We start from the raw sequence: 72,089 nt of genomic DNA, 5'->3' as shown, positions 1-72,089 counted from the left end.
ATGGGGAGCACCGGTCATCTTTGTGAAAAAGAAAGACGGGACTATACGATTGTGCACCGACTACAGACACTGAACAAGGTGACAATCAAGAACAAGTATCACTTCCCTCGTATTGATGATCTTTTGGATCAACTTAGGGGTGCTTGTGTGTACTCGAAGATTGATCTCCGGTCCGGATACCATCAGATTCGGGTCAAGCCGGAGGATGCCCCTAAGACCGCATTTCCTTCGAGATACGGTCATTATGAGTATTTGGTGATTTCGTTCGGACTCACCAATGCACCGGCAATGTTCATGGATTACATGAACCGTATCTTCCAACCGTACTTGGATCGCTTTGTGATCATTTTCTTTGACGATATTTTGATTTACTCCAAGAGTGAGGAGGAGTATGCAGAGCACTTGAGGATTTTGTTGCAAGTGCTGAAGGAGAAAAAGCTATATGTTAAGCCTTCAAAGTGTGAGTTTTGGCTCAAATCGGTGAAATTCCTTGGGCATGTGATTTCTACTGAGGGAGTTGCAGTAGATCCCAACAAGATTGAGGTAGTGTTGGATTAGGAGAGACCCAAGACCGTTACGGAAGTGAGGAGCTTCTTGGGTTTGGCAGGTTACTGTAGGAGGTTCATTGAGGGATTCTCCAAGATGGTTCTACCATTGACTCGCCTTACCCGGAAGAATACTCCATTTGTATGGACTCATGAGTGTGAGGAGTGCTTTCAAAAGTTGAAGGAGAGATTGACAACTACACCAGTGTTGGTCCTTCCTGATCCTGCTGAGCAGATTGAGTTGTATTGTGACGCCTCTGGGAAGGGATTGGGCTATGTGCTGATGCAAATTGCAAGAGTGATTGCATATGCTTCGAGGCAGTTGAAGCCTCATAAGGAGAACTACCTGACTCGTGATTTGGAGTTGGCTGCTATTGTCTTTGCCTTTAAAATTTGGAGGCATTGTCTTTATGGCATGAAGTTTGTTGTGTTTAGTGACCATAAGAGTTTGAAGTATCTGTTTTGCCAGAAGAAGCTGAACATGAGATAGAGGAGATGGATGGAGTTTCTGAAGGACTACGACTTTAAGTTGAAGTACCATCCTGGCATGACCAATGTGGTAGCAGATGCTCTGAGTCATAAATCTGTGAGCTTATCCAGTTTGATGATGGATGATTTTGATGTTATTGAGAAGTTTCGAGATCTGACAGTGACCTCTTTATTTGGGGGTTCACTTCTCGAGATGAAAATTGTAAGAGTTGAAAATGAGCTGATAGAGAAGATCAAAGAGACAAAAGTGCAAAGAGAGTGCCTAGATTATGTGAAGAACCAAGACAGTGTGTCTTGGAATGAGGACAAATTGTTGACCTTCCAAAAACGGATTGTAATACCTAGAGGTCATTTGACTGAGGAGGTGATGACAGAGCCTCATAAGGGCCAATTCACTGTTCACCCGGGGGCTACAAAGATGTATCAAGACCTGAAGAGAAATTTCTGGTGGTCGGGCATGAAGAAGGATATAGTTGTTTTTGTGTCCAAATGTTTGATATCCCAGAAGGTAAAGATTGAACACCAAAAGCTGCCTGGTAAGCTTCAACCTCTTGAGATACCGCAGTGGAAATGGGAGAGCATTTCCATGGACTTCGTAGTGGGACTGTCTAAGACTCAGGCTGGTTTTGACTCTATCTGGGTCATTGTGGACAGATTGGCCAAATCTGCCCATTTTCTTCTAGTAAAGGTGAGCTTCACTACAGAGCAGTTGGCCAGACTATATGTTCACGAGATCGTGAGGCTTCACGGGGTGCCCGAGAATATCATCAGTGATAGGGACCCGAGGTTCACATCTCGATTCAAGGAGGCACTGCAGGGAGCTTTTGGTACTCAGTTGAGATTGAATACAGCCTATCACCCTCAGACTGATGTACAGACTGATGGACAGACTGAGCGAACCATCCAGACATTAGAGGACATGCTGAGGGCTTGCATATTGGAGCAGGGCTCAACATGGGATCGATACCTACCTTTGATTGAGTTTCGTACAACAACAATTTTCATGTTAGCCTAGGCATGGCACCCTACGAGGCGTTGTATTGTAGGAGGTGTCAGACTCCTACATGTTAGTCTGAGGTTGGAGACAGAGAGTTGTTTGGGTTGGACTTTGTCCAAGAGACCATCCAGCAGATCCAGATTATCAGAGAGAAGCTAAAGCAAGCGCAGAATCGCCAAAGAACTCACTATGATAACAAGCATCGGCCACTGGAGTTCAGTGAGGGTGAACACGTGTTTGTGAGACTTTCACCTATCACCGGTGTTGGTCGGGTCCTCGGACTGAGAAAGCTTAGCCCGAGATTTATAGGGCCATACCAGATACTTGGTAGGGTAGGGCCTGTTACCTACCGGCTTGCCTTGCCTCCGAACTTGGCTAACATCCACGACGTGTTTCACGTGTCTGATCTTCGGAGGTATATAGCGGACCCTTCGCACGTGGTGCAATCAGATGATTTGGAAGTTCGGGAGAACTTAAAGACTCCCGTCGGACCACTCAAGATTCTCGATCGTGGCGAGAAGAAGCTTAGGAGCAAGATCATTCCAATGGTCAAAGTGCAATGGGAAGGAAGAACTATTGAGGAGTGTACTTGGGAGCGAGAGGACGAGCTTCTCCGGCAATACCCCGAGTTTTGGAACATGTATGTTTCCAATTTTGCGGACAAAATTCTTAAAAGGTGGGGTGAATGTAAGAACCTGCACCGTTAATTTATGAATTTAATTTAATTAAATATGAGATTAAAGATATAAATCTATAATTGACATAGAATAAATATGGGAAGATTCGAATAATTAATATAAGGGTATAATAATGTTGAAAGTCGCTTTCCTGACGAAAAGTGCAGATACCAGTTCTGCCTCTCGGTATAAGAGCGTACCGATGAAGTATCCCAAAAAATTATAGTAAGTGTATAAATATTCCTAGAATAATATATAGGTCAAGTGTACCAAGTTTGGAGTCGAAATAACGAGAGCTGGCGTCAGGACTGATACCGGCTACATAAAAGTGCGTACTGGTAAAGTGCAGCAAAAATTGTAATAAAAATATGATAAATCCTAGAAAAATGGCTAGGTCCAGAATTCAAAGTTTGAGATTAAAATGATAAGCAGAGCTATTATCGCTAATACCGACGCTTAAAACTTAATGACGCTATAAATACACATTTACACAGAACCATAGGCCATATTTCAGCCTATATGTGGTGACTCATTGGCTGTTGTGTTTCTGAACCTTCCCCTCTCCTTGAAGCTTGGACTCTTATGCATAATAGTGAGCCAAGAAGCTACCTTTTACATTGATTTCTCCCATTAAACCTTGTAAACACTTAGTGGAGTGCATTTGGAGGGTGGAAGTTAGCCTTTTCTAAGTGGTGGTTGTTGTTCAGGGAGAACTTAGGGGCTAATTTCTTGGGTTTTGTTGAGGGAGCCATTGTCTTGGTTTTTTGAGCTTCAATAAGCCATTTTTATTGTGAAAGGACCTTGCTTGATAGCCATTTTCGTGGACCTTTGAAGTCAGAACCTTGAGGCTGGTTTGAGAGCTCCAAGAGCTCTTGGGGTATGTTCCTCACCTTTGATCATGAGTTTCTTTGCTAAAGATCAAGTCTTAGCATGCAAAATGGTAGGATTAAGTAGTTAACATGATCACTGGTCTAATTGGGTTTAAAGATGCATGCTTTAACGTGTATATATGTTCAAAGATGAACCTTTGAATGATATCTTCGCGAAATGTAGAAACTGCATTCTGTCGCGAAATATCTGGATATGAGGTTTGTGATATCTGGATATGAATATCCGGATATGAATATCTGGATATGGGGTTTGTTATATCCGGATATGAATATCCGGATATGAATATCCGGATATGGCCCCGACTTATAGCCGGATATTCTGGAAATTTCGAGTTGGGTACTGTTCTGTTTATACAGAATCGTACATTGGGTTTATGGACCCTAGATTGGTTGATGTGCACTCTGTAATAATTGAACTAAGTCATAATCACTTGGATTAAGGGCTTATGGCTTTGAGAGAAGCCTAATGGCATGAAACGAAAAAAGAAAACATTGTCGTTATGTCATGAACTTTTAGATTATGAAGGTTGATATGATTGCTGGTCTAAACAGATTGTGATTGAGTTGTTTGTGGACCTTGGGGCTGTTGTGGACTCTTGACTTGGGATTGATTACTTGCGAGGTAAGCTTTCGTGTCCTCGGTTTTGCTTATTGTTGGTTCTACCATACCTCATTGGGGGATGGTTTATATGCGTGATGTGTTTTTATGAAAAGCTATTAAGCTGTTTTATTAAGTGCAAGTGTCATATGATATGTATGTGGTGTTCCACTTAGACGATAAGCCCGAGTATGTGGCGTCATACAAGATGATGATCGTGTGGGTGAGGTACAAGCATTGTTCCTTGTACTGTAGGTTGTAAACGTATGTAATTTCTGCATGTTTATTCTCTGGCCAATAGGATTCTGACACACATGACATGGATATATGCTGCATTGCACAGATTTTGAAACTTATACTATTTTAGAACTTATATTGCACATGTAAGTGAGCTTGGGGTGGAGAGATCCTTGAGGACCCCTTGTCTTATAGATTTTTCTTTTTAGAGATCTCACCCCACGTTGGGGCACATTTTCAGGTTCAGGTACCTCGGGTAGTAGGAGGTCGGAGCTTAGCTGACTGATGCATGCTTGAGGATTTAGCTATTTTACATGATTATGCCTGATTTTTCTGTTATGACTCTTGTATTGAGACTTGATTATTATGCTGTTTATTTGGTGAGCATGAGGATTGTCCATGCCACAGTGATTCCAGAACTGTTGTTTTATTTTGAGTTGTACTGATGTATTTGGATTTGGTGATCTACGTGTTGTAGTTCCGTGACTTAAATTCTATATATGTATGAGATATTTCAGTTAGTTATTTATTGCAATTTACATACAGACAATATTTTGAAAAAAGATTAAGTAATTGGGTCGGTACTTCCTAATGAGGACAAATCCATTCCGCCCTTAATAGGGATATAAATGATTCGTTCCTAATTAGGATGGAATTTGACTCTCTCTACTAGGGATGAAATTTGTTATTTTTTTATTAGGGACATATAGATTTTGCCCCTAATTTTATTTTTTCTCAAATTATTTAATAATAATATTTTATTTCATTTTTAAATTACACCTAATAGTTATCATCCTATATAAACTATCGATGTCACATAATTAATGTAAGTTAATTTGAACTTAATAGAAATTATAATCATATAAACCATTATGGGCATAACATATAAGCTTAAAAAAAAGTTTTCATGATCAAAAGTACTTATATGTCTGAAATCAATTTTCCTATTTTGATGATGTTGGATCATAGGATTCAGCTTATGAAATGAGAGGAGGCTGACATGATAATGTAGATCGTGATCTGTTTATATATGTAGTTGGATTATGTTTGACAATATCACCTGCACGAAATATGTTTTGATTTGAGAGGCTTATTTTATATATATATATATATATATATATATATATATATATATATATATATATATAGGGTTGGTTTTTTTACGGTCAATATAGATAACTTATCTACATTGAGTCCAAAACGACGTCGTTTTGAGGCGAAAATCACATTACTTTTGTAATTATAATGTATTTCAGGATTATAATAGTCTTTTTTATTATAATTTTTATTTTATTTTTCAACTCAAAACGACGTTGTTTTGAGAGCGAATGTAGATTCACTGTAGAAACATTAAAGCCATATATATATATATATATATATATATATATATATATATATATGTATGATAAAATTATTTCTGCAGTCGCTTTACGTACAACAACGACAGGTGTATGGTTATGATTCCCCACATTTAATGCTTTCATCATTTGTATGGTTATGATTCCCCGCATTTAATGCTTTCAAGTATATATATGACAAGTATTTGATTTCTGCGGTTGCTGTATGTGTAGCAATCAAATACTTGCCATATATATACTTAAAAGCAATAAATGCGGAGAATCATAACCATACAAAGGATGAAAGCATAAATGTTGGCAATCATAACCATACACATGTCGTTGTTGTATATAAAGCGACTGCAGAAATAAATTTACCATATATATATATATATATATATATATATAGGGCTTATCATTTCTTAAGCTGTCGGAGATAAAGTTATCTCCGGCTGTTAAATTATAACCGTACAAAGATGGATCAATGGTGATAAATGAAGAGAGAGAAAAGGAGAATCATAACCATTCAAAGGTGAATCAATACATATAAGGAAATAAATAATCAAAATGACGTAGTTTTGGGATGACCGAGATAAATATATCTCAAGCAGCTTGAGAAATATTTTTCCAATATATATATATATATATATATAGGGCTTACCGTTTCTCAAGCTGCTTGAGATAACGTTATCTCCGGTCACTAAATCATAACCGTACAAAGATGGATCAATAGTGATAAAGGAAGAGAGAGAGAAAGGAAATTATAACCATTCAAAGGTCAATCAATTAATATAAGAAAATAATAAACAAAATGACGTAGTTTTGAGGTTGTCGGATATAAACTTATCTCAAACTGTCGGAAAAATATTTTTTCCATATATATATATATATATATATATTAACATGGCTAGGCTAATCATCTTTAGCTCAAAAACTGGTTTAATAAGAAAACTAACCCAAAAAAAAGTCAGTTTTTTTTTTTAATATACATCGAGGTTTTTATGTGATTTTTAAATTCTCAAGGCTAAAAAGGAAAGTTTATAGAACATTACTAATACCTGCAATACTATAGAGTTGAATATTGGCCGATCACACAAGTATATAAGTGTTAGAGAATAATATAAATTATTAAAAAGAACTTTACTTAATATTTTAAGATTTTTCGTTAAATTGGTTCTTTATATGGTATCCGAGGTTCAGTGGCCACGTGGTCACGGTTCGATCCTCATCCCCTACTTTTTAGTGGAATTAAATACTATAAGGACAAAGTAAAATAAAAAAATTATGTTTGTGCAATATCCACGCTTCAAGCTCAAAGGGTCTTGCGTGAGAGAGTGTATTAGAAAATAATATAAACCATTAAAAACATCCTCCTCAAATACTTTAAAATTTTGGGTTAAATTAGTTATTTACAATAACTATAAAATGAGAATAATGAAAATAAAAATGCTAACTAAGAGAGATGTAAGGTCATATAAGAATAAATAAAATAAAAAATAAGGATATTCATCAAAAGATAAAAGTAATATAGGGTGGCTGAAAAGTTGAAATAACATATATTAAAATGATCTGGGCATATAATACGTATTAAATTCGTGAATGAATGTTTCGGTGAGATTAAAATTTTATTACCAAGAATTTGTTGGAGCCCAAATAGGGGAGATCTCAATCCACATATCAAATGACCTAATTAATAAACTTACAATCATATCTCAATCAAAAAATTTAAAACATTATATTTATGGACCATTTCATTTATTTGTATTATATTTTGCCCATTCTTTTTGGGATACCAGATTTTATCACTCATATTTGAATTTTCAATATCAATCAATTGCATGTTCTTAACACACTCCGGCTGGAATTGCATTTTGATGAAGCCATCCCCACAAGCACACCCAAATAGTCATATCATGTAATAGCTTTTGGGGCAAAAAAAAAAAAAAAACTTATATTTGTAATGACAAGAGCCCTTCCTTGATGGCCCGATCTATTCCTTTTTTACCTCCATAACACATAAATCAATTATGTATAGTCATATCATGCAGGAGCTTTTGGGCGAAAAAAAGTTACACTTGTAACTACTATAAGAGCCCTTCCTCTGTTCCTTTTTTAGCCCCACGGATCGGCGTTTGGCAGCAATATGTTAATTTATAAATTAAATTTTATTTGTTAGAAATTTAACATGTGAATTGAGAAGGGAATACTCATTTGTGATTAGATTAGGCTTTGCAAACTTAATTTTAAATGAAGTTAATTCTGTAAACTTGATTTTAATCAAATTTGATTTTAAATAAAATGATTTTTTATTTTTGAAAATCTTTGATTTATATTTGAAAATCTTTGATTAAATTTGATGCTGTCCGAAATTGTGTCCAAAACTAGTCCCTTAACTCTTGTTATTTGCATTTTAATCCCTTCAGTTGAATTCTCTGTCAATGATTTACTCTATTTTGTCTCTTTCTTACTATTTTTCCGTACTGAAGTCAAAAGCATTGGATAAGGACATAAGGTCATGTACTTTTTAAAGATGGAACTTATTCTATAAATTATGGTGGCAAAAATTACGAATTTGAAATTAATTATTATACGAATAAAACAAAGAATATCGTCATCTTCTTCAAAAAGAAAAGAACGAAAATATTTAACGGTCACAGTTTAAGAAGTATGATGACTGATGAGGGTTGCACACTTGCACATGACTATATTCTGTTTCAAAAGGTTCGGCTGCTGCTTAAAAGGGGAAGTTGCAAAGTTGGTAATTTGATGTACTTTTTTTTTTTTTTCTCATAAACAATACTTTTTCTAAGGAATTGTTCTGTTTGACATGAAAAACATGTAAACTTGAAAATATTAAGGAGACGTTTGGTAGAGTAGATATTTTTTTTTATTAGTGAAATACAATTACTAGAGAAATAATGGAAAAATGAGTTTGGTAGGAAAGTGAAAAAAAAAAATTGTTTGGTAGAGCTAAATATTACTGAAAAAGTTGATTTAAGTTTACAAAGTCTATGTTTAGTTGAAGTAAAATATTGATGGGATAATGAGTGTAAATTACGAAAAAGGGCATTTTTTATTTTTGAATATGAAAAAAATGTAACCGCTGATTAAAATTTTAGTCAGTCTATCGTTGGGGTTGTCTTGTTCTACCAAGAGAGATGAAGATAAACCTGTAACTCTGCTAGCATATGATTCAAAAGTTGCTTGATATTCAAGGACATTACCAATTTGCATCAGTTTAGATAGAGATGCGGCAGGGTCATCAAACTCAGAAGGTTCAAATTGACGTTGCAAAGCCTATGCAAAAGAGGACCAATAAGGTATAAGACCAATTAGCTTTTCTTCCTTTCCCATCTAAATCAGAAATACCACCCTCCTTCTGGTTTTTTTGGAACAATATTTTACATCAATTTTTGCAAACGATTCATCATGCCTTGATAAACGATTTCGCTGGTTAAATTTGTGGAACTCTTGTACCAAATATGGTAAGATGAAAATACCCCTTGAAGTTACCTAGGTATCTAAATAGAAAACCTATACCAAACACCCCTAAAGGCTCTTTTTACCATTCACACTCCATATTCACAATTCTCGGTGAGGTAGGTTGTGGGTTTATCTAACCAATAAATAATATTAATCCTAGTTTCTTTCCATCATGCATTTTTGTGTGAGGCTTATACTTTATTCTACCCTGGTCGTATTACATAAATTCAACCCTAAATAAAATGATCAATTAAATTAACTAGATCTTATAATGCACTTTTACATAGATCGTGACTTAATCTCTTTATTAAAAAAAGAAAGAACAAATTGTTGTAACACACAATTTTTTTTACAATTCTAATAGGGAAAAATTTTGGGGGATTGTGTTGGACTGAGATTTTAAAGTATTTTAACGTGTTTTTGCACTCACAAAAATCATTAGTATTCAATTAGGATTTTAAAAGATTGAAAAAAGTTATGTGGTATTCGATTAGTATTTTAAAAGATTATTTTAAATGCTATTGTGAAACCCAGTTCGACCCGGCCGGGTCGACCCAGAACCTAACGAATCGGTCATCGAACCGGTTCGGGTTAAGCATTGGACCGGTTGATATGCATTCAGCATATAAGGAAATCTAAGCCAAAAAGAGAAAGAATGTTGATTAAATCTTAAGCGAAAAAGGCAATAATCACTGTTGATCTGTCAAAATCTTAATCAGAGATTGCATACTGATTTTATGTTGATTTCGTAGGAAAAACAGACAAACTGGAGCTAAAAAGGAAATTGCTAAACTGAAGGCCCACGCTGAGAGCGTGGGTGTGACGCTCATAACGTGAAGGAAGCTTTTCAGCCAGAGGCATCCACGCTACTAGCGTGGGATTCACGCTAGTAGCGCCAGAGATCAAAAACAGGCAGAAGCTACCACGCTACTAGCGTGGCATTGACGCTAGTAGCACAAGACTCTCAATCAGTCCACGCTTGCAGCGTGGAAGCCACGCTAGTTGCGTGGAGCTCCAGGATCATGAAGAAAAAATCTCACGCTCACAGCGTGGGAATCACGCTAGTGGCGTGGGAGGTGCGTCAATCAACATTAAATCTGTTTTAAATCAAAGACAGATCACACTGAGATTACGACAAGGATTCAATCAAGATTCTACACCAGGTCAAAGACTCTATAAATACAGACTCAGACCTCAAGAGAACAGAACTTTTGCACGGGAGAAATTGCGAGCGACAGGAATCAGACCAAGCTTTCGGTGACTGAGGATTCAAGATTTCTTCTTCCATTCTTTCCGATTATTTTTAGTTTTATGAATTCTTTTGAATATTTGTTTTTGTCAGACATGAGTACGTCTGGCTAGTCTTTTTATATTGTGGTAAGGGTCACAACCCTTGATGTGAACCCCTCGTAGTTTGGTTAATTTTATAGTTAATTATTTCAATTGAATTTATTTTACTCTGTTCTTTATCCATAACTCTTTTAGAATTCGCGACTCTATTAGGATTGCGAGGGTTAGGATTTTCAATAGGAATATTGGGATTCTAATTCCTGGCAGAGGGTAAAATAACTGTTCATGTATGCACTAGGGATAGGCTACATGAACTGCAAATGTGGAAAATTCACTGGGCAAAAAGATTAACTTGAAAAAGGATTTCTAAGGGATTAGGATTCTAATAGGGTTAATAAAGTTAAGATCACTAAGGGATTAGGGCTTAACTAATTAATTATAGATGGTGAATTGTTTGATCAATTGGGGTAATTAAATATAAATATTAATCAAGATTACAAGGTGGGGATCGGAAAGGTGTTGGAGTCCTTTACTACAATAGCTTTTTATATATTTTTCTCAAATCTCAACCCTTTTACTTTAAGTTTCAAAACTTCTCTTTGAATTGTTCACGAAATATTGAATAGTTCACAATTGTCACAGCACAATTACTTCAAAAAAACCCTTTTTTTGTTAAATCCAGTAAGAAAGGAATAGTTAAAGTAAATTTGGTGCCTCAATCCTCGTGGAACGATATTCTTGCTCACTTTTTATTACTTGGTACTATCGGTGCACTTGCCGATATTACGCAACAAGTTTTTGGTGCCGTTGCCGGGGATTGACTACGCCTAATTTATTTTTAACTTTTGAATTTCTTGATTGGATTCTGTTTTGTTACTAATCTTTTTGCTACAGTTTATGCGAGGTAAAGTTCATCGAGATTCTTTACAGTTTGATCCAAAAATCGAGAAAACTGCAAAGAAAAATCGGAAGCAAGCCAAGCAAAGAAACCAAGAAGAATCTTCAGGTTCAAAGCCGCACAAAGAATTAGTGATGGCAGCTAATAATCAACCTCCGCCTCCTCCACCACCTGCAGCGGAGTTGATGGAGTCAATTCTGACTCCTATGTTCACAAGGCCGAACTCTAGTGTCGTCCGGCCACAGATAGAGGCCAATAATTTCGACATCAACCCGTCTCTGATTAACCTGGTGGAGAAGAACCCTTTCAGCGGAGAGGATTACGAAGATCCTCACGACTTCATGGACAGATTTCTGAGAATCTGCGACACAACCAAGCATCATGGGGTGTCTGACGATGCCATCAGACTCAGGCTGTTTCCCTTTGCTTTGACCGGAAAATCCCTCAGATGGCTAGACCGACAAGCTTGTAACAGTATCCGAACATGGGATGATCTAGCAGCTAAATTCTTTGCTGAGCATTTTTCGCGGGAAAAGTACAACAAGTTGGTGAACGAGATCTCCAACTTCATTCAGCAGCCGGGAGAGACTCTTTGTGCAGCCTGGACCCGATTCCAGGAGTTGATCAAGAAATGCCCTCAGTATGACTTTCCAGACAGGAAGAAGGTCATAGTCTTTTATAATGGGATGACACCGGATACCAGGATGGTTGTCAACAGTGCAGCCGCTGGAACCATCGGAAAGAAGACAGCAGCTGAAACCCTGGAATTGATTGATTACCTAGCACGGAACGATAATGCTTCTTCGGCAGTTCCTCCAGTTCAGCCATCTCAGCCCAAGAAGGGAATTTTACAACTGGGAAACATTGACGCCTCGTTAGCTGAGCAAAAGGTGATTTCACAACAGTTGGCCAGTTTGAATGCAAAACTCGACAAGATGCAACTCTCAACATCCAAAGGAGATGTATTTCACTGTGAGTATTGCAAGGAGCCGCATGATACTAATGAGTGCCATGCACTCAATAAAGCTGAACCATTCCAGGTCAATGGAATTTGGTATGATCCAAGGACCTCCACAGAACACTCAAAGTTACCAAAGGAATCAGAATGGAGGCCAAGGGAACAACTTTCAAAGGAGGAATCAAGGGAGCAACTTGGATTATAAATCCAACAACTATCTGCAACCTCCTCCTGTGCCACAAAAAGAGCCATCTGAGTTGGAGAAAGCGATGATACAACTAGCCAAAACTACTAATGATCACATAAATGAGACTAGAGCCTACCACAAGAACCAGGATGCTTCCATCCGAAACTTGGAGAGTCAAATAGGCCAGTTGTCTAGGCAGTTGGCTGAAAGAGCTCAAGGACAGTTTCCAGGAGATACAATTGTGAATCCAAAGGAAGACTGCAAGTCCATTGTGACTAGGAGTGGAATTGTAATCACTCATAGAGAAAAGCCAAAATCGGTTCAGCATGAGAAAGAAGAAGAAGCATCTGTCAGTGAGCAAGAAGAACCTGCAAGGCAAGACAAAGAAGAAGCAAAGGAGAAAGTTATTGAAGCTCCAAAGCAACCGATGGATTTTTCTCGTTTTGAGAAACCTCCTTATCCTATGAAGCTCAAGCAGCAAGCACAGAAGCAACAATATGCCAGGTTTTTAGATATGTTTAAAAAGTTGCATATTACTATTCCTTTTATTAGAGCTTTAGCTAACATACCTAACTATGCTAAATTCATGATAGATTTATTGTCTAGAAAGCATAAGTTGCAGGATTGTGAGACAGTAGCACTTACTGAAGAGTGTAGTGCCATCATACAGAAGAAGATCCACCAAAGCTTCAAGATCCAGGAAGTTTCAACATTCCAATCGCGATAGGCAACACCAATGTTGGTTGGGCATTATGTGATCTTGGAGCAAGCATCAACTTGATGCCGCTGTCAATATGCAAGCCATTGGGAATTTCTGAACTGAAGCCAACTATGGTCTCTTTACAACTTGCTGACCATTCGTTAAGGAGACCTAATGGAGTCATAGAAGATGTGTAACATCCCAAGAGCTGGCAAGGGCAGGGAGTGATCGCCGGTGCGAAAGGGCACGGATAATGAGCAGCTCATGCCAAATCTTGCAGCTTGGGGGTTCATGAATGAATCGAATCAATACCCGAAAGAGAGGGATTCCAGAGACTGTGCTGGTATGGGACGGTACAGTTAAGAATGACTTATAAGAATTAATTGGTACTACCTATACTAACAAGATGCATCTTCTTTTCGGTAGCCTAGAACGGAAGAACTCCACAGTTAAGCGTGCTTGACTTGGAGCAATTCTGGGATGGGTGACCTCCTGGGAAGTTTTCCCGAGAAGTGTGCGAGTGAGGACAAAGCAAACTGAACAGTCTCGTGTTAGTATGTGGGGACAGTCATTGATTCTTGCAAGTTGTCAGGCGTTACAAGTGGTATCAGAGCAGGGCCTCTCTTCCAGTACGGTGTGGTTCGAGGACGAACCAGGCGGAAGCTGGTGGGCATGTAACATCCCAAGAGCTGACAAGGGCAGGGAGTGATCGCCGGTGCGAAAGGGCACGGATAATGAGCAGCTCATGCCAAATCTTGCAGCTTGGGGGTTCATGAATGAATCGAATCAATACCCGAAAGAGAGGGATTCCAGAGACTGTGCTGGTATGGGACGGTACAGTTAAGAATGACTTATAAGAATTAATTGGTACTACCTATACTAACAAGATGCATCTTCTTTTCGGTAGCCTAGAACGGAAGAACTCCACAGTTAAGCGTGCTTGACTTGGAGCAATTCTGGGATGGGTGACCTCCTGGGAAGTTTTCCCGAGAAGTGTGCGAGTGAGGACAAAGCACACTAAAAAGTCTCGTGTTAGTATGTGGGGACAGTCATTGATTCTTGCAAGTGGTCGGGCGTTACAAGATGTCCTTGTCAAAGTTGACAAGTTCATCTTCCCTGCTGATTTTATTGTGTTGGATATGGAAGAAGAGAGTGAAATACCTCTTCTGTTTGGAAGGTCATTCTTGGCCACAGCTCGAGCTATGATTGATGTTGAACAAGGAAAGCTCGGACTACGAATGAACGATGAGACAATCACAATGAATGTGTTTAAAGCTATGAAGAACTCATCTTACCCCAGTGACTGCTTCAGACTTGATGTGGTTGAGGAAGCAGTCAGAGAAGTAAATATTGATGATCAGGAGACTGAAGATGAGCTCGTAGATCTAGAGGAAGATGCTCCACAAGAAGAGCGAGAGACTATCTTTGAGGTGTTAGAAAAGAAAGAAGAGGACTCAGCTACATTGGCACCAACGGTGGAATTAAAAGAGTTGCCTGAAACTCTGAAGTATGTCTTCTTGGGAGATGAAAAGAAATATCCAGTCATCATACTCAAGGAGCACAAGACAGCCATTGGATGGTCTATTTCTGACTTGAAGGGGATCAACCCTTCTTTTTGTACTCACAAGATTCTAATGGAGGACAACGTCAAACCAGTGAGACAACCTCAGAGGAGACTAAACCCAACAATGAAGGAAGTAGTCCGCAAGGAAGTGATGAAGCTCATGGATGCTGGAATGATTTACCCAATTTTTGACACTGCATGGGTGAGTCCAGTACAGACAGTTTCGAAGAAAGAAGGATTGACTGTCGTGAAGAATGATCAGAATGAGTTGATTCCAACCCGCACCATTACATGCTGGAAGATGTGCGTGGACTATAGAAGATTAAATGATGCCACAAGGAAGGATCATTTTCCTCTACCCTTTATTGATCAAATGCTAAAAAGGTTAGCCGGTCATGCTTTTTACTGTTTCTTGGATGGTTATTCCGGCTACAACCAAATTCCAGTCGCACTAGAGGATCAGGAGAAAACGACTTTCACATGCCCATTTGGAGTTTTTGCCTACAGGAGGATTCCATTCGGCCTCTGCAATGCACCCGCGACTTTTCAAAGGTGTATGCTTTCTATCTTTTCTGACATGGTAGAAAAAAATTTAGAGGTTTTTATGGACGATTTTTCTATTTTTGGTTCCTGCTTTGATTCATGCTTAGTTAATTTAGCTAAAGTTTTAAAAAGATGTCAAGAAACTAACTTGGTTTTAAATTGGGAAAAGTGTCATTTCATGGTACAAGATGGCATTGTATTAGGCCATAAGATTTCTAAAAAAGGCATTGAAGTGGATAAGGCTAAGTTGATTTTAATTGAAAAACTTCCCCCTCCCGTTAATATTAATGGTGTGCGAAGTTTCTTAGGCCATGCAGGTTTCTACTGGAGATTCATCAAAGATTTCTCAAAAATTGCTAAGCCTCTTAGCCAGCTGTTGATGAAGGATCAAGACTTCCTCTTTGATGAAGCTTGCCTTAATGCATTCAATGTGTTGAAGGAAAAGCTTACCACGACGCTTGTCGTGACAGTGCTAGACTGGAGTCTTCCGTTTGAACTCATGTGTGATGCGAGCGCACATGCCATGGGTGCAGTACTTGGTCAGCGTAAGAATAAAATGTTGCATGTCATTTACTATGCTAGCAAGGTTTTTAATGAGGCACAATTTAATTATGCCACTACTGAAAAAGAGATGTTAGTCGTAGTTTATGCATTAGATAAATTTAGATCTTATTTGATAGGTTCTAAAGTTATCGTTTTTACTGACCATGCTGCTATTAAGTATTTGATGACCAAGCAGGATGCAAAGCCACGTTTTGCTGAGGTGGATGCTCTTGTTTCAAGAGTTTGACTTGGAAATCAAAGACAAAGCTGGAGTGGAGAATAAAGTTGTTGATCACTTGTCTAGGATTCAGGACAAGAAATTACAAGAAGGACCTGAAATGGAGGTCAATGAGTCCTTTCCTGATGAGCAAGTGATGGCCATAATAATGCATCCATGGTTTGCAAACTTTGCAAACTACAAAGCTGCTGGTTTGATTCCTGATGATCTTACTTGGCAGCAGAAAAAGAAATTCCTCCATGATACACGGAGGTACCACTGGGATAATCCATTCTTATATTTTCAAAGTGCTGACGGTATTATTCATAGGTGTGTGGCTGAATTTGAGATGCCGGATATTCTGTGGCATTGCCATGCATCTGACTATGGAGGTCATTTTGGAGCCAACCGGACTGCACAAAAAGTACTGCAGAGTGGCTATTACTGGCCTACAATCTTCAAAGATGCACGAGACTTCGTGGAAAAGTGTGACAAGTGCCAGCAGACGGGAAACATTTCTCGTAAAGATGAGATGCCCCTCAACTGCATATTGGAAGTGGAGCTTTTTGATGTTTGGGTGATTGATTTCATGGGACCATTCCCTACGTCATACTCCAACCAGTACATATTGGTTGCAGTGGATTACGTGTCAAAGTGGGTAGAAGCAGTTGCCTTTCCCACAAACGATGCAAAGGTGGTCGTATCTTTCTTACGGAAGAACATTTTCACCCGCTTTGGAGTTCCTCGTGCAATCATCAGCGATTGAGGCACACACTTCTGCAATAAGCAGTTTGACAGTTTGCTTGCAAAGTATGGTGTCACTCACAAGGTGGCTACACCATACCATCCTTAGACCAGCGGACAAGTTGAAATTTCAAATAGAGAGCTGAAGAGGATCCTGGAAAAGACTGTCAGTAACTCAAGGAAAGATTGGTCCAAGAAGTTGGATAATGCACTCTGGGCATACAGGACCGCCTTCAAAACACCGATAGGTTTGTCACTCTCCCAACTGGTGTACAGTAAGTCTTGCCATCTTCTTGTGGAGTCAGAACATAGAGATATGTGGGCCATTAAATTTCTGAATTTTGAACCATCCAAGGCTAATGATAAGAGATTAATGCAATTGAATGAGCTTGATGAGTTCAGATTAGCAGCATATGAGAATGCCAGAATTTACAAAGAGAAGACAAAGAAGTGGCATGACAAAAAGATCCAGCAAAAAGAGTTCGAGCAAGGACAACAGGTATTACTATACAACTCTCGACTGAGGTTGTTTCCAGGTAAGCTCAAATCTCTCTGGACTGGTCCTTTTGTTATAAACAAAGTTTTTCCATATGGTACAGTTAAAATCTCCCCTAAATGAGGACAAACCTTTTAAGGTCAATGGGAATAGATTGAAAATCTATCATAGAGAACAGATGAATCGGGATAAAATTTCTGTCTCTTTAGCTTCACCCGAAGCTTAGATTATTCCAGTCAGGCTCGTGACGTTAAACAAACGCTTGCTGGGAGGCAACCCAGTAGAATTTTTTTCAATTTCTTAGTTTTAATTTCTTGTTTTTTAATTTTTAAGTTGAAGAAAAACAGAAAAATCAAAAACAAACGGTGCACTAAGTGATAGAAAGGGAAAATCTGTCTGAGAGTCCACGCTACTAGCGTGGGACTCACGCTAGTAGCGTGGCAGAATCACAAGAGGCATTACTTACCACGCTGAGAGCATGAGTTTGACGCTGACAGCGTGAGAAATTTGTGAAGGAACCATGCCATTAGCGTGGTTGGGACGCTCTCAGCGCCATAAAGCAAAAACAGACAGTGAGTTCCACGCTCCCAGCGTGAGAACCACGCTATCAGTGTTGGAATCCCAGGAAAGTGTCACGCCAACAGCGTTGAAGCCCACGCTGATGGCGCCATCAAGTGGAAAGAGGCAGTAAGGTCCGCGCGCACAGCGTGAGATCCACGCTGTGGGCGCGGACTCTAAAATCAGATTTTTTTAAAAATAAACCCTAATTCCCTCCTCCCCCACTCACCTTGTCCCCTTTTCTCTCTCTCTCGAACCCCTGTCTCTCTCTCGAACCCAACCGCCACCACCTCCATTAACCTACACCATCGACCACCACAATACCACTCTTAAACCACCACCACTTCCTTCGCCGGTGACAACCCACACCCCAATTCCAAAACCTCAACCACAAGTTATCACTGTCGACCAATAAGGGAACACGTTTGGGGTTAAATTCTTTGGGATTCCATCAACACCACTGTGCACTAAGGGTTTTTAATTTTCTATTCCACCATGGTTGGAGACAAGGTATGACCTCTTACTCATGATTATGCTTGGACTTGGGTACTGGAGATTTTTGGCCATCTGCATTGTATTCGTGGTGTAGATATAATCACATGGTTGGATATATTGCTTTGATTGTGGAGCAAATTCTGAGTTTCAGCATGCATATCACCGGTCATGCATCGGACCTAGTCAAAACTCGGCCAAACCCGGACAAAATAAGTGACCTGGTTGGGTCATGTATTTTTATATGAAAAAAAAAAACCAAAATAGTTTCATTTGTCAAAATAAAATGTAGAACTCATTTTAATTTTTTTTTGTAATTTTATTTGCTAGTATACTTTTTTACAATGATCTCAAATTTCAGCTTCCAATACTGAAGCAATTTGCGGAACAATAAATTAAGAGAATATGACATGTATCATTTGAATGTAGATGAATTTAAAATTATGAGTTCAATGTCATTGAGAGGTATGCTTATGAGGATTCTGAGTTGCAATTTAATTTGACATAGTAATAGCATGCATTTTAATTTATTTGTGCTTCATGAACTTGTAAAAGTGTGATTAGATAATTTTTGTGCTTATTAAGTGAACCTTGTTTAACTCATTTTAAATATTAAGTGAACCTTGTTTAACTCATTTTAAATATAGGGAATATAATTAAATTTATAAGTTCATATTTATATATGTTATATATATCCGGGTAAACCGGTTCGATCAATGACCCAGTACCCCGACCGGATTGATGCACGGGTTGGGTTTAATAACACTGATTTTAAAGTCTGTCCAAATCCAGTGATATTCAATCATGATTTTAAACAAAGGAAAAATAATATCGTTGTATTAAAAAATATGATGATTTTAGTGAATTTTCTATTGGTGTGGATTTCGCGAGACTTTTTAGTGTAAGTATAAATAGGATGTCTCTCTCACAATCTTACCCTAACCCCTATGATTTCTTGAGATTTCTGTATTGCAGTGCTTCTTCCTTTGGCAGATCAACTCGCTCAAAACCTGATTCCGCCATAGGAGTTTCGTCAAAGCTCAAAAATAGTATATTTTTTAGCGATTTTCATCACAAAATAACCAAGAAACTACAACCCAATAAGATTCTAATCTAACCCATCTCAAAAATATCAAATTTTTTAGCCATTTTTGATAGCATTTGAAAGTTTAAAAAATGATTTTTCAAGTTATAGTCGCAATTTTTTTTGACACAAAAAGTATAATATTTGTATTAAAAACAACATAAAACAGTGAAAAAATAATAGAGGAAAAAAAACCCAGACCAATTTTCCTTTTACATCAATAAAACGAGATCAATTTAAAAAAAGATTGAAACTTTTATAATATAAACCCTATGTTTCGTAACAATACATTAATAAACGAAATTCATTCGCTATAAGAAACAATTACAAACAATTTTTGTGTCACTAGATCACTAAAAACCTATTTTTCAAAAGTCCAAAAGCAATTTAAGGTTCAATGTATCGATGAAAATAAATTGAGAAATTTCACTAAACTTTTATGCAAATTTTGAATTATTTTAATAAATAAAAAAATTATGGATCTTATAATCATATATGCATAGCTCTAATAGAAAATGAAGAAGATAATTTTCAACCCATTGGTCAAAGCAAAGAGCAAGAACAAGAAGATGCTATTGCGTGGAAGGCTAGTATAAATATGTGGAGAGTTGCTGCTTAGTAGGACATCAAGTTACATCAAATTAATGATTGAGAAAGTTATATTAGGTTTTACTTTTTTTATCTATATTATTGCTTTTCTTTGTTATTTTTTTTACTCTTTTAATTTTGAATATTTATTAAAAATTCATATGATTTTTTAAAATTTTATAAATCCATATTGCCCTTTTAAGTCTTATAAATTCTATTAAAATCCTTTAAAATTCAATCTTATGAAATCTTGATTGTAAAAAAAGTCTTTAACAAATTTTTAAAGTCACTATAATTCTAGATTATCTTTTAAAAACGATAAATAAAATTATTTTAAAATAATCTTTTAAAATCATAATCTATTATATCCCTTTATTTTCACTCTGAAAGTTGTAGGGCTGGGTTAAAAATCTTAAAGATAATTTTTCTGTTCAATCGGACCTGCCAAAAAAGACCGAGTGTGAGTGAAAGGCCCAAAAGAGGCCCTTTTAAGTTTTAAGCATATAGTAACGAACGACGGTTGGAGTAGCAGCGACAAGGTTTTTTCTTGTTAGCATGACATCAAGCAGTGTTTCGGTTCCACTTTCAGTTACTACAGTTGGGGCAAACCCAACAACAACGTTATTGTTATTAGCGAAATGTTCAACATTGTCACAAGTGCGTCAAATTCACGCCCACATCATCAAAACAAACCTCGTCACTCACGCATTCTGTGTCGCCAAACTCATCAACGCTTTTTCTCGGAGTTGTAATCCCTACGAAGCCGTTTCCGTTTATACCCACTTGCTCTCTTGCTTCCAAGACCTGCGGGGAATCGAGTTGTCTGTTCCCTCTGCTCTCAGAGCTTGTGGCAGATCGTGTGCATTCGAGGAGGGGAAGCAAATTATGGGTTTCGTCTTGAAAACCCATTTGTGGCGCGACCCGTTTGTCTCCAACTCCGTGGTTCGAATGTGGTTGGAGGTTGGTGAGATTGTGCTTGCAAGATCGGTGTTTGATAAAATGCCTGTGAGAGACTTGATCTCTTGGAACTCCTTAATTACTGGTTACTTGAGGGCCGGTGAGATTGAGATGGCACGTGAGGCTTTTGAGGAAATGCCTCAAAGGGACGTGGTTTCGTGTAATGCCATGATTGATGGGTATGGGAAGCATGGGAAGTGCGAGCTTGCTGAGGAGGTTTTTATGTCCATGAGTGTCAAGGATGTGGTTACTTGGACTAGTATGATTTCAGCTTTTGTTCTTAATCATCGCCCAGGGAAAGGGTTAGATTTGTTCAGAGAAATGTTGAGTTTAGGGGTTAGACCGGATGCCCCTGCTATTGTTAGTGTCCTTTCAGCCATTGCTAACCTGGGTTTTGTTGAGGAAGGAAAATGGTTACACACTTACATATATAATAATAAGATAGAACGAAGTTGTAGTTTCATTGGATCAGCACTCATAAACATGTATGCAAAATGTGGCCAAATAGATAATGCCTACAACGTATTTAGAAGCATTTGTCACCGGCGAAATGTTGGCGATTGGAATTCCATGATCTCTGGACTTGGTTTACATGGACTGGGTCATGAAGCTATCAAGGTTTTCCTGGACTTGGAAAGGGCAGAACTTAAGCCAGATGATATCACTTTCTTAGGGCTATTAAGTGCTTGCAACCATGGAGGCCTTATGGATGAGGGTCAATTTTATTTTGAAACTATGCAGGTAAAGTACAAGATAGCTCCTAAAATTCAGCACTATGGATGCATTATTGACCTTCTTGGCAGAGCAGGTCGCTTAGAAGAGGCACTTGGGGTTATACATGATATGCCTTTGGAGCCTGATGTTTTAATTTGGAAGGCCATTCTTAGTGCCAGCATGAAGCACAATAACGTTGTAATGGGGCACAATGCTGCATTGCGAGCTATAGAATTGGCACCAGAAGATTCAAGTTGTTATGTTCTTCTCTCAAATATCTATGCCAAAGCAGGAAGGTGGGATGACGTGACTAAATTTAGATCATTGATGAAAAAAAGGGGAGTAAGAAAAGTTCCTGGATGTAGCTCCATTCTCGTGGATGGTATAGTCCACGAATTCCTCGTGGGGAAGGTCATGGATGTGGGGTACAACCAACACGTTCTGTCCAAGTTAGAGGAGGTTGTGTCTAAGTTGAAGTCGGAGGGATATGAACCTGATCTCAATCAAGTTTTTCTAGATATTGAAGACCATGAAAAAGAGAGCCATCTAACTCTTCATAGTGAGAAGATGGCTCTTGCCTTTGGACTGTCGACTATCCCACAAGGCATTCCCATTCATATAGTGAAAAATTTAAGAATTTGTTGTGATTGTCACACATTCATGCAGATGGTTTCAAAAATCTACAACCGGCGAATTATTGTCAGAGATCAAAACCGTTTTCATCATTTTGATAAGGGTTGCTGTTCCTGCAGAAATCATTGGTAACTTTGCCATGTTGTGGTATCATGATGAGTTCATTATTACCTAGGAAAATACCATGTACCATAATGATGTCTTGACAAGGACCAAAAATGGTCGACTAGAGCTTGCATTTGTTTGGGTTCAGTTGACACATTTAACAGGATGGTTATGTAATTTTCGAGTACCAACTACGAAGTCACGCCGTAAAAGAGTATATACCGTTTTAAGCATTTATTATAAGAGAAAAGTATATACCGTAAAAGAATATATTTTCATTTATATCCCACATAAATACAAAGGAACCACTGAATTTTTGTGCTCCTAGAGCACAAAAACTTTTCTCTTATTATAAATTGGGAGTGGTTAAGCATTCCACTAACATCTTATCTAAAATAAAATCCAAGGATGAGACCTTAACGCATGAAAGTTTGCGTTCACTAGTCAATATGTCAGCAAATCAACTAGTGACAGAGCTTAATTTAAATGTGATATGTCTGTTCCTCACTCCCCCAAACTTCAAATCTTTCGCAATCTTTCCATGGACGAGACTAGTTCTGTCTATGCCATCAAACATTTAAGTTGGTCTTTTAAATATCATATTGTCATTCTATTGTTTTAAAAATATATGCAATTAAATTAATTGTTAAAAATTTAAAATATCACGTATTTGTCTTAATACAGAAATGAAAGTAGTGTTACAAAAGAACGAATTTATTAATTTTTTTGTATTTTAAGAGACTAATTTAATAACAAATATTTTTTAGGAAACTAATACGATAACACTATAATATTAGAAGAATAATTTAAAAGTTTACTCGTTGAAGTATGTCCAAATGAGTAGATAATTTTGAAAAAGTAAAAGCACTTCAAACATGCATATGTATGGAACAGTGACCATTTTGTCATTGTTCTCAATTTTTTTTACCTATATGTCACGCCAACAGTGTTATTTCTCAAACTGCCACATGGGTAGTTCGCTGGGCAAATAAGCGAACTCTGATTGGTGATGTGTCACGTTCCTGGTGGTGCACAAGTTTGCTACCTGAAGTAGCGAACTATGTTGCAATAAATGCTGACACATTCGAGAAGTTCGCTACCACATGCAGCGAACTAGGTGTGCCACGTGTCTGACATGCACCAAGCTTGCTGAAGGTCCAAGCGAACAAGGTGCCACGTGGCACAATAAAACACAGAAAATGAAAAAAAATGGCAATTTAATTAATGTGCCAATCAAAATTAATGTGCCAATTAGCATTCACAATTAATGTGTCAATCACAATTAGCGTACAAATAGGATTAACTTTTGATTGTATCAATCACAATTAATGTACCAATCACCAATCACTTCGAAGGGCCATAACTTTTGATTCGGATATCCAAATCAGATATTTTTTATTTTATTTCATATAACTTTTCGAGATCTACCCAATGACACCTCATTTGACATATTTTATCTCTCACAAACATCGTTTGAATTTGTAACAATGATATCACAAACAATTAATGTACCAATCAAAATTAATTGTGATTTACACATGAATTGTAATTGGTGATTGGTACATTAATTGTGATCAAAATTAATTGTAATTGGTGATTGATATATTAATTGTGATTGGTGATTGGTACATTAATTGTGATTAATCCATTAATACAATTAATTGTCATTTTCCTTCTTTTTCTGTTTTTTTATTGTGATTGAAACATTAATATTGATCGGGCATCAGATTGTGCCACCTAGCACACCAAGTTCGCTATCCCTGGGAGCAGTGTTATTAAACCCGGCCCGGGCATCGACCCGGTCGAGGTACTGGGTCATCGGGTCATTGGTCGGACCAGTGGGTCACTGGTCGGACCGATTGACCCGGATATATATAGATATATAAAAATATATATAATTATGAACATATAAATTCAATTATATTCATATTTAAAATGAATTAAACAAGATTCATTAAATAAGCTAAAAAACATGAAGCATAAATAAATAAAAATACATGCTATTGCTCTGTCAATTTAAATTGCAACTCAAAATCCTCCTAAACATACCTCTTAATGACATTGAACTCATATTTTTCAAATTCTACTACATTAAAAATGACATATGTCACAATCTCTTAATTTATTATTCCATAAATTGCTTCAGTGTTGGAAGCTGAAATTTGAGGTCGTTGTAGAAGAGTATACTAGCAAATAAGATTACAAAAAAAAATTAAAATGAGTTCTACATTTTTTTTGACAAAAACAATTTTGGTTTTTTATTTTATTTTTAAATGCATGACCCGACCGGGTCGCTGGGTCACCGGGTTTGGCCGATTTTGTCCGGGTTTTGACTGGGTTTGACCGGGTCGATGCATGACCGGTCCAATGCTTGACCCGGACCAGTCCGATGACAAGGTCACCGGGTTCCGGGTCGGGCCGGGTTTTACAACACTGCCTGGTAGCGAACTTCGTCCAGTCAGCTTTTCCTACAAAAGTGTGCCACGTGTCACGAAATCATTGGCTTCCAAGTTCGCTACCAGTCGTAGCGAACTTGGACACGTGGTAGTCAACTTTTTCTGCGAAAATGTGCCACGTGTAACGAAATCATTGGCTACCAAGTTCGCTGAGCACTGTAGCGAACTTGCTCGCGTGGCATATTGAGAAAAAACACTGTTCGCGTGTCATTTAGGTAAAAAAGTCAGTGAACAGTGGTATTTTGGTCACTGTTCCCATATGTATAGGTTAAACTGTAACTCCGTGTGAGAATAAGGAGCTTATTTTAGCGTTATTTTTCTTTCTTTTTGAAGAAAAAAGGAATGGACGACGTGAAACCGTGACCAAAATATCATTTTTTGACAAAATTTTTATATAAATACCATGCGAACACTTTTTACCAGAGGCGGAATTCGCTACGACTGGTAGCAAATTACGTTCGTCAATAATTTTATGACACGTGACACACTTTTGCAGAAAAAAAACTAACGTGTCATAATTCGGTATCACTGGAAGTGAATTTGTCTGCAATATGGACACGTGTTATAAAATCATTGGCCACGAAATTCGCTACCAGTAATAACGAACTATGACACGTGGCAGTCTGATAATAAATAATATTTGCCTGACATTTGCCTAGAAAATTTAGCAAAAAATGACCTTTGATCACTGTTCGACGGAGGCACTTACAGGAATACTAATCAAATTATTGGTAGTTGGGAAAATTAAATGCATAATATTGCTAAGATTTATTGTTCTGCAAAATTATTGAATGGACCACTGTCTTGATTTAATTAGCTTACAAATTTACCATCCTTTCTTTAGCTACGCGACAAATTACATTCCTTCTTACTGGTTCGGTCGTTCACTGAAAGTAAGGCAGATGTTTACGATAAATTTTTGGACGGGGACAAACTCAACAACTCACCTTTACACACAACCAATCACAAGATGACAACTCATTAAATATTAATGCCAACTCAGCACTTTAAATATAACTCGACCAAATAATTGAATAATGAATAAAATCTTTTTAGATCCCTAACAAAAAAAATACACTCCTTATTTTTATTTCTTATAAAAAAAATATCTATTTTAGTCATTTTTGATGGATTAAATTTGGTCTTCATTGAATTTATGAGAGATCATGTATTCAAAGACTTGGTATTGTAGAAGAACTAAAAATTAATTTTTTTTATAAGAGACGAAAATGATGATCATATTTTTTGTTAGAAAAAAAAAAAAAAAGAGAGGCTAATTTGTAGTTTGAGCTTTGTAAGTGACAATCATGCTCAGATATCATATGGATATTACCTCTGTATGTGAGTGACATTTTGGTAGTGCGTAAGCTATTTGAAAGAGAAGAAACAGCACTTGTTTGAGGTTAAGGTTCATATTATCAACAACAGTTGCTGGGACTCCTTTACTTGCTGCAGGTGGGTTTTCATCCTTCATTATTTTACACTAGTTTATATTAAGTTTCCCAATTTGATACGTTTGAGTTTGGTTCGTATAAATATTAGTTATTAACCATGATTTGTGAAAATTTATATTGAACTTCACTTTTCATTTGGTAATTCCGCCGCTGCCGCTTTGATCTGCTTTCAGACACATTTCTATTAAAATATTTTGAGATGAGGTTCGTTGGTCGGCACGTGGCACGCTTGTCGCCTGATAAATTATAAAGAATGAAAATCTTCAAGCTTCTAACATGTTTGGTAGACATTATTTTAGATAATTTTTTATAGTCTTTTTTTAGTACTAAAATTATATTTATATTTTATTTAATAAACCATAAATATCTTACGCAAGAGACAATGATGTTTGATGTTTGAATCGGAACATTTATATTGTAGTAACTAACTCTTTCGAAAAATCTCATTTTCAAAAATAAAAACTCTTCCGACAAATCTTGAAATCAAGACCTTACTTAAGTTAAATTAAATATATATTACTTGAACCAACTCCAAGATAACAGGTAAAATAATAAGGATTTACATTCATCATTTAACATAACAAGAAAAAGTTTTCTACACACGCAACATTTTATGGGTTCCACATTTTTTTAAACAAAAAAAAAAATTCTCGGCACGTAAAACGAATCTCGATAACATAACACAATCATTTTTCCTACACCATAACTTTTATAAAACCCAAAATAATATTAGTAAACTGAAAAAAATTGTTGACCGTCTGGCTGGCATTTTATTTTATTTTCTTAATATTATTTTGGTAATTCATTTTAATGTGCCTAACCTTTAATAATTGGAGTTCGGGTGAATGAAAAAAATGGGTTTGATAGAATGTAACTTTTCCATTCTGTTTAGTTTTCGTGGATTTGACGAAGAAAATGTAATTGATTGAATCATCAAATTTTGTATCACAACAAAGGCTCTAGAAAACTGAAGGTTACGGGTGCAAACAGGATTTTTCTTTTTCCATGTAACTCTGTATAAAAAATTTGTTGTTGAGCACATTGGTTGTATGTGCAACTAATGTGGAGTTTATAAGGTCTTGAGCACTCCTACCCTTTAAACTAGCTTTTGAGGTGGTGTATCCCAAAGTTGTTTAATATTTGTCTAGGAGGGACTATGTAATTTACTTTGGCCTCTTCGGTTATGGTGCAGCACACAACGTAACATCCACCGAGTTTTCCTTTAATAGTAAGCACACTGATTGCCCTTACTTTGTCCTTGTTCCACGTTTTGTGGCTCCCTTGTTCTGTGGTTCAGTCCTTCACTTCTCAGTCCTCTCTCTCTCTCTCTCTTACTTTGTCTTCTTCTTCTTCTTCTTATCGTCTCAACCTCTCATTCTATCTCTTTCTGTATCCCAAAAGGTGGTTTGGCTTTTATTCGCGGTTGCAGTTTCATAGCTTCGGCAATAAAGGTATACTCTCATTGTTTATAGTTCTGAAATTAACAAATATATTATATGAAGTTATTAATGTACTCTTTACTAGTTGGTTATGTTATGTCTTTGGGTTGAGTTTTGGTTTTATATAATTATAGAGTCTCACTCATCAAGCGGTCATGTTCTATCTCACCACCCTTTTCCAATAAAATAAAAGCTTAGATCCTTAAAAAGGGGCATGTGCGTGAGTGATTTTGTTACAAATATAAAATATAAAATTATTAATATCATCTTTAATTAACAACTTAAACTTTCCGGTTCAATTGGTGCTTTATATGAATGAGAGAGGTTGAGTTTGTGTTTATGTTCACATCAAATTTTAAGTCACTTGAAATTTCCCCAGGTGGGAGCTCATTTCAACTTAAATCATAGATTACATTACGATATTAGCTCAACCTTTTTAGGACTTCGGAGTATTAAATTTCATTTTCCAAAATTGTCTGCACAAAAGAAAGAAAGAACCACTTATGGTTTGTTCATGTATGAATTTCTTGATATGGTTGATATCTGAACCGAAGAATCCAAATTTGTTACACATGTTCTTCCTAATAATTTCCGTTGTCCATGTTTTTTGATTGGAATAAAAATTCATTTTCAGAGGTTGCTCCGAAAGCAGTTTGATAGTCTTATAAATAATCGAATAAAAGTTTGGTAAGGAACCAATTCAACCCAAAAACTTAAGTAGTTGGGTGAGGTTATATTAATGATTTTATATATCTAACACGCCCTCTCACACAAGAGTCCACTGGACTTGAAGGATGGACGATGTACATGTCCACCTACCTACCTGTGCGAAGAAAGAAATTTCACTAGAAAGAAAGTGGGGACTGTGAAGATCGAACTCGTTACACTGAGGGCTCTGATACTATGTAAAGAACCAATTCAACTCAAAAGATTAAGCTATTGGATGAGGCTACATTAATGATTTTATATATCTCAAAAACTTATTTTCATTAATAATTTCAGTTGTTGAAGCAATGAATGATTGAGAATGTAGTACTTTTATGTCCATCTACTGTAGATGAAATATATACTCTGGTTGATGTATTTTTCTTCTGTCATTCATTGTTTAAAATTTAAATTAGTAAAGTGGCAAACGTTCTTGACTTTCAGATTGATTGTGTTAATACAAAAAAGCAGTAAAAAAATTTCTTCTTTTAAATGTTTTTACATGGTTATCTTGTTGATGACACGATATTGATAGTGCAGTCTCTTTTCAGCAATGGTTAATCCAATAGCAGTGGCAATGATGGTGATTCTCATAGGTTGGGTTTATAAAACCTTAAAGCCCCCTCCTCCTAAAATATGTGGATCAGTAGGTGGTCCACCAGTAACATCACCTAGAGTTAAACTCAGTGATGGCAGGCATTTGGCCTACCGTGAGTATGGTGTTCCTAAGGAAGAAGCTAGGTACAAGATCATTGTCATTCATGGATATGGCAGTTCCAAAGATGCAATTTTGCCAGTCTCTCAAGTATGAACTTGTTCTTCTTTCCTTTCTTTTAGTTTCCTGTCTGATTTAACTATGGGAAAACATTTTCTCGTGTTGCATGAGAATTCAATTCTCATGTGGTGACCATTTGATTTGCGTGCAAAGCTTTTTTTTTTTTTAATAAATGTGGGATCCACCACTAGTTGAGTCATAACATGAGAACTCTCATGCAACATGAGAAAATCAAAACCCTTTAACTATATACCATTAGTAATTCTTGCCAAGAAATGGAAAAGAAAATAAAAAATTGGATTTGTTTATATGTAGGAACTTATTGAAGATCTTGGGATATATTTCCTCCACTTCGACAGAGCAGGTTATGGTGAAAGTGATCCAAATCCATCACGTTCAGTAAAGAGTGAAGCATATGATATTGAAGAACTAGCTGATAAAGTGAATATAGGGAATAAATTTTATATCATTGGAATATCATTGGGAGGTTACTCTGTTTGGAGCTGCCTAAAATACATTCCACATAGGCATGTTAATTGCTGACTTGTAGCTTCATTTTGGTTTCAATGTTTTCTATTGTTGCTCTTAATTATATATACAACATCCTTTTGCAGATTATCAGGAGCAGCTTTGGTGGTTCCATTTATAAGCTATTGGTGGCCTTCTTTTCCAGCTAATCTATCAACAGAGGCCCTTCGGATGCTACCTCTGTCAGACCAATGGACATTTCGAGTTGCACATTACGCCCCTTGGTTATTCTATTGGTGGATGACTCAAAAATGGTTCCCTACATTAACCATGACAAGTATTGGAATGTCTCATGATGATATAGAGATCATGAAGAGCTTGTCAGACGCACCAAACACTGGCCAGGTAGCTATATATTTGTCATTTATATTTAAAGAGGAAAACAGTTAAGATTACACATGAAATGCTCTTGTTTTGGTAGTTCTTGGAAACTGTATGTCTTGATTTTAGTTATTCATTCACATATCAACAGTTTTTTTCATTGAAATTATAACCTGTGATCTATGAATGAATGACTGAGATATTCCACGTGACATGGTTAAGTTAAAAAAAGATATGAGAGTATCGATTTGTTGTTATTAATAATACTATTTGTTTTAACGTTTAGGAGAAGATAGCTCAGCAAGGTGAATATGAATCATTACACCGAGACATGATGGTTGGTTTTGGAAAGTGGGAATTTGGCCCAACAGACATAACAAATCCATTCCCTAACAATGATGGTTCTGTCCACATTTGGCAAGGCTTTGAAGATAGGATCATTCCCTATACGGTGAACCGTTACATCTCACACAAACTACCCTGGATTCATTATCACGAGATTGCTGATGGAGGGCATCTATTTATCAGAAAGAAAAATCACTGTGAATCAATTATTAGAGCACTTCTACTCTCATAAGATCTTTAATGAGATGTAGTGTGTGGAGTAAACCATCATTGGTCTATATAGTCCTGTGTTGTAAGTCAATGAGATTGCAAGTAAATTTTGTAAGAAGTTGCAGTATATTTTTAAATATATTTAATGTAAGAGTTGTATACCACGACGATGATGGTTTTGCTTTTAGAAAATAAATACTATTTTCACATCATAAATTTTATACCATTCCAACATATATAAACACATATTGCAGTTATCATTTCTATGTAAACGAATACGGACACCCATCGACTCTTATCAACTTAATGAGGATAGAGGGAAAGGATAAGAGGAAAACTCAAAATATGACTTTATGTTCATTTGGGTCATAGATAAGAACGAATGTGAGCTAAAAAAGTAGGTGTGAGCTCCTTTTCTTTTTATTGATTTTGGTTGTTGAGAAAAGAAGTTCAAAGTGTTATAACTCCTCCCTGATTATAAGGGAATCTTTCGACATGATGTGTCACATTAGAGGTGGACAAAATATGCTCGGGCTATATAATGTCGACTGCATTTTTAATACCACAGGAGCATCCAGGATAATTACTACTGCCATTCAAAATGAGACACCTGTGTTTAATAAGATAGTGCTAGTGAAATAAATCTTTGGTGCTACTGCTGCACTTAGATTCAGTGCATCCCATCAATGGAAGCATTACACATCAGAGGAGAGAGAAAAAATTTAACAGAAAAAAAATAATTATTGCTGACATGTAATATTTTTATTGATGGGATGCACTGAATCTTTAGTACAACAGTAGTACCAAACATTTATTCGTGCTAGTGACTATCTCTACTTTTCTCTCTCCTCTTCACTGACATGTTATCATGTTAGCGTTGATATTTGATTTTTACTGGAGATATGTATGGAAAAGTGGGTGCCTAGATATTTCCATATAATGTCATCAACTACCATCCATAAATAAATATGGTTTATTTTCACATCTTAACAATCAGAAGTGTCTAATGGTTTGAATGGCAGGTATTGAACAGTGTACTTATACACTATAAATTGATAGTGTATTTTAAAAGTGGTCAGTAATGTGAAGATAAACAACTTCTTGTTTCTCTAGTGTCTAGTCCCATTATGCTTACAGTAGCAGCATCTGTGTTGATAGCAAGCATTCTGATTTATGCATATCAGAGAACGAAACCTCCTCCACCAAAAATTACCGGGACACCAACAGGTCCTCCTGTTACTTCACCAAGAATTAGACTCAGTGATGGTAGACATTTGGCTTATAGGGAGAAAGGCGTGCCTAAAGAAAATTCCAGATACAAGGTCATCCTTGTCCATGGCTATGACAGCTCCAAGGATTTATATTTGCCACTTTCTCAAGTAAGAACTCTACACAACATATTGCTTCATCCACCTGTTTTTTTACTTTTAACATGACTTATATCAATCTACTCATTAAATGGCTTATCATGTTTGCATACATACTTGTCTTAGGAAGAGGAAGTCAGCCAAAGAATTTAATGTGATGATACCGTTATTTTTTTTAAAATAAATTTAGAAAATTTTTCCACATCATAATATCCGTCCATAATTGTAATGAAATTAGGTGATATGGTGGTTTTACAGGAAGTAATGGATGAGCTAGGTTTGTATGTTGTGACATTTGACAGAGCTGGATATGGAGAAAGTGTACCTAACCCAAAACGCAATGTGAAAAGTGAAGCATTTGATATCCAAGAACTTGCTGACCAGTTGCAGCTAGGCCCAAAATTTCATGTCATTGGACTCTCCATTGGAACTCACGCAGTTTGGGCCTGCCTCAAATACATACCACACAGGCATTCTATATGAAATTCCATTTTCATTGAGTTCTTATTATATTTTAGGGAAAAATGTTTTTATTATTATTTTAGATAAAATTTCTCTGCCACGTTCATATAAAAGTGAGTGAGTTCCATTGTAAAAAAAAAAAAAAAGAATGTAAAAAATCAATTCAACCCAAAAGCTGTTAAGTGAAGGTCCATCAACGGTTTATATATTTCTTTAACATGTCTTCTCACAAGAGAGTCCACTGGACATGAATGGTAGATAATGCACGGCCTGTGCTAAGAAATTCCACAAGAGAAAATGGGGGCGGAGAGAATCAAACCTGTGACACCGAGGCTCTGATATCATGTAAAGAACTAATTCAACCTAAAAGATTAAGCTCTTAAGTAAAGGTTCATCAATGCTTTATATACTTCTCTAACAGAGAGAAAAAATTAGTATGACCGACTCACTTTTATATGAGTGTGACAGAAAAAAAAAATTATAGTAAAAACAGAAACATTAAACTCTATATTTTATTATTTCAAATCAAACTTGTTTAGAGCTTTGGTTACAGGTTATCTGGTGTCACACTAGTAGTTCCAGTGATCAATTACTGGTGGCCTTCTTTTCCTCCAAAATTGGCCAACGAGGTATTTGAGAAGCAACTTAGAAGGGAGCAATGGAAACTGCGGATTGCACACTATGCACCTGGACTGTTATATTGGTGGATGACACAGAAGTTGTTCCCTAATGATTCTGTAATGGAGATATTATTTAACAAACGGGATGTGGAAACCATAAAGCAAATGTCACAAGTGCCTATGCCCAACGAGGTTCAAGTTCCATTTCAAATTCTTATTATATGCTTTAGCAAGTAATTTCAAATTTTTTTTACCATATGTTACTGGGAGCAAGTTATATTTACAAATTTTTTTGTTTACAAACTACACTAAGTACGACCGGTCATACTTTAATCATGCAGTGTACAACCGGTCGTACTTAGTGTAATTTGTAAACGGATCATATCCCATGTTATTGATAGTAATATTATTAACATTGAAAAATGAAATCAAGCTAAAAACAGAAATTTGTCACAAATTTTTTTGTTTTGGGATTGTAGTATGAGATACGGCAGCAAGGTGAATATGAATCCCTACACCGAGATCTAATAGTGCATTTTGGCAACTGGGAATTTGACCCTATGGAGCTAAAAAGTCCATTCCCCCAAAATGAGGGGTGTGTCTACCTTTGGCAGGGTCATGAAGACAAGCTTGTACCATATGAACTACAACGTTACCTTGCCAAGCAACTACCTTGGATACGGTACCATGAAGTTCCTGATGGCGGCCATCTAATGATTCATGAAAAATGTTTTTGTGAAGCTATTTTCAGAGAACTTTCGCATGGAGAAGAACCAACAATCAAATAGGCCTGGTTATGCCTAGCACAGTCTCATCTCTCTCAGACATGATGAAAATGTGCCAATGGGGCAGCATGTTTGCTGTAATGAAAGTAATAGAGTCACAGGGCTCAATCAATAATCATCTACATTCTGACCACTGCTTGTGAGTTATGGCTTACATGTATTAATATAAAATCCATGAACTTTATCTCTTTGTATCAAAATAAAATGCACTCTATCGTTGGCTTCGCAATGCATTCGGAGATGTTTTGAGTTATTGGCTTGTGGCCTTGCAAACAAAATGACATGTTTCTTTTGTGTGATAATCAACAACAGCAACATGATGACATTGGCACTCTGTCATTATGAAACTTTCACCTATAATTTTCTTACATTCTCCATGCAGTTTCTATTAAAAATTTAACATGACTATCTTTCCAATGTTTTTCATTGGCCTAAGCTGTCAAGGTTGCCAGATATATATATTTCGCAACCTATTCATGTAAATAAGTTGGGACAAGTCGGACTTTAATCTAAAATGGTTAAGTTTGTGTAAAATATTTCAACCGTGACTTGGTTTATTAACCTAATACAAACTAAATTATAGGCTTAATGTGGCTTGTTTATTAGGTGTGGTTTGGCATCTATCTGGTATTGAAAAATGGCATATTGTACTTTGTATTATAAGTGATGACTACTTTTTTCTTTTGTATATTTAAGTTAAGGGATTTGCATTTGTCATTTAACATGACACAACAAACTTTCTTACACACACAATATTTTGTGGGGCCTACACTTTTTGAAGAAAAAAGAAAAAAAGAAAATTATGGCACACAAAACGAATCTCTATAACATTACACAATCACTTTTCCTACAACATAACTCTTATAAAACCCTTAGGTTGATGGAGCCATAACCCAAAATATTAACAACTTGATTGTGTTGCCGGAAATTAAAAATAAAATAATGGAAAAATGAGAAATGTTTAATTAAATTTCAAAACAAATAAACATATTTACTCATGGGAAGGGTTATATTTACAAACTTTTTTTTTACAAACTACATTATGTACTCCCGGAAGAACACTAGGTTACACTATGTTCTCCCGAGAGTACATAGTATAATTTGCAAAAATTTATAAAAAAAGTTTGTAAACAGATCGTTCCCCTTTACTCATTAATGCATTATATATTGCCACTCAACAAAAAAATAATATTGCAGCCGCATATTCTTTGTGGGATCTATTTATCTCATGTTGCATGATATAATTATCTCATGCAACAATATAGTGAGGTCCACAACTTTTAAAAAAGAAAAATAAAAAAAATAATAGACCCCATTACTTTGTCTATGTTGCATCAGATAATTATCTCATGCAACATGAGATAATTATTTTCCATTCTTTAAAGGGTTTTATTAATCTCACGTTAAATGAGATAAATTATCTCATGTCATGGAGATAAACTTGTGGGCTCCACCACCTGAAAAAAAAAAAGGTGGCACAGTTATTGAAGAGTGTGTAGGAAATAAATTTATCACATGTAGCATAAGAGTAGTTTTTCCATTCTTTAAATTAGATCAAAGATAATAGGCCCCGGCAAACAATTCGACCTATTTACACTAGCTCAATTATTTCAGCCTAATCAGCTACTTTTTTTTGGGCTGGCGCAGCCCGTATCAATTTATTACATGTCCAGTTTCATTTTTGTTAGAACTCTCAAAATACAGTTCAATTTTCTATTTAAAAAAAAAAAAAATTGCAGTTCAATCTATCAACTTTTTTAATTAAATAAGCCAGTCCCCCATTTTGTCACAGTCCGGGTGGCCCAATTTGAATGTCATTGGGAATTGGTGACTTGTGCTTGTTTCATTTTCGAATTAAAGATTGGCCCATTGTGGCCTGCACGTTTCCAAAAGTATGCACCACACAAGCGTACCAAAAAGTATGCAGGGCCCAAATAAAAAATGAGTCCCATCCGTTTTGAAGAATATATAATGAATTTGCTTGATATAAGATTATTTATTAGACTTCATCCAATCATTTAAACTTTTAAGGCAATTGGCCATCGACATAGAATTAAAGAGCCTAGTCCTTTTAAATGCAAAATAATTTGTTAAGAGGTAATGCATTGAAAAAAGTACCCAAACAATAATAGACATATGCTTTTTGTAAAGAAGTAAGGGTGCATTTGGTTTGGTTGAGGAGAAAATTTATGGATAATAAGGAAATGTTATTATTAGATAAATGGTTGGGAATTGAGTTTGGTAGGAAAATGTAAAAAGAGTTGTTTGATTGGAAAAAAAATTACCGAAAAAATTAGGTAAATTTTATAAAGTCTACGTTTGGTTTTAGGTAAAATATAGATGGAAAAAAAATTGCTATTACAAAAATAATCCTGTTTTTAAAAAAAATTCACTTTCACGCGCTCTAGTAAGGGTACCCTCGTCATCTTATTATTGCCCAATGTGACCATTTAGGTAGACAACCCACAATACCACATCTCAAGTGAGAATATATGGTCATCTATCTTGGTCCAATAGACATGCAAATTGGTAAGCTGAAATACTGATTTAGGTAGGCAAATATTGGAAACGGTTCAACCAAACAAGGTCACCCTACAATCCCACTTCTCCAATGCCTATCATCTCATCAGATTCCTCCAACCAAACACACCCTAAGAACTTTCGAATATATTTATCTCGTATTTGAACCCTTCACCCTTGCACATTTTGGTTCGAAAGAGCAAGTGTGTTAAGCAACCAAATGAGTCTGATCAAGGACAATATAAGGTGCTATGAATTTACAAGCAGTGATTTATGATGTCCGCGTGCTGCTACACACAAGTCCAACTTGACACATGTGGTGGTTCCTGAATTTTACAATAACCTTATCGAGATTTCTTGTACCAAAAGTAGGTAAAATTAGTATTTTAGGGTATCATGATTTATAACGTGTTGGAGCTGCTATCCTTGTTCGGGAAGAAAAGAGAAAAAAAAAAAAAAATCTATCGCTTTAGGGACAATTAGTGTTTCTTGAAACTATGTGACTGATTATAAGATAGTAGTCTATGTCTAATGCACGTAACTACATCTCTCCTCTAAAAGAAGAATGTCCGATATTCGATTCCCACTTCCATCATCAATAAAACAAGATTTGTCTAACATTCACATCTCTTCCGATGAAATTTGCTTACAAAAGTTTTTGGACTTTCGCTAAATTCGTATTTTGATGGCGAATCGGAATATTTTTGAAATTAATGTTCCTACTTTACAAGTTAAAACATCGAATGCGAAATAAATGGTAGTAGCTCAGTTGGCGCATAGGAGCTAGCAGGTGGGGATGAGAGTATGTGTTCGAATCTTCCCAATATCACATTTGGAAAGGGTTTAAAGCCTTAATCCTGGACCCGCCCCGAATCGGATTAATTGCGAAGCAATGAACCGATTGAAATATTTCAAAAAAATAAAATAATGTTTACCAAAAAAAAATAAAAAAAAATCGAATGCGAAGCTTAAGTTAACTAGTTCACTTCATTAAGAAAAACTCTTATTGTATAAAAAAACAAATAATTTCTTATGTAATCTATATCTATATTTAGAGCTTCTTCTTTTTAAAACATGTACCATTAAAGAAGTATTACTCCAATTATGACATTAAAAATAGGAAAAAGTGTTTGTCATTTTAAATGACATAAAATTATGTCATTTTAAGAGAGAGATAGACACAAAATAATATTTTTTATTTAAAATTTAAATTAAAAAAACCACACACGTTTTCCCCCATTACTTTCATTTTTTGTGTCTATCTCTCTCTCAAAATGATATAATTTATGTCATTTAAAATGACAAACATCAAACCCTAAAAAATATAGTTAAAATAAAAAACAACAATAACCCACATTAATATAAGGAAAATAGAAGTATAATGTTGTAGGAAAGTGTCGAGGTTATGTTATAGAGATAGAGATTGTGGGACCCGCACTTTTTTATTTTTTTGGTTTTTAAAAACAAGTGTGGATCCCACAATTTCTATTTCTATAACATAACCTAAAGACTTTCCTACAACATTATACTTCTTTTTTCCTTAATATAATTAAGATGTTACACACTAAGTAGTATATAGTGTTTTTATTCTTCGAGAGCGCCTAAAATATGACAATTTTTTCTTATCAAAATTTTAAAACTAACTATATATTCAAGATTATGAGCTCGGGGTTGTTGAATCATAATATGTATCATATATCGTATAGTTAATTTTTTTATGTCATGTATATGGAATTAAATCCAAATATAATTTAAAATAAGTATCAAATCATAATAAAAAATAATTAAAAAATATATAATATAATTAATATCATATAAATTCAAATTTCAAAAAAGATCCAATAAACAAAATACATAAATAATTAAAATGCAAACCAATTATTCTTCTACTCATCAATCATTAAGACTAATATTATCACTACTATCACTATCAACATTTATCATTGATATAACTAATCCATCATCCTCTTCCAAAAAGGATTTAGCTTTTAGGTTTTTTTTAACTTAAATCACAAATTAAATCTTTATTTTTTTTATATTAAATATTTCAAATTTTAATTTAATTTTTGTCTCATATGATACACGTATAATATCATATCGTAAGATACAGTATCATATTGTTCGATACAAATTCCTTTTTCACACACTTCACAATACGTATTGCTGGGCTCAGTGGCGGACCGACGTGGGGTCAAATGACCGCACTTGCGGACACAGAAATTTCAATTTCAATTTCAATTTTTTATTTATTTACTTTCTCTCTCACTCATTTTATTCAGTCGAACATATCGTAGAGCTGTGAGTCGGCGCAGGAGCGACTTGTTCACATTCTGATCCATTGATTTATTTGTTGATAAAGTTGGCATTCGTTCTACCGGTAACAACTGCTAGTGTTGAACGAGTTTTTTCTGCAATGACTTTTGTTAAGGATAAGTTGCGCACTCATTCTGGCTTAAAAAGAGAGGATTGATTGCAGATGTGACATTTTCAAATAAGTTAATCTCTAGATATGAGAGCTTTCCTTTCTGTACAGGTAATGTTGACTTTTTTATTCACCATTATAAATAGAATGATGATGTATGAATGTACTGAAGTTTATTCTCATATTTGTTTTGGAGGATCGGTAACATTTAGGGGATGATTGGTCAAACTATTGTCTGCAGCTTGTTATGGAAGCAACTAGATTATGAGCGAGTTCATAACCTTGTACAAAAAACATTAATTTAAACTTTCTTTACAAAAAAAAATTTGGGGACGCTGCCCCAAACCCCGTCACTAAATGTGCGGACATAAACATAATATCCTGGATCCGCCACTGGCTGGACTTGTAAATCATACTGTATTATATGAATAGTATATTATATCACAAGATACTTATAACTATGCTTATAATTAAATTAGAATAACAGCAATTTACAGCTAACTTATTAATGTCAACCTTTGACTGTGGATGAGCAAAGGTTACAAGCTACAGCTAAAGTTTGTCTTTTTTAAGAAGTTTATGTGCTTGTCATCAAATGATTTGGGCATACATTATTCTCTATAAGCAAATGGCGCAGAGAGTTAGTTTTGAAACACTCTTGGTTGAGGGAGTCGGAAGCAATCAATCCAATTGAATCACAAACACATGACACAAACATTGAATGTGTGACGCAAAATTAATTTTATAATAGTTCATTATACAATTTGGGACATTAAATATAGGAGTATGTATTTTCATATTTGAGGAGAAGAAAATCTTAGACACAAAATCAAAGTGGGGTTCATTGCATAAAGGAGAGAAAAAGAAAAAAAAAACACAAATCAAAACCCACTTTGATTTTGTGTCTGCAGGAGAAAATTCTTTGTAGACACACATGTGGTGGACCTTATTATTTACAAAAGAAAAAAAAAATGTCACAATTTTTGATGAATTAAGAAATAAAATTACTCTTATGTTGCATAGAGTAGTTTTTCCCTTAAATATATTACTAGAATATGTAAAAGCTCCTTGTTTTCAGATGTGATATACAAGTTTTAAAGAAAAAATGGCCTTATGGCCTACTACAAGAAGCAGCTGAAATACAAACAACAAAAATAGTTATGCAATAATGCAAACACCAAATGTTCTAACAAAATTGACAGTGAAATCCGGCAAAAAAAACTTCAAAGAATATTCTTAATATATCTGGGTATAAACCCAGAAACTGTGATGTCATTGTGGGCCTGAGAGCAATGGTGACCGCGAAAATTTTCATGATCTGCTGCTCAAACGGGCCTATGAAACACAATAATTGTTAATTAAAAAAAAAGGGAGAAGGGTTTCTAAAACCTTACGTAAATTAGAAATGCTGTAATGTAATTCTCTACTTGTATAATTTAAGTATCCTTCGATAAACGTGTTAGAATTAGAATGAGATGAAATATACTACATGTTAATATATTGAGGAAAAACTTAAACCTATACAATTCTAAATTACACTTAAATATTTCCAAAAATTAAAATTAAAATTAAAACTATGTTATGTGAGAGTAAAATACATGTGCTGAACCTAATAAAAAAAAAAGTTACATGTGCTGAACAATATGTAAAAAAGATTTTAATAGAAAGCAACTTAAGGCCCCTATCTGTCAAAGCACATGAAGTGTGTTAGCAACTACCAATAGATAAAGAGAAAAGATGCCTCCCTAATGGAACCTTTTAAGGGATATCCTCAAGGGAGATAATTTGAGAAAGTCCAAAAAAACACACAAACCCTCGATGTTTTTTTTTCATTTTTAAGGAGGAAGTAGCCAAATTCCGCTCCCCATTCCATTCATGTTCATAAAAAGTCTATCTAAGATCTACAAAGTCAAGAGCAGATGAAAAGATTCATACATCATCTTAGGCTGTTGACTAAATTCCCACAAGATCAGACACGGAAAATCTGCAGATGTTTCTGTCAGGCAAGTAGTTCCCTTGGTTTTTGAATATCTATGCTAGATCTACCCTTTATTCCTTAATGGATTTTCTGTGAATGTTTTATCAGGGGACTCAACTTTCTCCGAATCAAAATGACCCAGATGATTTTCCTGTGGTTTCACCAAGAATCACACTCAGAGATGGGAGGCACCTGGCTTACATTGAGAGAGGTGTCCCCAAGGACACAGCAAAATACAAGATTATCATTGTGCACGGCTTTGGAAGCTCCAAAGAGATGAACTTTTTGGCACCCCAAGTAATTTCTTGGATCTCTCTTCCCTAAATACTGGACTTGTTCTGTTTTGGATTTAGATTTAGATTTAGATTTAATTACCACAGTACCCTAGAAACAATAACTGTACTAGGTTTCCTTTCAATAGAGAAAATTTGATAGTTAAGAAATGAAATAGGTTCAAATTGCTCAGGATATTATGCACAAATCAGAAGGGTTTGTAGTTTGCTGATAAAATACTTGCACACAAAAAAGAGGTGTCTATTAGTATTCCTTTTTAGCATTATTTTGTTTTTCTGAAAGTACATGGGTTCAAATCCAGAAAACAGTCTCTTTGCAATTATGCAAGGGTAAGGCTGCGTACAAGGATTGCCTCTCCACCCCACACTCGCTAGTCGGGTTTAATGGGGAGTGGTTTTTTTTTTTCAAGTAAGTTGTTGTGGGTTCTGATTTTTGAAGCATTTTTTCAATACATCTCACTTAAACAAGCATGGAATTGAGAGATGAAATAAGATATGATTTTACACTGAATATACAGGAATTAATAGATGAACTGGGTATATATCTTCTGCAATATGACCGAGCTGGATATGGAGAAAGTGATCCAAACCCCAAACGCTCACTGAAAAGTGAAGCACTTGACATTCAAGAGCTTGCTGATCAGCTACAGGTAGGACAACAATTTTATGTGATTGGAGTGTCAATGGGTTCATACGCTACCTGGAGTTGTCTGAAGTATTTGCCCCACAGGTAATTACTGTTAAAATTGATTTTAAATTAATAATGGTTATGAATAAGAAATTGGTAAAGGGGTGTGTCTTGCCGAATGGACATTCTTTTCTGCCTGTGAACAAACATGATTATCTGTTGTGATCGTCTTTGTTCTATAAATTTGGAGAATTAGATAACATCCCATAACCGAAATTTTTCCCTCCTTGTACATACTTTTATTCCTTGCGATTGTTCTGCCTTTTGGTACTCGTCGATGCTCTTTAAGTGTGCAGTGCTGCCGATCGAAAGAGGTATATTATTCTATGCTAGGAGACAATTGTCCATATGCCTTGGCACAATTGAGGGGGACAAATTGTCTTAAGAAGACAAGAGTATACATGGGCTTGGATTCTTCCCTTTGATTTCAATCTTGAGTTCATATATTTATGTCTGGTATGCTTTAACTTCATGTTATTACATGTTTTAATCTTCTGCATGCATTTCATTTTGTTGCATGTGTTGTTGAAACAATTTATTGAATGCATTTTATACTATCCTGACCACAAAATGTGTATCCTCAAGTTTTCCCTTTTAGCTCAGTTTTTAAGTAAAAGTAAATTGGAATTATTTATTTTCTTGGAACATTAGTTTTAAGCTTAATTGTTGATGGCATGTTCTTGGGTCTCAATGAAAACCTATAAAGTTTGAAACACTAAGGCTTCCTCTAAGGTTTACATCACTCCTTGTTCACAACTCTTGATGGGGCAAGCTGTGAAGCTACGAGAATAGATCCTCTCATGTGTGATTTAACATGATAAGGTCATATGAGAGAACCTTATCCGTATAGACAAGTCAACAATGATGAGAGATGAAAGGGAAAAAGTGTTCTGAGAGGGAGTGACAAAAAGATAACCGTTGATTTGTCCATGAATGATTGAGATTGACTCACATCAGTGGCGGAGCTAAGGGCTAGGGTGGGCGGTGGGCCCCCAAGCTCATACAATTTTTTGTAAATTTTACATTTTGGAATATCAAAGAAGTCAAATTTGAGAGGGTCCCCCCCCACCCCTTCCTTTCCTCTTGGAAGATGTTTGGCTCTGCCATTTTCTGTCCACTTGGAAGATGTTTGGCTCCGCCATTTTCTCACAGGCATGGTTATGTTAAATAACACGAGTTGATTCATTCTCGTGGAGTGACAGTTTCTACTTGTACATGAATGCATAGGGCTTGTAGCCATAAATATTAATCCTGGTCTCCTTTTCATTATGAACCTATGGATTAGGCTTATATTATTATCTACACTAATCAATGTTACAAGTATCCAGCTTGAGTAGAAGGATCACTCAATTAAGTGGGCTTATATAATGATACCCTTATAAATCATAATTTAGCCCCTTTTTTTATTTAAACAGGACAAATACAATTGGTAGCAGGCCACAAGAATTTTAAGAACGTTATGTTAAGAACTTAATCTTAAGTTCACAAAAAGACCATTTGTACAGGCTTGCAGGGTTGGCGCTGATAGCCCCAGTCATCAATTACCGGTGGCCTTCCTTCCCTGGGAGTCTGATAAGCGAGGACTATAGAAGGAAACTTGTGCATTGGTCAATGTGGCTTGCAAATCACTGTCCTAAACTATTGCATTGGTGGGTGACTCAAAAGTGGCTCCCTTCAGCTGCTGTCATAGAAAAGAACCCAGCATTCTTCAACAAAAGTGATATAGACATTCTAAAGACAATTCCCGGGTTCTCAATGCTTACCAAGGTAAATTACATTTTTTATGTGAGTATGTTTCCTCTTATGTAAGTAATTGTGACCATGGTATGTTCCAACTTACAGGACAGTTTAAGGGAACAGGTAGTGTTCGACACTCTTCGCCATGACTGGAGGGTGGCTTTTGGCAAATGGGAATTCGACCCAATGAAGTTAAGTAATCCATTCCCTCATAGTAGATGTTCGTTTCATATTTGGCAGGGCTATGAAGATAAGGTTGTGCCCTCTCAACTCCAGAGGTTTGTTTCAGCGAAGCTGCCATGGATAAAGTACCATGAAGTTCCAGATGGTGGCCATTTAATTGTATACTATAGGGGGTTGTGCGAGGCCATTTTGAGGGCACTTTTACTTGGACAAGAAAATCTTGCATATAAACCTAAACCACCATTATTTGAATCTTAATTTGCCATGATTTCGTATGTTTGTTGTTAGCATTTTTTTAGGAGAATGTCAATTGTATAAATTACATTTGTTGGGTGATAAAAAGAGAGTAAATTGTCATGTATGTAAATTACATTCAGTCCTCTGTTCTTGGAATCGTACGAAGACTTTTACTTGAAGTATTTGTCCTCGGAAAGTTTTTTTATTTTGACTAACATAACACTCTGAAAAAAATAGATTATGAAGAAGATAGATTATTGTGACCTGTTATAACGCTAGAAATGGAATTAGCATATTGAGCCCGACATAAAAAAAATATACTTGCAAAAATATTTAATTAAGATTAGGGTAATTTGCAATACAACAATGAGTAAATAATAGAATATATAACAAGCAGGACGTGACAACATATAAAATTAATATTTATTCAAATGATAAATATGAGAAATCCTTAAATCCCAATTCAATTTGTATATGTAACTTAATTTAATATTGTACCAAAATATTATGATGAAGAAATATAACAAGAAGGTTGGAAGGTAAACTTTCAATTTAGATCAATTCATATAAATAAATTATCAATAATTTGATAAAATAATATATGCATTTAAGTGGAGTATGCTTAGACAAAACTAAACATATCAATCCTAGGACGCCTGTAAATGTAGTGTGATCACAATACTAGGTTCACGGATTAAAAATATAATTGTGACAATTTCAAACTCACCTACACAAAATTCCCCTCTATGAATAAATCATGTCACGTGGCGCAATCTAGTTGGCTGTGGCAATTTTTTGATTTAATACAACAAAGAAAAAGAAAAAAAAGTGAGGGTGGCGGCGACATTATCCACCCCCAATGAGAAATATTTTCCCCATCACCCTAGATAGATTTATTTTGAGTCAAATGACCCCTATATGTTCAACCAGATAGATAATGTAGATAAAAGTGTATTGATGTGGGAGAAAGTAATGCATTACTTCTAGTTAAAATAATCATAAAATTTAACCCCCAAGGGTAGCTCAGTTGGCAGCTGAGCTCCCAAGGGATTGCTTGGTGCAGGGATCAAACTCTGCCTCAAGCAGTTTCTTGGAAAATCTTTGGGGGCCAGAGGTTAAGTCAAAAAAATTTCGGTTGGGGGATTAGTCTCGTCCTTTCTTTGGCTGCGAGGCTTAGTACACCCACTGTTACAATGAGGGGCTAGCTCAAACGGGCAGTACCCCAAGGGCATGGTGCCCGGAGAAGGTTGAATGAGGATACCTCCCGGCAATGTACCAAAAAAAAATATAATAAAAATAATCATAAAATTTGACAACTATTTAACGTAGGGATATGATTATTTTACACGGATGTCTCACACTTTATCTTAATCGACGATCTATTTGTATCTAATTGATTCTAATTTATTAGTCATCTAAATTATTATCCCTTAAATATAACTAGACTTGAGTCAATTTCAATTCAAACCATTTAAGATGGTTAATAATTGGGGGTTTCTATTTTAACATATTGTGTTCAGTGTAAAGAACCTTACCAACGCGGGTTGGCTCAAGTGGTAAGGTACTTGGGTTCGCTTAAGCAAGAAGAACCTTACCAACGCGGGTTGGCTCAAGTGGTAAGGTACTTGGGTTCGCTTAAGCAAGGACTCGAGTTCGAGACCTTGTGCATACAGAAAATCCTCGCTGGGAGACTCACCTGCTGATGCTAGGTAACCTACCCGGGTCGGACTGGACATAGTCGGGGCGAAGCCCCGGAAACCAGTGGAGCAATCCAAAAAAAAAAAAAACCTTGGGATATATCATCTCAAAAGCTAGCTCAAAGGGTGGGAGTGTCCAAGGTCTTATAAGGGTCACATTAGTTGCCCATACAATCAATGCGAGACTATATATCTCAACACGCCCCCTCACAGGAGATCCCATTGGGCTTGAAGCGTGGATTATGCACAGACCCAATTTTTTGGTTTACCTTTTTGTGCTTTTTATTTTAATTCCACTTTAAAGTGGGGGCGGTGAGGATCGAACTTGTGACACTCAAGCTCTGATACCATGTAAAGAACCTTGGGATACACCACCTCAAAAGCTAGCTCAAAGGGTGGGAGTGCCCAAGGCCTTATAAGGGTCACATTAGTTGCCCATACAATCAATGTGGGACTATATATCTCAACATTCAGTAATGTAATAAGGATAATTTGATGATTTAGTTAACTAAAATTCAAATCACATAAATAAATGTGTCAAATGATCAGCGGATTAATTGATTACAAATGGGTTAACAAAAATTATGATTATATATAAATTTGGTGTATCTTTAGAAAATTGGATAAAAAAAGTTAAAATTAAATTTTGCATTATAGTGAATTTTTTTATTCCTAATTTTAGAAGAATATCAAACTTTCAATAATTAGTTTCGTAATACAAACAAGTTTTTACTTTTAAGTTTGTTGTTAATCAAACATGGAAATCCATAAACAGAACAAGTAACTCCACGGTTGGTTATAATTTATGCACGAATTTATGGGCATGACAAAGAAAGTAAATACGTAAACCCTTTGGCCAAGCACACAGTTACGACGGTGGAACTGCCAGAAAAGTCTTGGCATGTGGCACAAAACGTGTCAATAAAAACTCAAAACTGAATAAAGAAAAAGACCACACCCTCAGATTAAAACAAAAGTTCAATTAAGATGGCATCAATGGCAGTTAAAGTTTCTGTCTCTTTACAGTGTCTCAGTCCTCCCCTTCTCTTTCTCCTCTCTTCCTAATAGTCCCAAATTTTTTTCATCTAGAGTTGGTGTTACCTTTCTGCATTTCTCTCTGATATCTCTCTAATTCCAAATCTTTCTTTATTTCAAAGTTCAGATTCTCTCTTGATGTTTGTATTCAGGTACCATACATAATCTATTCTTTTTTTTCCTTCCTTTGCTTTATTTTTTTTCGCCCTCTCTTTGGAGTTCATTATATGATTTTGTTTCTCTTTCTTCCCTTAATCTGATTCTTTCATGTTTGCATGTTGCATGCAACTGGTTAGTTGGTGATGAGGTGATATGATTCATACTATCCTGGTGGCATCGATTACATCATTTTAATTAATTGATAAATGATGATACCTGTCCAGAGTTTAAGTTTTTGTTCTAGTTTTTAATTTTCATAATTAATTGCTTATCTTTCAAAATCAGACATCTGATTATTTTCTCTCTTTTCTTTGGGGTGGTGCAGGATTTGTTTCAAATCAAGTTATTGATGCAGTTCAATTTCTTTAAATCTGAGAATCCCAAGAATTTGCTTTGTCTTTTTTATTTTTCTTGCAATAAATAATGGTGATTAATTCTAAAGCAAAAACTGTTGCTTATGACAAATGTCCCAAGAATTAGCACCTTCATCCGCACCCATGGCTCTACAACAATCAGAGCAAGATGTGCCAATGCAAGAATCAGAATCTACATTTTCTCAATTGAGCAAACAAAACTCAATACTTTCACTTACCCTTGATGAGTTCAAATGCAAGAGTGGAAAGAGTTTTGGGTCCATGAACATGGATGAATTCTTGTCAAGCATTTGGAACTCCGATGATAACCAAGTTAATCCACTACAAGCCCAAAATGAAACTCCTCAGAGTAGAAGTGTTGCTACAGAACCCACCATTTCCCATCATGGCTTATTCTCTGTCTCTCCTCCAATTTGCAAGAAAACTGTGGATGAAGTATGGTCTGAGATCCATAAAGACCAACCACAAAAGAATGAAGCTAATAATAACCTTGGCAGGAATGAGAAACTCAAAAGGCAACAAACACTTGGAGAGATGACTTTGGAGGATTTCCTAATAAAAGCTGGGGTGGTACAAGAATCATCATTATCATTCAAGTCTTCACCTCAACCAATGCCATTTCAGAATCAGATTGGTAATATTGCAATTAATACACCATTGAGTGCATGTTATGAATTGAGGCCTTCAATGGGGACCCAACATAATGTAGTGTCACAGAATAAAAGTTCAGTAAAGGATGCCACTACAAGTTGTGCTGTAGAGAAATGTCAAGAGTCAAGTAGGAGTAGTAATAGAAAGAGGATAATTGATGGTCCTCCTGAAGTGGTAGTGGAGAGAAGGCAACGCAGAATGTTGAAGAATCGAGAATCAGCAGCACGTTCCCGAGCTAGAAGACAGGTTTTGTGCTCATCATAATCTACTCTTTGTTATATATTAATCATGTAATTTGGAGTATGCTTCAGTGCTTCACATTCTATCTAGTCAATTTTTGTTCATTTATATGATATCTTATTTACATGAGTTGTGGGGAGAAAAAAAAAATTCCACAAGTCTGTAACATTGGCATATGTTTTTTTAGATACCATTTAACTAATTACCATACATAACTTCTAGTGCAGGCATATACGGTAGAGCTAGAAGCAGAGCTGAATCTGCTAAAAGAAGAGAACGACAAACTAAAACAAATTCTGGTAGACAATATTGAAATAAAAGATTCATTTTGTTATTTTCCTTTTACTTTTTTTTTGTGATTTATGTTTTCTGATGTTTAACACACTTTGTGTTTATTTAAATCTGCAATAGGCTGAAGCTGAGAGCAAGAGAAAACAAGAGGTCAGTGAATGTCTCAAATATAAGTTGTTCTTGGTATATGCAGGGTTATTAATTTAACATCACTGTGTATTTATCATGTTTTGATACAGCTTTTGCAGAGAAAGCATTCAACAAAGGCTCAAAGGAGGGTAGAAAAATTGAGGTCAATGAAGAGGCCTATAAGCGCAGCCTGGTGAATAAGCATCAACGACAAGGATTACAAAAAATTTAGCATATACATGTGAAGAAAATAATGTGTGTACTCTACTCTCTAATATAAACCTCAACCTTCTATTCAAATGTTCTCCCTATCCACTCTTCTTGTTCATTTGGAAGAATGGATGATTGAAAAATAAGACATATATATGGTGCTATTATTCTGCTGCATTTACCTAGTTTAGGAATAAATCTTTGGTGCTACTCTTGCACCAAGATTCAATGCATCCCACCAATAGGAGCATTACTCATCATAGGAGAGAAAAAATTTAAATTTGGTAGAAAAAAAAAAACTTTAACTGACATGTAATATTTCTATTGATGAAATGTACTGAATTTTTGATGCAACAGTAGTACCAAAGATTTATTCCTAGTTTAGAAATATTTCAAGGGTTATGAAAATTGAGTATTTTTAAAAATAATTATGTGAATAAGAGGTGTTTCTCTGGGAAATGCTTCAGATAAAGGTCCTATCACAAATTAAGGTTCCATATAATTCTTGTAATTTTCCTAAGTGGATGATTAAGACTAAAATATGAGGCTCGCTGGCCCATTACTCACACACTATTGCCCTGACCCTCCTTTAGGTCAGTTTGTAATCCAATAAATGTCTGGGCTTGTTTGTATTTCTCTTGGGCCGACCGTAAGTTTATCCCACTCTGGCCCGCTACAGTTGTTTAATTGTTTAGTCTGCTCCCCTTTAAAAAACTGAGACATGTTATTTTTAAATTCTTTTTTTAATTTTAAATTAAGAGTATTTTTAATTAATTATACATATTCCTTTATAAATTTATTTCCATATATTTTTATAATTTTGAATATTTTTAATAATTTTTAATTTAATTTTTAAAATAACTTTGAAATTTGAAATATTCATTCAAGGCATAAAATTCTTGTAAATTAATTTTAAAAGTGAACTTGGAAAATATTTTTCTCGCTCCGGGAAGCTCGTCTTAACAGAATAATATGCTTATATATAGAACAAAACTGTTTTTAACTAGTTATCAACTTTTTATTTGACAACGTTAATGAAAAATGGGTATCAGTGTATCACTACTGTTGTCTTAGAATTTGATCCTTTTTTATTGGCTCTCGTGTCGAATCTGCTTCTGCATATGGTTAGCTAAGCTAGGTAAACTGAGGTAGCAAGACGTGCCTCGCCCGCCAAATAGAGTGAATTTTTTTATTTTATTTTTGATATAAATCGAGAGCCTAGCCCAGAAAACATACAAAGACCTGCCGTTTATGAAGTTTTGTCTGGTTGAATTTTTTAATATTTTTTAGTGTAAACAATCATGAGCTTGGCGGCAGCCTGTCGCATTCATCCAAACAGAGCGGGACAAATTGAGTTTTCTAACCCATCTTCAAAGGCGGGGCATGGCGGGTAGCCCGTTTTGCCACCTCTATAAATAATCTATATTTCACTAATGAATGCCATAAAAGTTTATGGGATTCTGGATAGTCCACATGCATAGGCTCACTACTGGGTCCAATCTAAAAGGCCCACTTCTAAAAGGTATCATAGGATGCCCCCTCTTTCCCATGCACATTGCTGTCCCTGCACACTGGCAGGGGTTCAGCATGCCTAGCATGAAAATGCTAGGTTGGCTGGAGCTCTTACTCTAAATACCACTCTCACATTGAGGACAAGAGACCTCTTCTCCTCCATTCAGCTTCATGCGTTGCTACTATGGAGAGCAATCCTAGCCATTCTCACACACCCACCCTTTGTGCACACCATGAGAATTTTCACTAGTGCTTTGGTCTCTACCATTGCCACTATGAGCACCCCCTAGCAAATTATATATTTCGAGAAATACATAGTTATAATATTAAAAGTTTTTTTCCTTATATTATAATTACATTTTACCCGGAGTACATAGTCAACGGCGGAGCTACTTTGTTGCCAGCTGGTGCCTTGGCACCAGCTCTTTTTCCGGAAGTTGTATTTAGTAGTTGATTTTTTTTGGTGCCTTATGCAGATAACCATACAACATTGATACATTGGCACCTGCAAAAAATAAAACACCACTTTAGTGTGTACTGGTGTAAAAAAATTTTACTCCGTAAGTTGCTTCTTGTCTTTTTATATATATATATATATAATTTTATTTTTCTATTTACAAAAGTAATAATAAAAAAAGAAAAAGATTATGAGAAGGTACCATTGACTCATTGAGCCTTGCTCCAGCTAGCCTGTTCCATCAACATCAGTCCACTCAATCAGTATTAAACAAAAAGCAAAAATAGAAGAAAAATAGAGTTCTAAATATTTTGTCTTGCTCCAGCTAGCCTCTTCCTAGCATGAAGTGAATTTGGTCTTGAAACTTTGAGACTGATTTTGAATCTGAAGTATATTAGCAAAGGTTACCAGAAAGGTTAGTGGTTTTTTATTTATTTGCTTTGATATATAATCATTGGCTATTGTTTGTTTGAATTTTCAATTTTATGTGACATTATTTATTAAATAATTTATATAAGTGTTTTATAATTTATAGTAAAAAAATTTCTGATAAATTATGATAAATATTTTGATAATTTAATATGTCAAATTTTTTGGCACTACCTAAAACTTGTCGCTGGCTCCGCCACTGTACATAGTGTTGGATTTTTCCTCTTTCAATGTTGCACAAGGCCGAATGTTATTTTTGTGGAGACAAGAAATTCTAATTCTCACTTTTGATATTCTAGAATCTTCCGTCCTCTCCTATATAAGCTTGTGTTATATGAGAGGCTAGGGTTAGATAATTTTGAGTGCATCTTTGGGAGAAGCTTGAGTGTAAGACTTCCTTAGAGAAGATTGAGAGAATATCGTGAGATTTGAGTGTACCACCATTATTGGTTAAGTTTGACATCTTGTACCATTATTTTCATAGTAAAAGTTTGATTCTGAATTAGTGTCTCATAATTAAGTTTTTTCTTTTTCACATTGGAATTTTTTTTTCCATGTTGAGAATATGATGTGTTCATCTCTCTGTCTCTCTCCTTTTTCTTATCTATTTATGATGCGCTGACCGATCACCTGGTGTTATAGGCCCACCTTTGATTGCCGAGTTTCGAGCTCATCGTTTGACTTGTGACATGCTTCTGTGCCGAGTTTAGAGAACTGAGTTCCTAACACATAATTTGTAGGAGAATTTTAAATTTCTGGAACATGAGAAAAAATGGACCCAAAGTTTATATCAATATCCTTAATGAAAATAAATAAATAAAGTTAGAAGTTTATAGTATGTGACAAAACTATGGTCAATCAAACTGATCACCCAGAGTTGGCTACACGGCTAAGCTAAGTTCATCTTCCTATCCATGTGGATAGCAGTCAAAGGGATCATTTAATTCTATTTTCATTTTTAGCTCTCACAGTAACAATCAGAAAACCGATTTTATTGTTTCCAAAAAAGAAAAGAAAAAACCGATTTTAATCACAGAAAACAAGGCAACTAAAGATTTATTCTAGACTCAAAAATCTTTTAAATATTACTATGGAAAGGGCTTTCGTTTTATTATTTCATACTGTCAGTTAATTACTTTAATGCAGTACGTCCTCATTCTAAATATCATGCACTAAAGTAATAATAAAACCAGTATTTTTCTGCATTAAATAATTTTGACTCATAAATAATGTAGAGACTTATGTTATTTATGAATCATATGATATGGTTGATTTTAAAAATATTACAAACATTTATTGTAATTAAAGTAAAAAACTATAATAATAACGTTTTTAAAAGTCAAGTTTGTTCACTGCAATATCAAGATTGGAGGGTTTATTTATGAAGCACGCCGATAACGACCCATGCCGCTATCTCCTAATAGTTTAATTCCAATAGCTCATAATGGATCCAAAAGTAATAGCGATTAGAGAAAGCCTAAAAAAAAGCCCAACTAATAATAGTCTAATACCATGTAAACAAATAAGTTATTGTGATGGATCCAGCAATGCAAGCAAAGAAATAGATTAGCCAATCATTTTGTACAGCATGTCTCATACAATTTCCATTACTACACCCAATTGGAGGTTGTTGAGAATTCTTAATGAATGAATATGAGGCTACCTGCTAATTCAATGTGACGTGGTTAATAAACAATAGAATCTTAGCCGTGACAATGCACTCTCTAAAGGGTTTTGATAAGTAGTTGCAATATAAATATTAAAAAATTATCATTAAGTTAAATCATAATGAACTGAATTGTCAATGATATAAAGAAATCATTCTCGTTTCTTGAACCTGCACGTAGCTGATAGTTTATGATTGAATTGGTTATTTGACGAGTTCTCCATGAGTTTCAGGTCAATGCACATATATAATTATATGTTGAACGTCGCATCTGCATGCGCGCCTAGCTATACCGTACCATTCACAAGTATATAATAACATGCATCTCCATTGATTTGTGTAATGTGTAGTCCTACAACGCATGGAAACATGCAGAAATAGAGAGTATTTACTTTCCAGCAATTGATCATTTTTGCATAGTGCATATACACACACACACGAGACAGGCTATGCCTACAATTAGAGAATATTGTAGATACAAGATGTATTACGCCATGCATATGTGAGCGCTAAATTAATGTTTCTCAAACCCCCTGAATAAATTGTGTCTCTCACACTTTTTTTTTTTTTTTAAACATCGAAGAATTGAATACATAACCTATTACATAACTACTTACATCTCTTACTGTTAGGATAAGATCACCCTTGATCTTAGCCTTTAGTTTGTAACAACAATTTGTTTCCCAGTCTGTAGGTCCATTTGTTAAACACAATCATATCGTTAGTTTTGTTTGTTATTATTGCTGCTCATCTGTTTGTAACAGTATCATGTATTTATTGGCTTCAAGCCCTCATTAATCACACAACAGTTTTCCAATATTCATTTACATTTCATACGTTTCTATATGGTATCGGATTAAACAGCGACGATCCAACCAAACCTCTAAATGGCCGCCACCCATCTGCCGCGGAAGACACTTCCAATGCAAATCAAGAAACTTCAAACCCACCCATTACCTCAAACCTCAAACCCTCTGATCCAAGATCTCCATTTTACCTTCCTATTTCTGATAGCCCTGGCTTATTTCTCACTAATGTCGTCCTCAAGGGCGAAGCCAACTACGATGTCTAGTCCAAGTCTTTCAAAAATGCTCTCTTGGCCAAAAACAAAGTGGGATTCATCGACGGTTCCATCACCAAACCTGCGCAGACAGCAACTGATGAAATTCATGATTGGACCCTTTGCAACTCCATGATCAATAGTCGGATTCACAACACTATTGACTCCTCTCTCAAGCCATACATCCATTATTTCTCCACAGCCAAAGCTCTTTGGGATGATCTTTGTGAACGTTACTCTATCCAAAACGCTCCAAAGATTTATCAGCTGAAATCCAATCTATTTCAGCTACGGCAGCAAGGCATTTCGATCAGTACCTACTACACCAAGCTTCGTGGTGCTTGGGACGAGCTGGACGCTGCAAGGGCACTTCCTGATTGCCCTCATGGTGCTGACTGTCCTGTTACTAAGCATATTACCAAAGAAATGGCTGATGATCGTGTTTATCAATTTCTTTTAGGACATGATAATGCCACTTTCGGTAATATCAGGTCTCAATTGCTGAACCAACCTACTCTCCCCACCCTTAACAAGGCGTATTCCACATTGGTTCAGGAGGAGACTCAAGTTACTATAGCCCAGAATCATGAGGTGCGTAATGATGCCCTAAGCTATGCTGCTCGTGAACAACCCCTTTCTTCTACTCCTGAACCTGTCTGTTGCAGCCATTGTGGTAAGTTATACCATGATGTCTCTAAATGTTATAAACTCCATGGCAGACCTCCTAAGGGTCGTGGACGAGGACGTGGCAGGACAAATGATAACCGATACAACATCATTGGAGCTCCTGCACAACAAACCGCAGCTGCTGCTCCTGTTTTGTCCAATCCAAATAACGCTCCTGCGTTCACTCCTGAGATCTTCCAGCAAATTGTCAATCTGGTAGCATCTTCCTCAAATTCGTCTCCTGCATCTTCTGCCAATACTACTTCCCTTTCTGGTAAGCACATCCAATCTTACCCATGGCTCGTGGATAGTGGTGCCTCTCAACATATGACTGGGAATCTTCATTTACTTTCACATATCGAATCTATTCAGCCTACTTCCATAGGCTTACCTGATGGTGATCAAGTTTTCTTATCTCAACGTGGCACCATTCAATTAACACCTAATATTGTCCTTCAGAATGTGTTATATGTTCCCAAACTACAGTGCAATTTGATTTCTGTTGCTCAATTAATCAATGATACACATTGTAGTATTTCTTTTAATCACACTAGTTGTGAAATGCAGGACCACACAACGAGGATCACGATTGGACTGGGTAGATTGGTGTTTATGTGCATGACTCTGACGTATCCTTCTCCACTGCATATGCTGCCCACACCCAACAAAATGCAGAGATTTGGCATCGTCGCTTGGGTCATCCTTCCTTTCAGAATTTGAAGTTTCTTCCATTTGTTGCAGTGAATAAAAATAGGGATCTTTCTTCTTCAGTATGCGATATTTGTCTTCAAGCACAACAAACTCGCACTGTATACCCTATTAGCATTAATAAAACGGCTGCTTGCTGTGATATTATTCATTGTGACATCTGGGGTCCATATCATACTTCTTCATTAACAGGAGCACGATATTTTCTCACCATAGTAGATGATTTTAGCAGAAATGTATGGGTCTACTTAATGTCCACAAAATTAGAAACTTTAAAATTTTTTACTCAGTTCATCTTAATGGTGCGAACTCGGTTTAATGCATCCATTAAAATAGTGCGCACAGACAACAGATCCGAATTTTGTGCTACCAATCTCCGTAAAGTGTACTCCGACATGGGCATTATACATCAAACTTCTTGTGTTGATACACCACAACAAAACGGTCGTGTTGAACGCAAGCATAGACACATTTTAAATGTGGCAAGGGCATTACGATTTCAAGCTCATCTACCAATTGAATTTTGGGGGGAATGTATTTTAACTGTTGTTCATGTAATCAATAGAACTCCCACACCTCTTCTACAAGGTCAAACTCTATGAGCGTCTCTTCAAACGTGCGCCAAGCTACGACCATATTCGCATCTTTGGATGTCTCTGTCATACTCATCCAAGGCCTAAACCCGCAGACAAGTTCGCAGCCAGATCCGTACGCTGTTTGTTTCTTGGCTATCCGTTTGGTAAAAAAGGATGGAGGCTTTATAACCTTGACACGAAGACTGTTTTTGTTTCTAAAGATGTCATATTTGAGGAATCCATTTTTCCCTTTGCACAACAAACAGAAATCTCCACTACTCCTTCCGTACCTCAACTGCTATCACCAGTTCTTGATGAGGAGACAACTGGAAACTCTTCTCCAGCCCTTGATCATATTCCTACTGTAAGTGAAAATATTTTTTTGCCTCCAGTAAATGTTGAACAGCAACATGATGATGATGGCGCCAGTAAACATCTTCCTACTCCAGCAAATGTTGATGCTTCGGGTGCACAACCTTATAAACCTGATATTGAACAGCATGAGCAGTCTCTCATCTCATTTGCTGCTTCAACCGACAATCTCCGCCGTAGTCATCGTGTGCGTCGTCCTCCACAGTACCTCCAGGAATTCACATGCTCAAAGGTTATTGCACATAAACCAGCAACTTCAAATACCTCTTCCAGTCAATCCTCAGGTATTCCTTATCCCATAGCTAATTTTGTTTCTTGCTCTAATTTTTCACAAAAGCATCAAAAATTTCTTGCTGCTATATCTACTGGTGTTGAGCCCAAAACTTTCAAAGAATCTATGCTAGATGAAAGATGGCATCAAGCAATGCGCAAAGAAATTGATGCACTAGAGCAAAATCACACTTGGGAACTCACTTCTCTGCCACCAGGAAAGCGTGTTACACCTTGTAAGAGGGTATATCGTATCAAGTACCATTCTGATGGAACTGTGGAGAGATTCAAAGCTAGACTAGTCATTGCTGGTAACAACCAAGTTGCTGTAGAGGATTATTTTGACACATATGCTCCGGTAGCGAAAATGGTTAGTGTCCGGACACTACTTGCCGTCGCGGTTGGAAAACACTGGAAAATGTATCAATTAGATGTTACAAACGCCTTTTTACACGACGATCTTGCCGAAGAGGTGTACATGCGTATTACCGCGGGTTTCAATCACCACAGTCCTAATATTGTCTGTCGTCTAAAGAAATCTCTCTATGGCCTACGACAGTCTCCTCAGAATCGGTTCTCAAAGCTATGAACATCCATTGAGTCCTATGGATTTATTCAGTCCAAAGCTGATTATACTTTGTTCACTCTACACAAAAATGGCCACTTTGTTGTGTTACTCATCTATGTAGATGATATTATCCTAACCGGAGATGATGAAGATACTTGCACTGCTGTAAAAAAATTTCTCAACTCATGCTTTCACATCAAGGACTTGGGTGTTCTAAAATATTTTCTTGGTATCGAAATAGCTCATGGTTCATCTGGTTTATTTCTCAGCCAACGTAAATATGCTCTTGACATCTTAGAAGATGCGGGTCTTTCAGCATGCAAACCATGTGAGTTTCCACTTGAAACAAACCATAAACTCGCGACAGCAGCAAGCCCTCCTTTCACGGATCCAGCTCGATATCGCAGGCTCATCGGACGACTGGTTTATTTAACTATCACTAGACCAGAGTTGAGTTATTCAGTTCATATTCTCTCTCAATTCATGCAAACTCCAACTGAAGCTCAGTATCTGGCTGTCCTACGAATCTTAAGGTACATAAAATCTAATCCTGGACAAGGCCTATTGCTTTCATCTACCAATGATTTTATTCTTCGAGCTTATTCAGATTCAGATTGGGCTAGTTGTCCCTTAACCCGATGTTCGGTTGCTGGTTATTTCATTTTGTTGGGATCTTCTCCAATCTCATGAAAGACGAAGAAACAGCCTACGGTCTCCCATTCCTCTGCTGAAGCTGAATACTGTGCCATGGCAGCAGCTACTGCTGAGTTACTATTGCTCAAATCATTCCTAGCCTCTCTTGATGTTCAACATTCCATGCCAATGCAGTAGCATTGTGATAACCAATCAGCCATGCACATAGCTGCTAATCTTGTGTTCCATGAGCGCACCAAACACATTGAACTTGACTGTCATTTCGTGCGTGATCATGTGTTACGAAGAACAATCTCCACTTCATATGTTCGATCAGATCAGCAACTTGCAGACATTTTTACAAAAGCTCTTGGCATGAAGCAATTTCATTTTCTTTGCAGCAAGTTGGGCATTTCGTCATTACATGCTCCAACTTGAGGGGGGATGTTAGGATAAGATCACCCTTGATCTTAGCCTTCAGTTTGTAACAACAATTTGTTTCCTAGTCTGTAGGTCCATTTGTTAAACACAATCATATCGTTGGTTATGTTTGTTATTATTTCTGCCCATCTGTTTGTAACAGTATCATGTATTTATTGGCTTCAAGCCCTCATTAATCACACAACAGTTTCCAATATTCATTTACATTTCATACGTTTCTGTATTTACCATTAAGTTAACCCCAGTGACTTGTGTCTCTCACACTTTAAATGAATTATTTTAACTAAAATTAATAGAGATGTTATGGAAAATTCATAGCTTAATTATTGGGGACACATAATAAATTTAGTTAAGCTCTTCTAAAGTATCTATATGAAGCATTGAACCAATCCAATTAATCCTAATTCGCAAGGCTAATGTACTTTTTATTGGAAAAAAAATAAGTACATGACTTCTTATCGTTGATCTCTTTTATATATAATCTATATCTAATTTATTAATTATGTGAGTCATTAAAATAAGATAAATCAATAACAAAAAGTAAGTATAAGACTTCTTATATTTATATTATGTAAGCTGATCCTGCCATACATACATATAATTTAAACGCGACTCTCTAACACAACTTATTACTCTTGTGTGCTGTAAATTGACAAGCTGGCATTTAATTAATTTGCACCATTGAGTTATTTTGGCATAAACTTTCCGGGGGAGTATATGCATTGCACCATTCTCCTCAAATACGAATACAAAACTCTTCAACTATTTTTTTACAATTTAATACTTGCATTTAAAAGCTACATACGAAGATAGGGAAGCGGTCATTAATTGATTAATTCTTATATCTCGTATTAAGATGGAACTCATTGGTTTGTCTGTTAGATGCAATTCATAGAATGAGACAAAAATGCACTTGTGTAAATTCGAATGACTTTCCACCGCCTCCATATTCAACACACACAAACAAAAACGGACAATTTTTATTTTCAAATTAAGGCACAACAGCAATTCCCTCGACTTTTTCCTTTTATTGCATTAATTAATCTTATTTGCAGCCACTATCATATAAATGAAAAGAAAAAGGCCTTTTTTTAATACATAATGAAATAAAAAGACAAACACAAAAACTAAAAAAATCCTAAGCACAAAGCCTAGGCCAATGGGTGCCAATAAAATCATTATGCAAACGATCCATGCAACCAGATGGAGGGTTCTCCAGAAGCTGGACATTCCAAGAAAAATTACTTGCATAAGCAGCCAACCAATCTGCCACACCATTCCCCTCACGATGGTTATGGGAAATATGAACATTCCAATCTCTAGCCAACAAACCCTTAATTCGCAAAATCAACCCAGAAGATGGGTGGGAAGAGCTACAACCTTTTAGAATAAGTTGTTGTGCAAGCTGAGAATCACCTTCCAACCACACATGTCTATATCCTTTGTTCCAAGCTACATATCTAGACCCACCAAGGAGGCCCATAACTCAGCATTCAAAGCTGTCCCACTACCCAGATTTTTACAAAAACCAATAATCCAGTTGCCGGAGCTATCTCCAAGAACACCGCCACAACCGGAGTGAGATCCATCAGAGGAACTAGCACCATCAACGTTTACCTTAATCCAATTCAGAGGAGGAAAAGACCATACTATGAGCTGCTCTGATTTAATATGCTGCTCTATTCACACCATCGACAGCATTTCCTTGGCAAGCAGTAAATTATCCAAATAAGCTTTAGCAGCTCGTGAAATGCCAACTGAGGTGCTCCTTGAATCATTAAAAATAAAATTGTTTCTATCTCGCCATAAGAACCAAGTTATAATGCCAAAAAAGAGTTGCCAGTAAGGATAAACACTCCAACGTTTAGGCCCCTCAATATTCTGCAAAATCCAATCATGGAGGTCCAAGTCCATAAAATCCTTCAACAGGTTGCGGTCAACAAAGTTCTTCCAAACCTCTTTGGAGATTTTACAATCCCTAATGGCATGCAAAATTGTTTCTCTAGTAAGGTGGCATCTAGAGCAAAGCTCGGTGGTTGATATTGTACATTGAAATCTTCTTGCATTTGTCATAAGCTTGTTCCCCATTACTATCCAAAGAAAAGTACGAATTCTTTCTGGTCCCTCCCAATTCCAAATGTGATTCCAAGGAATCAAGATCATTTGTTTGATCATTATAAGTAATAGCCTTATAAGCCGATCGAACGAAAAATAGCCCATCAGATGATTCGCCCCAAATGACTCTATCTTGACCTTCTATCATAAGGGGAGGAATTGTATTCATGATACGCCTGGAAATGTGCCCCGGTAACAAATGCTGGAAGCTTTCCCAAATCCATTGGCCAGATTCATCAATATAATCTGCAACCTGAAGGTTGATGGCCCCGTTTGGAATTTGGCCCGAAGCCTGCTCAACAAGGCAACCACTACCTGCAATCCAAGGATCTAACCAAAATAACGTTCTTTCACCATTTCCCAATGCTATGCGACTATGCTTCAAGACAAGGGGCTAACAACGAGCAATACCACGCCATAGAGCTGAACTATTCTTTGGAACCTTGATTTCCGGGAGTAATTATGTGCCCATATTGTATTACTCCTAAGGATTTTAACCCATAAAGCTCCTGGATTGGTTAGAAGATTGTGACCCAACTTCATGATAAAAGCAGTATTCATGTCTCTAACTGATCGAATCCCCAGACCTCCTTTTGTCTATTTCGGCAAACTTGACTCCAAGCAACTAGATGGGGTCTTCTGTTTAAGCTTGAGGAACCCCAAACAAAAGCCCGAATTTGTTTTTCAATATCATCACACACACTACGGGGCAAAACACAAACCTGCATTGGGTAAGTGGGGATGGCTTGGCGAACCGCTTTTGAAAGAGTAACTCTACTTGCAAGAGATAAGGAATTAAGACACCAAGAGTTTAAACGATAGTGAAGACGATATAGGATATAGGAGAAAGTTGCCCTCCTAACCCTATGATGCTAAAGAGGGATACCAAGATATCTACCAAGATCTGTAGTCATAGAAAAACCCATCTGATTGCTCAATGTTGTAGCTCTGGTATGACTGACATTACGAGAAAAGAAGATCCTTGTCTTACGAGAAAAAAAGGCCTCTTCTTTTAATATACATAGCACCCCAGATTGCGCAGTAATTACCTCAAGAAGACAATGTTTTAATTCATATCCTATTTTTTCCATTCATCTCCACTTGCAACCACATCCACTTCGTATAAATGGAATGCAACAACCTCCCTCTTTTCTCTCTCTATTCCCCCAATTTATGCCACCCTTTTGTGTATTTGTAAAGCCATTAATTAAGATATCGGTGATATATATATATATGGGGAAAAATTCTCAAGTTGCTTGCGATAAGTTTATCTTCAGCCACCCAAAATTACGTCATTTTATTTATTTATTTCCTTATATTAATTGATTGACCTTTGAATGGTTATGATTCCCTTTTTCTCTCTCTTCCTTTATCACCATTGATCCATCTTTGTACAGTTATAATTTAGTAGCCAGAGATAACATTGTCTCAAGCAGCTTGAGAAACGATAAGCCCTATATACATATATATATATATATATATATATATATATATATATGAGATAAGATCTTTTGACACTGATGTTAAAATTTAAAATTTGATTGTCGAAAATCAGCGGTTATCATTTATTGAGAATTAATAATTAATTAATAAGTTTAATTTTCAATAAATGATAATCGTTGATTGACAAAAATCAATAGTTAGAATTTGGTGTCAAATTTTAAAGTTTGACATGTCAACTGATCCTGCCCCCCCTTCCCCACCCACACACACACACAAAGGAGGTTTACAACCTTTTTTTCCGTACAATTACTTTTAGGATTGTTGGATCAAAATCAAATTAATATAGTTACAAAATGCCATTAAATAAGAACCATTGATTTGGTTTTGATCGAACTATAAAAGTAATTGTAAGAGGTTATAAGAGAAAATAAATTATAAATATAACCTCTCCCTGTATTTGAGGATGGATCTTTTGATTTCAGTGTAAAATTAAAATGTCTTATTCCCCATCTCAATCGTTGATTTTCGTTCATCTAATAACAATTATAATTTAGTTGGAATTAATAATTAATTAATATAACTCAATAAATCATAACTATTAAATTGACGAAAATCAACTATTAAAAAGTTTTACACGACAGTCAAAAGTTTTATATATATATATATATATATATATATATATATATATATATATATATAAAGGTGAAAGTAAAAGAAGCAACTTACTAGGTAGGAGATAGCATCAAATTTTTTGGTTACTTTATCTACATCTCACATATACCTTTTGCATGAACTGTTTTTTCTATTTCTCTTTAGCTAAAGTAGAAGCTTCCTCCTCGACATACATTTACAATAAAACATAAAAGATAAAAAAAACGAGCAGAAGATTGAAAAGAAAAATAAATATTTTCTTCTAGATCATGACACTGACATTCATTCTAAAGAAGCCCAAGGAAATCCACTTGTAGTAGCAACTTTCAGGCTAATGAGTTTTAATTACATATCTCGGAAGCTCGAGAAATGATTCTGAGAAGGTTGGTGGACCATTTGCATGTCCGTGGTTGTTTGCCACGAGTTATCATCGCCGATCAAAGTCCTGTTTATAGAGCATACTTAGAAGTTACATATATACATATAAAAAAGAAAATGGTGAAAGCAATAAAGATACTCCTATTAAGTTCCTTTAATTTTAACCAGTAAAAGTGGTACTAACGCTAATGGAAATTAAAACGAAAATAGTAGAAGATCGCAATTTTTCTACTTTTACAACGGTGTAAAACAATGGTATAAATTAAAATGGTGTGTGAGTAGCATAAGTCAATGAAATTAAAAGTACTAATTATTTCAATTTTTTTTTTATCTTTAAGACTGCCTTCTAATTAATTAATCAGCACCCTAATTATTATTATGAATATATAAATTGTAACAAATTAATATATTATATCAGTTTTGATCTAACTTACTCTCGTGGTCTTGATGCCCAAAGAGAACTAAGGGCTCGAAGACGACCATAGTACTCTCCAATCACAATAAAACACCGTGCTGCTTGACGAACTGTCAGTAATCGACATAATTGGTGAAGAGTCTGTTGTCTCAAGTTATCAGCCTTCAATTCAGAAACATGAATGATTAAAGAAGTAATTAATAAGAAGAAGGAATATGTGAGGATAGTGACTAAAATGCCACGCTTTATCAAAAAAATTATCAGAATGTCTCGCGAGCAGTAAAAAATTTTAAACTGCCACGCGGCATAATTCGCTACACAGTGTAGCGAATTATGTATGCAAGTAATTCGCTACACAGTGTAGCGAAATATGTCACGTCAGAATGCACAGAACCAAAAAGTGTCATGTGTCAGAATTGTTGAAATTCGTTACCTTCAACAATTTTGACACATCACACTTTTTGGTTCTGACGTGGCATATTTCGCTACACTGTGTAGCGAATTACTTGCATGCATAATTCGCTACACTGTGTAACGAATTATGCCGCGTGGCAGTTTGGCAAAATTTACTGTTGACATGGCAGTCTGATAATTTTTTTGTCCAAACATAACAAAATGGTCACTGTTCCAAATATGTGTGTCTCTGTGTTAATTTGTTTTTATATCATTGAATAAAGTAATATATTGTCTTTTCTTCTATAACCTTAGAACTTAATTAATTAGAAATCATTTCGGAAATTGTCTTTTAACATAATGACGACGATGATTTTACACATGGTTCATGATCCAACATCAACCCATCACTTTCTAAAACCAACCACTGACTAGCTAATAAAGAAAAGAAGTTAATATTCTCAAGTTCAATCAAGATCAGGTATAGAAAATGTTAGCTAAAATAACAGCACAAATATGCGGCACAAAATATGCATGCAACCAATTAATAAGCAGAAGAAATATACTGGACTATTACTAATCATGGTTAGCTAAGTTTTATGTTTTGGGATTAATTTGTATTATTCATGTATAAAGGGTTGTAAGCATATTAAAATGCAAAATAATCCTAGGGGGGGAAAAGTCCAAAAGTCAAAAAGAAGAAAAATAAACCATTCCCCTATTTCTAATTAATGATGTGGTTTCCCTTTTCAAATGTGGAGTTTATTAACCAATTAGCAATTGAAACCTAAAATTTTAGAGACACAAGTCATGTATGTATTCAAATCTAATTTTGACATAAACTTATGAATTCATCATTATATAGTCAAACAGAAATTGCAACAAACACATGTCATTACGTCAACCACCCCACCAAATGTTGTACAAAAAAAAAAAGTATTAGGTTTAGAAATTAAAATCATTCCATAAACTATATAACATGTAATGTGAACAATGAATTAAATTGTATGTGCCTACCTGGCGAACAAATCCTTCAAGATTGGCAAGCTTGCCCATGGCAACAACCATCTGTTGAACACCGTCAACGACGGGGCCTCCGGCTATAGTGTCCACTAGAGACTGTTGCAGCTGCTCAAGGCCTTGAGACAGAGCCTCTTCTGCTTGCTGTGAGGAATGCCTCAGGCCATACATGCCCATTATCTGTTGCTCCGCTAGTGGCTCCAACTGTTGGATCAACATCTAACCAAAATAATAATTAACATTACATATATATAGTTGAAACTGTTAACTTTAATGCTAATAATAAAATTGTACTTTTTAAAGATATTTTTTTATTCAACTAATTATTTTGATTACATTGATATATAATATAAAATCATTAATATAGTCTCACTTAATAACTTAAGATTTTGTGTTAAATTAATTATTTATATGGTATCAGCTGTGATCAAGTGATCACGAATTTTATTAATAAATAATTAAATATTATGAAATTTCTTAGCATAAATAAACAGACCTGATGCATTATTCACCTTTGAAGCACAATGATATTAGTATCTACTATTAGAAAAAACCTGTATAGCGACGGAATTGCTATGAAAATTTCGTCGTTAATTTCATCCTCGCTACCATTGTTGTGAAAACCGAACCGGACCGATCGGGTCAACCCGGAACCCGGTGAACCGGTCATCTGACGGGTTCGGTTATCACATTAGATCAGTCAAGTATCAGACCAGGTACGACCAGGCCAGTTTTGGTGAAAAACCGGTGACCCGGCCGGTTAACCGGTGACCCGACCGGTTAACTGGTGACCCGACCCGAGTTTTTTTAAAAAAAAGTTTTTCAAAAAAAAAATCATGATTGACATATTTGAGTGATCTGTTACTTATTGACTTATATAAGTTATGTACCTACAATCTTAATATTATCTCAATTATACATTATGCAGAGAATTTTGATTTGATAGTTAGAGATGTCATTTACTGAACCTGAAACATCAATATAACAATCATTATGTGTTTGTTTGATTATTTATTGGACAATAGTGTATAATTTATTATTTTTTATATTAAAATATTTAGAATTTATATTATTTATTTCAACTATTTGAATATATTTATAATTTTTTAATATAAATTATAGAATTATATATAATCATCGAGAGATGCGGTTCAACCAGTGACCTAGTACATCGACCGAGTAATTGACCGGGCCGATTTTAATAACATTGCTCGCTACTATTTTCCGTCGCAAATTCCCTCGTAAACGATTTTGTGAGGAAATTTGTGACGGAAAGTAGTAGCGATGATGAAATTAGCGACAAAATTTCCATAGCAATTCCGTTGCTATACAGGTTTTTTTTCTAGTAGTACTACTATATATTATTATTATTTTATATTCATATATAGTGTTTCATAGGCTAAGGGAGGAAAATAAAAAGGGTGCACACCATGATGAGTTCAGAGGGTCTAAAACCACCAATCCAGAGGAAGCAGCGTTCAGCTTGGGAAGTCCATATGCCATTGATGAGGTGGAAAACATCTGATTTAGCAGCCACACCCTTGAGCCTGAAAACTTCATCATAATGGGATAGATATCCATCCACGATTGCTCTCATATCACTATCTGATAAGGGCACATGCAACCCGTTCCTGAGCTCCGCCATGAGCCGGTGGTCATCTTCTAACCATCTTGCATATTCCATGTCAAAAATTGCAGCTCCTATAACAAGATCATTGTTAATTTGTTATTACTCATTATTAATTTAATTGATTAATTATGATGATTGGTTATAATAAATTATAATATATATGGTATCGGTTTACATTTGTATGCTTTCGGGGCATGTTTTCATATTTTATATAATAATATTGCTAAGATATTTTTACTACTATGGTGGACCGTGCAATGTGGCCAGGAACGAAAGTATGAAACAGACCCAGCATCATTTTCATTCCTTGGGAATAAATAAATGGATTTTAATCATAATATGTAATGCATTTCCTTTTCATAAGAAAGTGCATTTTCTGTACATACTAATTATTAATTATTAAATTTTTTTAACCATAAAACCGTATTATTTTAGGCAAAGTGAAAAGGAGCAGTATCATAAAGGAATAATTCTCTGAAAAGCCAAAGCATATAAAGTTGCCTTTATATATATGTGTGTGTAGAAAAGGTCGTACTTTTAAACCCATAATATATTAGCATGATCTAATTCAAACATTGGCCTTTTCTATTTATTATTCAAATACGAATTATTTGGCCACAGATTTTGGTCAAATTCAGAGACTTATCTAAATTTTGAAATGGACTCTAAAAATCAAATTTTGACTTTTATTTGGTATTCTAAAAATTCACATTTCATGAAAAAAAAAAAAAAGTAAATTATGAGTAAATAAGGGCAAATATCATTATGAGTCTCATCTCATTGTTTCATCACTTCCCTAGCTCTAAAGTATATAAATAAACAAGTTAGCAACAAAATATTTCAGGTATTTATCCATAGATTTTCCTGTTCCATGGTCATTCAATTTGGGCCAGAAAATTACGCATTAGAAAATGAAATTACATTTCAAAAATCAACAACAAAAAAATGAAAAAAGGAACAGCTAAACTCACCTGAGCTTATATTGCCTCCAACATCTCCACAATCCATAAACATTCCCTAGTAAATTAAAAGGTCAAATAATAATCACTACAAGTTAAAAAATAAAATAAAAACAGAATATAAAATTAATTATAATATATGACTTGAGAACCTGAGAGCGTGTTCTTTGAAGGTCATGTTCAAGCTGGGTAAGCTTTAATCTACTTGACTCTAGCTGCTGCACATAAGCCTGTTACATAGAACACAAGAAAAATAAAGTACATTTTATAGTTCTTTTTTAGTTTTCACATTATGCAATTTCTCAACAACTAAGTGAATGTGTACATTAACATATAGGACACACCTTTTTTCTGAGACGGCTTTTCCTTGCAGCCTCTCTGTTTTGAGCTAAACGTCTCAATGTCTGAGGCCAATAAAAAATCTTACCTTAGCTCCTATGTAAAACCATATAATAAAAAAAAAAAAAGGAGATAGAGAAAAGACTTTGGGAAATTTTTATATATCTATGTAGTCACGTTCAAAAACCTTTGCATCAAGTGGTTTTTCTGATGTGGAACCAATTCCCTTTATCTGCAACAGAAAAGGACCGAAAAAAATTTAATTAAAAGAAAATTATGATTTCAGAAGTGAAAGGGAAGAAAATAGAGGGATAAACACAAATGTTCATATTTGCTCAACTCAGAGTAGAATTTGGGAATACAAACAGAAAAAATGTACCCATTGTAGAAGCTTTTTGGTAGCCAAAGAAATCAGGGAAGTAAAAGAAAGAAAATTGTTAAAACATTATTAAACTTCATCCTAGTTTTGATCTTTGGCAAAAGCAAAATGAACATTAATCAAAAATGATTAGAGTGCTCACGGAATTTCTGGGAAGCATTTCTGAATGTTGAAGCCCCTTGGACCATTTATCTAGAGGCATGCAATCATCAATGTGATATGGGTAACAAAAAGCATCATTATCTCCCATTTTTTTTTGGGTGGTGTTTGTGGTTTAGATTTCGAACTCCAAATTTGACTTGGGAGAAAAACACTAGCTTTCTCTAAATTGAGTGAAGTGCGTGAGTCACTTCACTTCAATAAGAAATGTTGATAAGTACTGAAAAGATTCTCACTTTGTTTTTTTGTTCGTACTTTGAACACATCCCTCTATATCTCTCTCTCCATCATATTTCATGTCAGACACCCATCAGAAAATCGTTCAGGAATAAGGAAAACTCTGTGTTCTTTTGATTTTCTGATAGCTGTTGGGATCTGTGCCATTTTTTTGTGAAGATATGCAGAGAGAGAGAGAGAGAGAGAGAGAGAGAGAGGGGGGAGAGACAGATCAAAACAATAATGATTGCATTAAAGAGACCAACTTTCCCTGAGTTTTGGGGATATGGAAAGAGAGAAGTGAGAGATTAACTGTGAAAAACAGTGTTTAATAGCCTTTTCCTAAGGACTAATACTAAATAAAAAAAGAACCTTTTCCTGTGGTGATTTGGCTGCTGATTGATTCTGTGAAGAACCTGTTCTTGGAGCATCACTTGCCATCTGAAGATGCTGCTGATCAAAAGCCTGATTATCTGAAGAAGATGCCTTTTTACTTATCGGAGATTCTGGTTCAAAGGGTGGTTCAGTTTTGCTTGAAAGAGCTGAATCATTGCTTTCCCCTCCTGACTTTGAACTTCCCTGTATTTGGAAAGCCACACAAATTTTTTTTGACTCAAATAAACCAAGATTATTTCAACTAAAATATCACCTCATATGTTATCAAAGACTATTCAAAGGTTTTAAAACTGAGGAGAAAAAAAAAAAAAAAACTATGAAGATTTGATGAACTTGTAAACACAAGCATCTTTAAATAGATGGTCAAAGATGGAGAAGAAAGAGACTAGTACTCTTGGGGTTTGCTGGAATCTCATTGGCCATGAAGGGAACATTTCCAGTGTAGCTGCAGGTCTGCCTGTGAATAAAGCTGCAAGAATCACAAAAGCAAAATCTCAGAGGATCACCAAACCAAAAAGACTAGAAGATTATTACCACCAAAATAAAAAAAACTTGAGAGGATTTTTCAATTATATCTATATATCAAAAGGCAAAGGAACCTAATCCTCCTTTTCAGCAGTTATGGAGTCAGTAAATCATGCAAAGGAAGTCAGGTTTCTAAGATTGTAACCCCACGCCATCCAAGTCTATTGTCTTAGAATCATTATGGTATCAGAAATGGTAAACCCCCCTCCTCACTGCGCATTCTTTTAGACATATTCAAACCTCTTGTCCTTCACCCCACACCACCACCTTTTTTCTCTCTGCTTTTAGAAAGAGTTGGTTATGCTTATCTAACGTCAGAAAAAAAAAAAAAGGATAAGCGATAGAAAGGAAAAACATACATGCTTTGGCTTCATCATTTCTACTCTTAATTCCTTGCAGAACAATTGCTTCTTCCAGCTCTCCAAAATCAAAAGCAGATCCTTGATTGCTAAGAAACAAAACCAATCATTAATTATTTGTAAAATGAATTGAAGAAAACATCATTTAACAACTCCTTCTTAAGAGTTTAGTTATGTCTAGAGTTTTAAAAGTATTCAAAGCACTGAAAGAGAAATTATTGAAGATTACATTAAGCTTGATGCAGGAGAATTAATCCCGTGAAGCACACCATAAGGGACATGGTGACTTGAAGGCCCTGACTCAGACAAACCAAGTTCTCCTATTCTGTGACTCGCCATGCAAGTCTTTTTTTTTAGACCATTCTCATCTTCCCAAAAGCCAAAATAACTGAAAGATTTCGCATTTGGTAGAATTCAATTCACATGAACAAAAAAAGGATCATGCTCTGATATGAATTACCAGAGCTGAAGAATATAAACAAAAACTTATGTATATGTATATATATATGATGTGTCATATGTGTTAACCTTACCTATAACTTTTGTTTTTGTTTTTTTGAAATTCTAAGGATAAATAGAATCCTATATGGAGGTGGTGATAGAGCAGCAAAAGATCAAAGCTTTTCTTGTCAAAGTAATATCTAATCAAAGTTTTGTGAGTAGCCAGCCACAAAGGAGAGAGGGTGCGGTCTTTTTCTCAGATATGATCCTCTTTGCAACTTTTTATCCTTCATGGGGTGTCTCTATCTCTTTCTTTTCTCCTTCTCTATGAAGAAAGCTGATTGATTAGTCTGTTGGGGCTGCTTTATCACTGTCCCTAGTTGAAAATATTTCAGATTGAGAAACTCATTCTGTGGTACCAAAGATCTTGTCCCAGCTAACTTGTCTTAGGCTTCTATTTGCTCTTGTGGGGCTTCAAAGGTGGCTGAAATAAAACTATTAAATTGAATAAAAACAAAATAATAAAATAATAAAATTGGACAGGTGGGGTCTTTTGCAGGAACCCACTAGAATCACTGACTCCTACTCCACTCTCTCTCCCTCTCTCTCTTCTAACCGTCTGTGTTTTCTTATTGGTTCTCTTATTGTTCTCTTCAATGGAAAAAATTTACAATACTATTGTTATATATACAACCAATAATAAAAATATTGAGATATAAAATAATTAACTTAACTTCATTCAATATCTTAAAATTTTGGATTAAAATGGTACTTATCATGTTATTAAAGCTTCAATGATCACAAGATCACGAGTTCTATCCTCACTATCTTAATTTTTAAATTTTTAGGTGGAATTAAGAAAAGCACAAGACAGACAAAAAAAAATAAACTTGTAACATACCTAAGCTTCAAGCCCAAAAAACTATTAGGTAAGGTAAAATAACTAATTTAATTTTTAAAATTTTGGATTGGAAAAACGTTTATCAATATAACACACCAAATAACATATTTTCTGAAAAAATAAAATAAAAAATAATTTTAATATTATAATTATGTATTTTTTAAAATATAAAATTTATAATTTTATTTCAACCACCGTTGCACCAAGTAGTACTGAAAATGTGTTCCTCTTCGGAGCTTTATGTACTTAAAACAAATTACAACTCATGTATTTTTCATCTGGGAAGTGGGAACACAATAAATTCAGTGTGAGATCAAGCTGAGGCCAGTTTTTCTTTATTTTTATTTTCACTTTCTCATTAAAGTTGACAATAAAAATGACCAAAATAGAAAGCAAAAGGTGGTTTCTTGATCCTTTTTACAACAAAGGGTTATCTAACTAAGTGAGTTATTTTACTGCTTTACACATATAAACCTCCCCTCCCCAAACTTTAAATTAAAAAAATAAAAGAAAAGAGGAAAAAAAAAAAACTTGTTCATATCATTTCAACCAAAACATTAGAATAATAGTCAACAAGCATAACCGCTTTGTGTATTTAATCCCAGCTCTGAGATGGATTTGTTTGGTATTATCCCCTTTGTTGATGGGTCAACATCCATTCCCTGTCATCACCTAAAACCATGCCACGTTAAGATTCCTTTCTACTCATAGAAATCTGTTTGCAGAGCAATATGGTACACGAAGTAATCATGAATTATTAGCAACTTGATTTCATTTTAAGTTGTTAATTAGTATCATAAATCCATTATTTAAATGTAGTTTATTTGACTATTTTTCTTAACTCCCAAACCTTTTATTTTAAACTTAACTGCTAATCTTTCAAAGTTCAAACTACCCTAGAGAGAGGCGTTACGACATAGACTGCTAATATAAAATAAAATAGAGGCAAAAGAGGATTAATTCCACAATTTCAAAGTCTATTATATAGAAGTTTGGGACCAACATTATTGATCACATAAATATATTATGTAATGTATGTACCCAAATAAAGAATGGACAGAGAGAGAGAGAGAGAGAGAGAGAGAGATGAAGGAGACTTTTAGGTAATGGACCCATGATCTTATAACATAAAGAGGAAAAAACAATATTTTATTTTGTGCTCATCTAATAACAGTTGC

At 35.6% G+C, this 72,089-nt stretch overlaps 6 protein-coding genes, 1 non-coding gene and 1 pseudogene across 8 annotated transcripts; 6 read left to right on the top strand and 2 right to left on the bottom strand.

Moving 5' to 3' along the window:
- Nucleotides 1-11,983: 11,983 nt before the first annotated feature.
- LOC133318316 (small nucleolar RNA R71) lies at nt 11,984-12,090 on the bottom strand. Its single transcript, XR_009752457.1, has one exon. It is a non-coding gene; the product is annotated as a small nucleolar RNA R71 (small nucleolar RNA).
- A 2,335-nt stretch (nt 12,091-14,425) lies between these two features.
- LOC133318298 (uncharacterized) lies at nt 14,426-17,516 on the top strand (annotated as a pseudogene).
- Nucleotides 17,517-20,670: 3,154 nt separating this feature from the next.
- On the top strand, nt 20,671-22,551 carry LOC133318297 (pentatricopeptide repeat-containing protein At1g08070, chloroplastic-like). Its single transcript, XM_061520289.1, has one exon. The coding sequence runs from the start codon at nt 20,671-20,673 to the stop codon at nt 22,549-22,551; it is 1,881 nt and encodes a 626-aa protein (XP_061376273.1).
- A 5,081-nt stretch (nt 22,552-27,632) lies between these two features.
- Nucleotides 27,633-30,958, top strand: LOC133318281 (uncharacterized). 2 transcript variants are annotated; one of them, XM_061520277.1, is made up of 5 exons: nt 27,633-27,885; nt 29,130-29,383; nt 29,669-29,880; nt 29,968-30,226; nt 30,489-30,958. In XM_061520277.1, exons 2-5 carry the CDS (start codon nt 29,132-29,134, stop codon nt 30,777-30,779), a joined length of 1,014 nt encoding a protein of 337 aa, XP_061376261.1. In that variant the 5' UTR covers nt 27,633-27,885; nt 29,130-29,131; the 3' UTR covers nt 30,780-30,958. The 2 variants fall into 2 exon arrangements, with proteins under 2 accessions (XP_061376261.1, XP_061376262.1); XM_061520278.1 differs by having other exon boundaries at nt 29,119-29,383.
- Nucleotides 30,959-31,841: 883 nt separating this feature from the next.
- LOC133318270 (uncharacterized) lies at nt 31,842-34,250 on the top strand. Its single transcript, XM_061520266.1, has 4 exons — nt 31,842-32,136; nt 32,383-32,594; nt 33,140-33,398; nt 33,686-34,250. Exons 1-4 carry the CDS (start codon nt 31,885-31,887, stop codon nt 33,992-33,994), a joined length of 1,032 nt encoding a protein of 343 aa, XP_061376250.1. The 5' UTR covers nt 31,842-31,884; the 3' UTR covers nt 33,995-34,250.
- A 6,449-nt stretch (nt 34,251-40,699) lies between these two features.
- Nucleotides 40,700-44,211, top strand: LOC133318263 (uncharacterized). The gene is made up of 5 exons (XM_061520256.1): nt 40,700-40,936; nt 41,020-41,208; nt 41,723-41,934; nt 43,398-43,659; nt 43,735-44,211. The coding sequence occupies exons 1-5, from the start codon at nt 40,853-40,855 to the stop codon at nt 44,068-44,070; spliced, it is 1,083 nt and encodes a 360-aa protein (XP_061376240.1). The 5' UTR covers nt 40,700-40,852; the 3' UTR covers nt 44,071-44,211.
- A 3,226-nt stretch (nt 44,212-47,437) lies between these two features.
- Nucleotides 47,438-48,822, top strand: LOC133318311 (protein ABSCISIC ACID-INSENSITIVE 5). Its single transcript, XM_061520303.1, has 4 exons — nt 47,438-48,211; nt 48,433-48,504; nt 48,617-48,646; nt 48,736-48,822. The coding sequence occupies exons 1-4, from the start codon at nt 47,438-47,440 to the stop codon at nt 48,820-48,822; spliced, it is 963 nt and encodes a 320-aa protein (XP_061376287.1).
- Nucleotides 48,823-63,209: 14,387 nt separating this feature from the next.
- LOC133318262 (transcription factor TGA9-like) lies at nt 63,210-69,908 on the bottom strand. The gene is given in 11 exon segments (XM_061520255.1): nt 63,210-63,356; nt 64,605-64,826; nt 66,037-66,339; nt 67,231-67,254; nt 67,349-67,426; nt 67,541-67,600; nt 67,723-67,767; nt 68,662-68,868; nt 69,078-69,154; nt 69,570-69,658; nt 69,799-69,908. Coding segments are annotated over 11 exon segments (1,362 nt in total).
- Nucleotides 69,909-72,089: the final 2,181 nt, after the last annotated feature.

This window comes from Gastrolobium bilobum, unplaced genomic scaffold (genome assembly GCF_033153095.1).
Source record: "Gastrolobium bilobum isolate Gb01-03AN ecotype WA unplaced genomic scaffold, APGP_CSIRO_Gbil_v1 utg11607, whole genome shotgun sequence".
Classification (NCBI taxonomy): Eukaryota; Viridiplantae; Streptophyta; class Magnoliopsida; order Fabales; family Fabaceae; genus Gastrolobium; species Gastrolobium bilobum.
The sequence above is the reverse complement of the archived record's forward strand: the minus strand, read 5'-3'. Positions and strand labels throughout refer to the sequence as shown.

Coding starts and splice junctions, on each gene's coding strand:
- LOC133318297 (XM_061520289.1), top strand. CDS start 20,671: ATGACATCAAGCAGTGTTTCGGTTCCACTTTCAGTTACTACAGTTGGG.
- LOC133318281 (XM_061520277.1), top strand. CDS start 29,132: ATGGTTAATCCAATAGCAGTGGCAATGATGGTGATTCTCATAGGTTGG. Junction 29,384..29,668: donor CAATTTTGCCAGTCTCTCAA/GTATGAACTTGT, acceptor GTTTATATGTAG/GAACTTATTGAAGATCTTGG. Junction 29,881..29,967: donor CTAAAATACATTCCACATAG/GCATGTTAATTG, acceptor ATCCTTTTGCAG/ATTATCAGGAGCAGCTTTGG.
- LOC133318270 (XM_061520266.1), top strand. CDS start 31,885: ATGCTTACAGTAGCAGCATCTGTGTTGATAGCAAGCATTCTGATTTAT. Junction 32,137..32,382: donor TATATTTGCCACTTTCTCAA/GTAAGAACTCTA, acceptor GTGGTTTTACAG/GAAGTAATGGATGAGCTAGG. Junction 33,399..33,685: donor AAGTGCCTATGCCCAACGAG/GTTCAAGTTCCA, acceptor TTGGGATTGTAG/TATGAGATACGGCAGCAAGG.
- LOC133318263 (XM_061520256.1), top strand. CDS start 40,853: ATGAAAAGATTCATACATCATCTTAGGCTGTTGACTAAATTCCCACAA. Junction 41,209..41,722: donor TGAACTTTTTGGCACCCCAA/GTAATTTCTTGG, acceptor CTGAATATACAG/GAATTAATAGATGAACTGGG. Junction 43,660..43,734: donor GGTTCTCAATGCTTACCAAG/GTAAATTACATT, acceptor TCCAACTTACAG/GACAGTTTAAGGGAACAGGT.
- LOC133318311 (XM_061520303.1), top strand. CDS start 47,438: ATGGCTCTACAACAATCAGAGCAAGATGTGCCAATGCAAGAATCAGAA. Junction 48,212..48,432: donor GTTCCCGAGCTAGAAGACAG/GTTTTGTGCTCA, acceptor CTTCTAGTGCAG/GCATATACGGTAGAGCTAGA. Junction 48,647..48,735: donor AGAGCAAGAGAAAACAAGAG/GTCAGTGAATGT, acceptor GTTTTGATACAG/CTTTTGCAGAGAAAGCATTC.